Raw genomic sequence first — 72089 nt, 5'->3', positions numbered from 1 at the left:
GCTCCTCTACCCCCGTATTGCTTCTAGGCTGGGAACAACATCCAAGAAGGAAGATCTTTCCCCTTGTGAAGAATTTGCAGAGCTGCTAAACAAGGCTCAGTACTGCACCTCAGAAAGCTACTGAAAACTACTTTGTAAGCAAGGTGGCAGTCATCTAACAGCACCTTCCAACGGAAGCTGCATATGACCTTTTTCCCCAGCATCAATCAAAAGTGATACTGACATTTTTTATTGATCAAAAACTATGGGTTTGGGCTTCTGAAAGAATTCCAGTTCAAATTGTATGATTTTCATCATATCATTTTTCCCCCTCAGTTTCACTCACAACATCCAGACAAGTACTGTCTTCCTGACAAGTCATGTTGGTTTACAAATTAAAACCAACAAAAAAATAAAATTGCTCCAAACTTACTGGATGCAATAGGTAACCAGGTGGTGTTGGGAAGGCCAGAGGTGTAGTCTTTTGTTAAACCTTTTCTGCACTCATCCTGTGCCACTGACAATAGCTAGTCCAACCCCCTCCAACAGAACATGCTGCACATAGCTTTCAGGATGTGTTTCTTTCTGCAAGCCACTGAGTACTTTTAAACCCGGAGGAGCATGGGGCTGTTTGAGCCTCTTGTGGGATGCTTTCACTATCTTCTACAGGTAGGCCCTATCCTCCAATCTGCTCAAACATTTATGGATTACCACACAGGGTCTGCAAGGATAGATTTGTTTCCTCTTCAGAAAACACATGTAAAGTGCAAAAGCCCTACTGGCTACTCTGATCTCTGTAACTGCATGTGGCAATAGCAACAAGTTCTAGTATGAAGGATAAGAGCTCTTAGCCCAGAACACAGTGGTGGGGTGACTGCCCTTGTATCTCAGCTCAGGCTGAAATTATCCTGGAAACCCTGAGGTCAGCTTACCCAGGGAAATGAGCCCAACACCATGACATTTCCCTTTAGAGGGTGACTGGAGCATCTCAAGAGGCACCGGGGCTTGGTGGATGTTTATCTGTACTCTGTGATGCTGTGTCCTGCAGGGCATATTAAAGTCCATGAAATAATGATGAAGCAGAGAGGTAATTAAGAGCCACAGTGACATTGATCTGCTGAAATTTCAGAGGGAGCTCAGGGCACACGGGGAGGCTATCCGTCTTACCTCACACAGGGCCAGCTTGATTGGCCTACTGTGTATTGCAGATGGCAAGGCTCCTCACCTGTGGCCAGGAGGGCTCCCAGTGCAGCAGCCCTACTGGCTTCACGTCTCTGCAAAACAGGAGGATGGGGAGAAAGTGGTCACAGCTGCCAGTCTGTCCTTATAGAGCAGAACAGAAATCATTTAAAGGTACAGATTTGCTTTCTACTTCCTGTTCTTTTATCTGGAAATGGTAAAATCTGTATTTTTACAGAAATACAGTTTCCTCTACAAAGAACTATTAGGTTTTTGGATCAGTTTGCTGTATGAATTTGGTCATCATTTAGCATTAATTCACAAGTAATTTTCTTGGTTAATCCATTTTGTATTGGTTTACTTTCTTCTTCATTCAAAAACTCCAGGGCATGCTCCAAATCCACCTCCAACTCTACATGGTTTCTCATTTCATTTTCTAATCCACTGAAACTAAATGAAAGTTAACTTGAGGTCGATGACTTTCCCTCAGATAACAGGCTCAAATTCTTCAGTTTTGACTGAGTATTGGGATCATTTCTCAACCTGTAGCGTAAAGATTATGGGTTTCAGGCTACTCCAGAAGTTGCCTTTATGTCAAAGAAGTGAGAAGTATGGAGCTCGCTAAATTAACAGTGATGACATAGCTTTCTCTGGTAGTCGGCATCTTCTGTACCTCATTATGTAATCACAGATTTTTACATTCTTTTTATAAATCCCAGCCTATTTTTTATTCTTTGCTTCCTCCCACTTCATTTGCTACTGACGGCTGCTGCTAATGTTTCCTTACCTCTCTCAGAAAGGAAGTAGGTTATGAACAACAAGAAGAACCCTATCAGATTAAGGCAAACATGTGGGCCCTACTGAGAAATGATGCATCTTACAATAGTACAAGAAAAACAACTTACTTTGAAGCCTAAATTGCTAAATATATCCAGAGACTTCTGTGAGCAGAAAGCAGCTGTCTTCTGCTTGTTTTCAGTTGTTAGACTCCTGATGTCCCAAATAACGCACAGTCTCATAAAGGGTCAAAATTGATGCAATCAGGATAATGAAATCACTCTGACAAGGCTGCAGTTTATACTCAGTTTATAAATAGGAGTCTGCTGTCTCAGGTTAAGATATTGTGAAGTTCCACTGAATCGTTAAGCTATTCAGAGCATTGTGCTGCTACTGAAGTAGGAAAATATAATGTCCTAAAAATATCCTCATATAAACGTGTTAGAAATAGAAGGATGGGAAATCCAGAAAAAAAAAAAAAAAAAAAAAAAAAGTGCTAGAGATACCACAGGAAAATGATAAAAACTTGGTCCTATTTAGTTTTTAGCCTTACAAGGAATTATTATCTTTAAAAATAAAGTGAACCAGAGCTTCAACTACCATGGGTTTCAACTATATTAGGGTGATTTTTACAAATCAAAGACTTTGTGTTCTCTACTTTAAAAGAGGTGAGAACATCTCTTTTGCAAATCTACTTTTTGTTCCTCTAAGGATAAAATAAAAGATTCCTTGTATTTTCTGATCTGGACAGCATATTAATACAGAATTTTGATTTTGGACTGAAACTAATTCTGCTGGCTTCTCTGCACATATAGAATTATCTGTCTTCGTGGGCCTGTTTGTATACATCTAACCAAGCTGTCTTTTTCCATGTCACCATTTTCAACCCAGAGAACATGTAATTTTTCTCAAATCTGCACATATTATTCAACTCTGAATGATTTCCCAACCCCCAGCACAGTTGCCTAGAAGACTATTAATTTTGTACATCTCTCTTCCCTACAATGAGAAAGTAGAAGTATTCCCATTGCTACCTGGTATCAGGTTAAAAAGCTGATGTAACATCACAACTCATCAAAGAAGAAATTTGTTAAATACTTGACTGAATAATTATCTGTGCTGATATTACGTTGAGCAGACTTTGGGAGTCTCCTAGTCTGAAAAAGTTTGATACCAGAACTAAATCCTGTGCAATGCTATTCTACTTTGAGTATGTTCATCAAGAGGCAGATTCCAAAATTATGTGTGGGCTTATTTTTATTTATTTACTTATTTATTTATTTTTATTTTCATCTGATTTGGAAGTTGAATATCTTGATAGGCTAAATATTTTTACTTTGTGTGTGCAAAGAAACGTAGCATTTTTTGTCTTTCCATCCTTTTTTATTAACTTATGTTTATCATAAGTTACATGAATCAGATGCAGACCTGAGGTACCTAAATATACATGTAATTTCAAGTTTTTCCAGTACCACCCTCACTCCTACAGGTTAGGATGTAAACCTCATTCACAAGTTATGTCCAATATTGCCAGCCTTCAAAATTAAGAAGTCCAGAATCAGCTCCCAAGGGAATGTGAGACCGGTGTAGAAATCACAGTATTTTAAAAAAGCATCTTAAATATTAGCTTTTAAAAATAAATTATAATAATAAAAAATCTCAACCTTCCAGTGTTCTGTTTTTCAAACTGTTGTTGGCAAACTGGATGAGAAATGCTCATATTATTAAAATAAAATAGAGGAATTATGTATGTATTTATTTTTTAATACTACAGGTATTAATAACAACATAAAAGATGGCATGACTCCTGATGAAACCTGGAAAATTGACTATACTGCCTATATAGCTATCCTCAGTGGAAAGACTTGCAGCATTGACTTCTGCTATGTGTCAATGTTTATTGCTTCTTAGAGCAGAGTGGCCTGGAATTAGGGACCTGGTTTGTAATTAACAGTCAAGCTCAATATTTTGGGTGGTTTTAGGTGCTGTGCTGTGTCAATGTTTTTCTATAGAGGTGGCTCAGGTATGCTGCAGGTGCAGATTTCTTTCAGTGCAATAAGCCTTCTGCTTTCTTTTTGCTGAAACACGCAGACTCTTCCATTGGCAGTATACACCATGTGTTCACAGCTGGTAAGTGAGGACTTCTCTGAAAATTTTGTTAATCAGTTCACAGAGGGAACAGATTTTTGCATGGCCACTAAAATATATATTTACACGAGCATATTCATCTCTCAGTAGCCTAAAAAAGATTTTTCCAAAGTTAGCATAAACATTCAATTCCCACGGGACATGTTATGTTACCTGCAAAATAACTTTTGAAATTAGAGTCTGCTCTGTAAGGTATTATATGTGGTTTTTTTGCTGTCCTTAGAAGGAATTAAAGAATATACTATGAGGGCCAAATCTTATTGTGCTGCACAAAAAGAAGCAGAAAACTCAGTTATCTAGGGATGAGAGGCAACTACAACCTTAGCTCGAGTGCTACTAGTACACGAAGACATAAATTGCCTCCAAAAGGACTGGTAAAAGACTGGTAAAAATCAAGGTTTCACCTTTGCAACACCTCTTTCTCTCAGGAGGATTCTCTCAAAGTACCGGATTTTCTTGCTGAGTCAGCCCAAGTGCCTCTGGCAATGGCCTCTGGAGAGAAACACCTCAACATATCCTTTGAATGAAAGCTACAGCTGCAGAAGTCAGATCTTTCATATATAATTTTCTGATATACTAACCAGGCTTCATATCAATTCTAGAGTCCCGTGATACCTCATGGCTTATATTTTATCTGTCACGCTAGTTATAAATCAAGAAACAGCAAACTGTTTATAGATTTTTGCTAAATCAAATAAATTAACTAAAAATGTAGTAAAATATAAATTTTGACAGTGATTTTTCATTAATTTAGAGTAAACACCAGAAATCAGGAGATCTTAGCCCTGCTCTCTCATAGACTGACGTTTCAGGCCATGGGTAATCACTGTATTTCTCTTTGATTTAGAAAGTCCCCACCTGTAAAATATTTGCAGAAGTTCCAAAGACATATTAGATTCATGATAATTCTGAGATATTACAGAAATAATTGTAGTTATTGCCAATATTGTTGTTATTATTTTAAGTTTTATTATTATTATTAATTATAATTATTTTTTATTAAAAGTTGTTATTTTTAGGTTTAGGGCATAATCAAGTTTAAGTCCCAGTCCAGAGCTTCAGCCTCCATTTCATTAAAAAACAACTTTCCCACAATTTGGGCTCTTAGCCATCACCCTTCTGACAGAAGTGCGTAATATCTCATTGGCAAGTGTCATGCGTTTAACAACTTAATTGACTGCAGGGAGGAAATTGTGTTTACTGTATGGACAAGGACAAGTTCCCCTGGTGCACAGTGAGTCTCTACTGCCCAAAGGAATTCTCTGCTCATCCCATACTACCTCTGTGTTAACCTGTCCCACTGTCCTCCCCACAGGGCATTGACAGGAATCTGAGCTTTCCCTTGTGAAATCATCAAGCCCAGTTCTTAATTGACCTGAGAAACCAGTCTGAACTACTTCTGTCTTCATCCTGCAAATCAGTCAGCATGGTTAAGGGAACACCCCTGCCCTCCCCTTCCTCCCTTTTCCTTCCCCCTCCCCCCGCCCCAAACATGGATGAAGGACTGAGAAAGAGGTGAACACATATCTTTGGGGTAATCTGTATTTCACACAGAGCAGTGTTGTGTTTGGTATAATCTCTTAGGTGTACAAGAAATTATGCCAATGGTAACCAATGTCTATCAATATGCTCTGATCCTGGCTGTGGTGAGGTGCAGAGAGAAAGTAAACAGGAGGTCAAAGACACCCAGATGCGAAATGAACCTGTGTATTTCTCATGGGAAAAAGTGTTTCAGTCATCCAGGCAGAAGCCTAGCCCATGGAAAAAAAATAAATGTAAAACCAGATTTGTTCTTTCCAGCTGTTATGCCAAAAAAAAAAAAAAAAAAAAATTAAAAAAAATAAAATAAAAAGGACAGATGTATAAAATAAGCATATTTTTTATCACATCTTTTCTCGCAAATTACTTACTACATTCAAGTTTCTGTGATTCTGTAATTCTGTGAAGTTTCTTATGATGAACCATTTTTAATATTAATATTTAATAGTCATACACTTCCCCAAAAAGTATTTCCTGGTAAACTGAAGCCATTGTTATGTAAAACTCCCACACAGTTTGTTTTAAAAATATCTTTAAATACTATTAAAGAACAATCATTATGTAGGTTTATATCTTATGAGTAGGAAGCAGAAATCCTCAATGAATCATATGATTCCTACAACTGTAATGACACCGTGATCAACTACCCTAATATCAAAAAGTTTATGCCCACTGTATATCTGTTTTGAAGACAGTTTCCTGCCTTGAATTCTATATAATAGGTATGTTGTGGCAAGTGTAATATGCTATTTAATTTTCATTCACTGTCAATAGCCAGGCATACATGTTCTGGTGTATCAGTTTTCCTTTAGCTGCTGCTGCTTGCTGCTCCCTGGCCAAGCAAATAAAGTGACTAGGAATTCAAGGATCAATTTCAGAAAAAATGTTGACAGATATACAGAACTAGATATTTTAACTATTTTATTGTCATCCACTATGTTTTTGTTCTGGTTAAAAGCAATGAAAGTATTTTCAGTTGGGTAGTGTTTTGTAGAGGGAAATGACAATAGGACATTTCTGAGGAAAGAGAAAGATTGCCAGTGATATGGATAAAATGCCATGGAGATCAATATTTAATCTATAATTATGGGTGTACAGTATGTACTGTGCATTTTTTATATTTAACTTGGCTTTTACTATTGCTCAGTAGGAGGGGAACAGATACTGAGAGCCTTGGATAGCAACCACAAGAAGCACATTTAAATACACATATTTCCAGGAGACCTGTGAGTATGAGCAGGAAAGGACTGCAGTCTCTCTAATCTTTTTTCATATTGGAAAGGCTGAGAGCTTTACCTGGGAGACTTAATTTCAGATAAAAAACTTGTAAAAATAACTTCCAAAGTTTATACTGCATAGTATTATGACACATATTAAAAATACATGTTTGTGTCACCCTATACTTGACTAAAGAAACAATGAGCAATTCACTTTTCACAATGGAAATACTGATCATATAAAGAGTTATAAATAAATACAAAGTCAAACTTGTGTATGGGAAAGCCCCCATCCTCTTTGTTGGTTTCAGTCAGGAAATGTGCAGGTAGTACCGACTCTAATTCTGCTCAAACACTGCTAGAAGATATTACAGTATTCCTGGCAGCTCATATTCATCATAAGTTTAACAATGCTTTGAGTGCATGCATATACACATCTCTGTATATGTGCTCTTATCTGAGCATTTATATGCCACATCCAGGTTTTTCTGAAGGCCTTTGAAGTTAGCTGGCCAGAAAAAATTAGGCACTAGGGGGACAAAAATTATTTTAAGAGTTTAAAAATTATATTATCAGGTATCATCTGCTTGCTAATGAAGCTTCAAAGTTATTTCCAGGGCAGATTTCTGCAGATTGCTCCAGAGAAAGAATCCAATGGTCTGTCTAAAGACCTCATTCCATCATTAATGAGTGCTTAACCCCAGCATATTTGAACTTGGACTACATGACCAGTAGTCAATTTTCACTAACAGTTTTTTTTTTGATCCTGAAAATCTGTAGCCGTGTCATCAGCTTCTTCTTAATTATACCGTATTCTTTACATCTGTCCTGCTAAATAACTCTAATTGAAATAGCACCGGCGTGAATTTTCGTAATGTTCCCCCCAAGACATCCCGAAAGTGACTCACACGAGAAAACAGACTGAAGTCACAGCTGGAAGCACGTCAAGGATCATTTCCATTTTTACATGATTAATTTGAATTTAATATCTTAAATCAAAACCTGATTAATTTAAATAAAATTTTGATGGTGCCCTGCTTCTAATATACATTGCAGTAATTAGATTCAGCTTAATGTGATTTTTTTACATAATTAAAAAAAAGAGTAAGTCAAGTGTAACAATGCAGAGATGGTACAAATCTGTCCATATATATACATATACATACACAGACACACACACGAGATTGTGTTGAGACATTGCTCAGGTACAGGAAAGATCACAGCTGGATGGCTGTGTTATAGCTGAGCTTTTGGCCTTTGTAGAATATTCCACTTTTACTTCACTGCAGAATGAATCGATGCTTTAAAAATATATGTACACAAAAGAAGGAAAGCTGCAGTCAGCATCAGTACAAAAGTAAAATTATAGCCAATCGAATAACGTAGGTCTACTTAACAGTTTTGCTGTTGTTGTTGTTGTACTTATTTGTTGTTGTTGTTTGTTTTTTAAGAATTAAATATGCATATACTATAAATGAACTTTATAATTAATAATAATTAATAATAATAATAATATTACCTCTCCCCCCAAAAACATCTGCAATGTAATATTTACTGCAGCTCTTAGGCTGTTGTTGTTCAAGGCACAACAGTTCGTTATAAAATAAATTGTTACTGCATTTTTATAGTTGCTCCTCCTTGTCTCTGATTTTATAAAATGCTCCTGTGCACTATACAAGTAATATAGTAAGTAAACAGCAGTTCATGTGTGTTAGGATCAGATGAAAGCTGTCTGCACTACATACCTGACTGTTTACTGATGCTGGCTGTGATCAATGACTGTGGCTGAACATGGACAGTGCTAGGGAGTAAAACTTTGCAAGCTGTACTGAAGGTAGCAGTCACAGCAATGTTTCAGATGTTACCAGCTTCTTTGCAGGAGAACAAATTACTAACATAAGCTGAGCAGTGGGTTCATCTGCAGCAGTATATGGAGCTTCAGTGAAGTAATGCAACAAAATGATGCAGGTAGGCTGAAATCCTAGGAAAGCCAAAGATGGAGTAGATCTATTTTTTATTTATATATTTTTTAATGGACTTAGACTTCTTTTTTCATTCATGTCTGAAGATTTATGTAAAATTTATATTTATTTAAGGCTAAAAAATTTCATTCATTACTGTAAATTATGAATCTTTTAAGTCAAAAATAAAACAAACAAAACAAAATAAAATGTTTTCTTTAAATATGGAAAAGAAAATTAGGTATAACCTTGTCCTAACAGACCAAATGGAACATCAGATTATGCTTTATTACTTAGGTATTTCTTCAACAAGAGAGTGAAGCATCATCGTGACCTTTCACCATGGAGTTATCCCAGTAATCCCTTGACTTCACTGGTACACTTTACCAATTTTAAAACACTGAGCATGTGCTTACCTAGTAGTAAATCACTATTAAATAGCAAAGAATGAAGAAGAGTAAAAAAACTCCTTTCCTTCCTGCGGCTAACTGCTTGCAGGGAGGTACATGCATGGTTCATTTTTTTGTGAAGGCAAGTAAAAATCATTCAGGTGTATTTGATAGCCTCCAGTTTTCCAAAAGCCTTTACATACACTATGTTGTAAATACTGTGTTTTGGCACACAATTAATTTTTAATTTTAACATTCATTTGAAATATTTCTTTCTTTGTGGGGGAGGATGATCTTTGCTGATAACTCAGACATATCAAATGATCAGAACATCATCCTCATCTTAAAAAAAAATGCAGAACAAACCAAAGGAAAAAAAAAAAAAAAAAAAAGAAAAAGAAACAACAGGGGAAAGGTTCTAGTCATAGAGTTTAGCCAGCAGAGTCAGGTAAAATGCTTTTCAACAGAAATAAGAAAGGTCCATATTAGAAATTGAAGAACTGGCCAACAACAAAGAGAAAGTTAAAAAAAAAAAAAAAAAAAAAAAAAAAAAAAAAAAGACAGAGAGAAAACAGGGAAACTGATTTTCAAAGTGATGAATCAGACTCAGTTGTGGAAAAGATGTTATGCATGGTGATTTACAGCAACTATGTCTTGTTTTCAGGCTTTTAATGATCTCTCATTATTGAAATCATCAAAATGACCTGCACATCCTTCACAATTTCATTCTCATGCAGCATCAGACCCTTAAAAAGTACCAGTCACCATCACAGCAAGGTCATGTGTCATCATATTTGGTCTCCTGAAGTTTACCAGCATATTACGTGTGGATTACTGGAAATGTGTAGATGCAAACTAAATATCTTCAGTTTGACCAGTCAGTCCTCCAAGAGTGTTAGTCCTGTGGATTATGTAGACAGAAGCTGGCAAAGTTGAATATTGATTCTAAGAATGCTTATTTATTATTCATCACAGACAAGTAACAATAATAAAATGCCACTTTTTATCTTACAGCTAAAACTTTTGATGACAATCTACTCTTTTTTTCCTTCTAAATTTAGATTTCTCTTTACATCAGCTGAAATGGGACCCAAAAATAACAGCATAGTTACTATCTGGGAAGGTACTTTACTTCTTATATTCTTATTTTGAAGTTGAAGTCAAAACAAAATTAATCGGGAAGGGTTATCTATAATGAATCACCATTCATTTCAGAAAAAAAAAAAAAAAAATCTTTGTCAGCAGCAGAAGAAAAGTACTTTCAAGCAGTTACATTAGACTATAGACTCCAAGGAGAAGATTACAGATCTTCCATATTCAGCAACTTGAATCAAAACTCTTAGGAAATAGTCTAACTTTTATTATTATTATTATTATTGTTATTATTATTATTATTATTATTATTATTATTATTATATTACAAGGCAGCAGAGATTGCTTTTTGTATAGGCTATGATTTAGATGGCTAATTGAAAGTAAGCAGTGGTGAGCTGCTTCCTTGGTAAAATATTACCAAGACAATCTTATCTGAGTTTACAGAGTTATTTTCAATTTGTAAATGCTGTATTCGTTTCTACCAGATAAAACACCTTTAAAAATCCTAGACCCAGGCATGACTGGATTGCTGTTGCAATTGCTCTGCACTGTTTCACCCCCACACAAATGCTTTCCACCCCACAAATATATAAACTTTGTTCCCCTGTGAATAGTTTTACTATTAAATAAAAAATACAATCTATTTTATGGTAAATAAATTTAATGATATACTGAATCCTCATAACTTTGAGTTGATGTCATCCTGCCTGTTACCTGCTCAGCAGAGAATCTCCCTCATTAGAGCCTACACCTTTTAAAATCTCACCTTTGCAAATTTATCTCTTGCTTATAACACAAAGAAAATCTCGGGCTTTGTTTCACCATTATAATAGATGTAAATTAATGTTTTGCCATTGTTTGTTGCTGTAATCATAGAGGCAAGTATATATTCCTAACAGCTATCTTATTTTCAATTTGCAAAGCATACTGTGTTTAATCCCATGAGGCAGCCCGTGGTTTTAGTTATGAATTTAAAAGGTAATTAGACCAGTGTGGGGGGTTCTCCCTGAGACAGGAAAAGCAGGCTCCTGCCAGGTCCAGAGGGGTCTTTAAGAGGTCCCAGGATGGACACAGTTCTTGTCCTAGTTTATTACTTGTTTCTATTGTGTGAAACAGCTTATTTGTTCATGTAAATTTAAATCGTGTTGATACGAGTAGAAGATTTTTTTTTTTGAAAGGTCACAGAATTGCTTTTGTGACTGGCACAAAGCTATTTTTTCCCAATAATTTTTACAGTCAAAGAGATAGTAAAAGAAACATATTGATAAAATTTTTAATGTATCTCTGGTGGGTGGTAGTAATATTAAATATCATAAAATCATCATTAAGTCGTTTATGTAAATGAAAAGTACTTGGCAACTATTTATATGACAAGAAAGCGCTGGTTTCTCTGTATCTCTGCTTTCTTTTTCTCTTTCATCTTTTCCCCTTTTGCTGGCTGTAGCATTGTGCATATTGTAAGGTTTTTGTGAAGACTTTCTATAGAGAGGATCACATACCTGTGGGAGAGAGTGTGCAGTGAGGAAGTAATGATGGGGCAAAGTTAAATTAATCTCTCTTGAAAAATGCCCAAAGGTTATTTCTATAATCTGAAAGCAATGTGGAGTATTGGTGAGCTTTAAGCAAATTTGGGAAAGATTTAGATTTATGTGGGTTTGGATTAGACAGCTTGTTACCCCATCCCCAGTCTCATCGTTTGAAATCTGGATCCAGATCTGAGTTTTGAGGCTTCAGACCAGCTGAAGTTTGCACCATATGAATTTCAGTTTGAGTTAATGTCTGGTTTCAAGCACAGCCATAAATCTCTCCTCAAAGGGAAGGGAGGGTAAAGGATCTGAGCACTCACACAGGTTTTACTTCCAAAAATTGCCATCTTGAGCACTTTCTGTTCAGGAAAAAAAGAGACAGTTTGGGCTAAACTGGTTCTATTTGCCCAGATGTCTAATTAAGGGCCAGGTTCTGCCCTCAAGTCATTTTGGTAGGCAGTTTGAGCACTCAGTCATGGGAAGATTGTCCCTAAATGTTCTCACTTCTCAACACATTGTTATCCTCCCACATATACATTCAGGCAGAGAAACAGAATGGTGAACCTCCCCCAGTGGTTTTAATGCAAGTCTGTTGAGTCACATTCTCCCCCTGTTTTTTGTATTGAGTTAGGGGTATAGGACTTGTTTTGAAGGTGATAAAGATGCTAGAAAAGTACAAGGAAAATTTATTTCCCAGGTCAGTAGACCAAACCTGAACTCCATCCCCACACCTGCACATAGAGGCTGTTTCTGAAGGCTTAGAGGCAACTAGTCAGTAGGGATTATTAAGCTCAGGGATTTAAGTAGATGGCTACAGAGCCACTTTACTCAGCCTGTTGCTGTCTACAAGGCTGCATCTCCACCTGCAGCCTCTGGGAGTGCAGTCTGGCAATGCAGTCTGGGAGTGCACAGAGTTAGCCAAGGCTGCTATGACGAGCTTCAGTGCACCTACATCTTTGCAGAGTGCATAGGCTACTTATAGACATGCTAGCACAGGATTTATGTTATTCTCTAGCTCCTTACCTAGTTCTTTTTCCACTGCCCCTTTTTGAGTGGAGCTTTTCTGCCACCAGGAAGGAGGGGCCAAAAGGAAGGAAGTCTGTAGGAAGTCTGTCTGAACTTGTGTTTCCATATACAACATGAACTCTGAAGGCTTATTCTGAGCTGGAATTCTGTTTAAGCTTTACATCACACACTCCTGACAGGAAAGTAAGATGGCACCGCAATTTCTGCTTTCCTACAGAACCTTCCTTGAAGCTTTCATTGAGGATCACTTCCCATAAACACATCCCAAGAATGCATTTTAAATAAATTAGAAACTATGGTACATCAGGGCAGACATTTGTTTTAATTGAATTGAATTATTTATTTACTGAAAGCCTGTACTGTTCATAATGTTTAGGGCGCCAGTCTCTTCTTGTTAGATTTTTAACAATGAAAACAGAATTCATTTTAAGGGAAATATTCCTGACTTTTGCCCAGCAATTGAGAATAGATTTATTTATTTATTTATTTCTACCAAGTAACTAGTAAATGCTGGTGACAAGAATCCTGTATGAAGCTAGAGAGGAATTTGAATAGATTCAAGCTGTAAAGTAGTTGAAATATAAGTCGGTGAGTTTGCAAGGGTTATAAGCAGTGTTACAAGAAATTCAGATCATAATAAAATCTAATTTTCTGATATTTGGTCCCATAGCTGAAGTACAAAATAATATGTGTGACCTAAGAACTATTAAAACTGAGTTTTGGTAAACCTGAGATCTGACTAGTTCACTATGTCAAAACTGGAAAGAGGCAGTAACTCTGGCAACTGCTTCAGAAACCCTAAGGTATCTTAAAAATTCACTAAGAGTTAGCTGCCAGCACTCAGCATGAATTTGCCCTACTCAGAAGGGTCCCCACCAAAGTGTATTTTGCTGTTTGCCTCAAAAAATTATCATCTGCCATTGATTTTCTCTGATATTAGAGATTTCAGCATAGATGCACCAAAATTTGCTTGCACACTCCAGACATCAATAACAGCCCAGTTCCCAAGGTTAAGCTGTTACTTACTTTTCAGTGATGTTCTCAACTAGACAAAAGCATAAGTAGTGACATGAAATAATCCTTGATTTCTGTCTATGGATTTGCCATTATTCCCCATAGTTGTATCAAAACACCATCATACCAACCACTAACAATACAAAACTTACATGAATGAGGCTGACTGTTGTCTACTGTTTGAAACGAAATGGGTGATCTCAAAAATGCAAAGGTAGAAAGCAGACTACTGAGTAGCACTATAACATTTTGCTCCCCCTCCCCCCCGCCCCATACACTGTGTTAAGTCTGGCTAAAGAGGCAGTCTCAGAAGTTAGGAAATCCCCAAACAATGTAATCAATCCTTCCGTGCCTGTGGTGAGCAATAAAAGTTTATATGAAACCTACAGCACTTCACAGTGAATGGCTGAAAAATAGCACACATTTATCAGAATGCCTGAAAACACACCCCATTCTGGTAGAGCAAAGCAATCAGCGAAGCCATTCTTCACCTAAAAGATTTCCATTCTGTTTTGCTAACACACTATATTCAGTATTGATGTGTCTCTGCGTACAGTAAAGAGCAGACTCTGCAGTACTGGGACAGCTCATTCACATGACAGCGATATCGCAGTCACGCATTGCTCTTGCTTCATAGTGAGAATGGAGATCCTTTATTAAAGTAGCACCCAACAGTGCTAACAGACTAAAGGCACTTGTCAGTGTTTCCCCTAGAGGACTATATTTTGTAATGGGCTTTACATCTGGCTGTTTTGTCATGGACAACAGGTCCATAAAAGGGATGTTAAAAGGATTAAGTGAAGGTGTACCCTCTAATAGCCCTAATCCAATCATTGTGGATGGGACTGGATTACAGAAAGCAGCCAGGTTCATGTGATTTCCCTAAACAACATCCCCTATTTCTGTGGCTGGGGACAGCAATTTCTGTGTCTGGGGAGGCAGAATTTGGCTAGACAGGCTGCTGGTATGGCCTGGCTCAGTTGTGCTTCCTTGCATTATTCTATAAAGGAAATATGAATCATACAAAACAGATCTATATCCATTTCAAAATTCAGAATGGCTTTGAATCTTTGACTGTTTTGATTGGAAACACACAGAAAGTTCAGCTAAAGACTGCTTCTTTGAATTTCTTTAGGATCTAGCCTTGCTTTTATAGTCCTAAAATCAACGATACTCAGCTTCTAAAAGGAAAAAGTTCAGAATTAGAATTATAATTAGAGCAAAGGTACCAAAAGAATTTGGGATACTGGCATATAAATCTCATATCATTATCCTTTCTCATCAGGTTTTTCCCTTTCTAGGCAGAAATATCATACACACACACATGAAGTGCCACATTTCATGGTATTTTGTTCTTGGGATTCTGCTTAGCATCTAAAAGTAAAAAAGACAATGAAAATGGAAAATAAGTTCTCAGATAGTTAACAGAACATATCAAAAACTTAAAAATCTTCACTCAAGGTAGGCATTCAAAAAGCAAAAACCAAACCAAACACAAACCAAAGAAAGCAGAAAGAAAACAAAAAGAAAAATACAAATACAAAATAAAATAAAACAAACAACGACAAAGAAACAGCTCGAGTTCTCTATAATAAAACCATGGCTACTTTTGAGCTTCACGGTTCTCACTGTCCTGTACACAACTCCCACTCAGTACATCACAGCAACAGTACAGATGGAGTTGTGATCTTCTTTACTCCAAAAGCACAGTCTTGTAGCTAAAGAAGGATATCTGTTAGCAGCTCTGGGTCTATACCATACAGCTGAGCAGTTCTCCGTATGGTGGTACATCCCAATTAGACATGCAGTCCCATTCTTTTTTGGTCTCCTTTGGTGTACTCTTTCTCCATCAAGAAGGATCTCCACATGCAAAGCACTAAGCCTTTGCTGTTGTTTTACATAATGTTGATTTAGACAAGTAGAGTTGTTTATCATTGAGCTAAAGAGCAGTGTAGAAGTAGGTAGCTTTGGAGGCTTTTTGTGTTGCATTGGTGTAAATAAAAAATAAAAATGTTAAAGTTTCCAAAACGGCATTTTAATGACTATTAATTGATAAAGCGGAAAGGAGAGACTTAATACATTGATGGGGAAGAGAGGAGATGGAAAGCTAGCAATTGAAAGACACAACTTTTACATCTCTTGTAGCCATATTCTACTCAGGGTTTTGGACCTACCCAGAACAACTGCAAAACCTGGAGGAGCTGATCAGTGAAAAGAATGGTCATACCATCCCCAAGGAACAGAGGGGCAAAGCAGAGATATGTTGATCCATATATCTCCTAGGTAACCACCATGATGGAGCTCATGCAACTCCACTATTTATAGCAGCTGAGCACCTGTAATCTTAATGTGATTAATGAATATCCTTAGGCCATCTGAGTAAGGAAGAGCATCTATTATCTGCATTACAGACATGGGAAATGAAGCTCTAGAAGCCTGAATCTCAAAAGTACTTACAAACCAAATTTGTTTCAAATACTTTTTAAGATTTGGGCCAGAGATATTAAGGCCATATTAGGCATGGTTATTGCAAGAACAGAAACTCTGATGAATGGGTTACATGCACCATTTAGGGAAAAATAAATAAATAAATAAATAAATAAATAAATATATATATATAGATATAGATAAAATATAATATATTATATATTATAATATATATATATATAAACATATATAAGATATATATATATAAATATATAAAATTATATATATATATATATATATAATTATATATATATTTAATTATATATATATATATAATTAAAGAAACAAAAACAACCTTTCACAGACCCTACTACCAATGGACTGTCTTCTCAAAAAAGTTCTCTTCTCCTGCTACCAGAAGAAATTTTGGTTTTTGGTGCAAAACCTTTTGGGATTGCAATTAGAATTCTCATGAAAACTCAAATTAGTAGCTGGCAATTTTGGTGGTTGAAATAAATCCCTAAAAACACTATGATGGTAATTTGGACTTTAACCATCTATCACATACTAATATTTCTGCAAAGGAAAAAATAGACAATCCAGAAGGGTGAAAGTAAGAAGAAGTCCAGCTGTCATTCACTCAGTGTAGGCTCTGTGTTGGTTTTTGATCCATTTCTAGCTTCCTGTTCCACAACCACTAGGAGGTGTACTTAATACATTGGCATGAAGGAACATCAACATCTAGTTCATGTCCAACATGTGGAGAAGTGCAATTAAAGACAAAGAATGCCAGCTAGTGAGTAAGTGGAGCAGCTCGTAGTGAGTAAGATGCAGTAGTTATTGTGTAGGTTTAAGCAAATCTGTGGCTATTCTCATTTAAACTGTGTGCCAAAAGCAGTCTCTGGGTGGTGAGGAGCATAGAGGCAATTCATCAGCCTTCCTTCTCACTTCATAGATACTCACAGGTGATCAGACAAATATGAGGATTAAACTGCATATATAGGGGCAGTTTCTATAAAATGAGTTTGGGAAGAACAGCATTCCCTAGAGAATATGACTGCAGCCTGACTATTTATGCCTGGTAGGCACATAGCTCCTTAACTTTAACTACACAAGGAGTACAAGCATTAAAAAAAAATGGACAGGCAGATGTTGCAGAATTTTCTGAGAACTGCAGTAAAAATTCTAGTTACCACAACAGCTCAGTCTCTGCAACCAAACTGATGCCCATGCATCAGAATATAGGTGAAAGTCTTTTTTCTACACTTTTTTGACGTATGTGCTTAAGTACATAAGCACACAGCCTGACTTGTTTGGGGGATGGAAGGTAAAATTCGGCTTTCAGTTACTTCTAACACCTCAGAAATCTCAAAGGTGGACATGAAACTTGTTCTTAGGAATGATAACTCCCCAATTTGTTGTGTTGTTATTTTCTATCCAGTTGACTATATGTCTTATAGGAAAAATGGAACATAGGCAATGAGCGTTCCCAAATTCTAATATTGACAATTGGGCATGGAAATCTTTTTCATTTTGGATTTTATTTTATTTTTTTCTGCACTGGGAAAGAAGGAGTAGATTGGTTTACATTTCTTTTTGAGCATATATCAACTGTACTAAGAGTTAAACATGAAAAAGAATGAAAATAAGCACGAAAGACAACATCCGTTCTCATTTCAATTTCCTGGAAGGAAAGTGCGGTTGGGCAGATGGTGCTTTTTTGTTTTACTAAACTGAATGATCAGATGTAAATAATATACACCGTATAGACTATAAAGATCACTGAAGGTGAGGCTTCCATGTGCAGTGAATTGCTGTGTTGCAGAGACTATTTCTCTCCTTAGTGATATAGAATTTTTTTTTAATTTATATTTTTTTAGCTTCTTAGTTTATTTGACTCTTCAGCTTGCTTACTACACCCTCTATTTACCTAGTCATATTTGTTTTCAACCACTGTATTTCAGATGGTTGTGTTGCATTGTTTATTCTGGTCTCTTCCATATAGAACCAGGATATTGGGTCTCTGGTTGAACAGGCAGAAGAGAGTTGCTGGTAATTTGGCACCACGTGAGTCTTAATATTTCTGTGTTGCTATGTTTCTTCATGCCCTGGCTTTATTGTGTGTTATGAGAGTCTTTTTAATTTGTTGTTGTTCAATTTGATTTTTATATCTTTAGACCTCTACTTTAATTTGCTTCCTAAACTGGAACATTAAACATTGCTAAGGCAGAGGAGGGGTTGTGTTCGCTGTTAATTAGAAAAGGCCTTTAACAAAGGAAAGGAACAACAACAACAACAACAAAACTATATATATATATATAAAAAAAAAAAAAAAAAAAACCTACCTATTTTCTCAAATAAGCATGACAAAACTTGGCCCAACAGGGTCAAAACACCTTCTGACTGAACGAGCAGAAAAAGACATCGTGAAATGACTCTGCAAAGAAATAATACTATAGTTTTGTTCTCAGCTAGAATCAAAATGTATGCTCTTCGTTACTCATCATGTTCTGCATTAGCTTGTAGGAATTCAGACAGTGGACTTGTTCATACCTACAGTACAGCTTACGTGATCACCTCTGCCAGTGGTAGCAAACTGAAAACATTAATGTGGGCCTCTTCATAGGTTATTATCTCTCTGAAACACCCTGGTCCAAAGTGACATCATGAATATAATGCCTGTGGCCACCAGGAGTTTTATTTAACACTCTAGATTTTTTGACTAACTAAATGTAAGGGAGGAGAAAAAATGTCTTCTTGCTGAAAGAATAACACCATAATCCTCAGGAGAAATGATTCATAAAAAAATACACAAATCAAATATCAAATCAGAATGACCAAATACGAGGAAATAGCCACTGCTAAAACTCGTTTAAATTAGTGTACTGATGCTAACCAGGTGTCTAGATTAAGCTAATGCTTACTTTATGAAGTTCATTAAAAATTAGAAGTAATAATAAGAGAGACACTAGTGGGTAGTGTTTTTTTGTTTTTTGTTTTTTCTTCTATTGACCTGCGAGACCTGTTAATAATTGCCAAGATTTCAATTTTTTACTGTTTTAAATTCATAGCTCCTGGAGTCTTGTGATTTCACAAAAACTTCAGCTCTTGGCATAAAATAAAATGTTTCTAGCAGAAATCACACTTGAAAATTTGCTCAGAATAAACCTATTTCAGGGACCTGATTCATTTTTAGGGTCCTTGATTTTTTCAGAATTGGGAGCAAGAAAAGAAGGATCAAAACACACTAGTGACATTACATCAGTATTATCAAGAATGTGGAACACATAACAGAAAATTAAATATCTTCCAGTTAGTCTAGGATGTACTGCAAGTGTCAATGAATAAGTGCTTGTAGAAAACATGTCATTGGAGCTATGATTTTAAAGGGGCAAACTTTTAACATTTAATATTAACTGAGAAATAAATCAGAAAAGAGGAAAGACTTAAACTTACAGAACCTCCTGCTTCATAACTTTTAAAAAGTTTGAAAATCTCAGAGAATTTTTCTCCTCCAGTTGTTCACAGACAGCTTGATAATGAATAAATAAAGGCTCCAAAGAGAGGTGTTAGCAGCTGAGAAAGAAACACCAAAATATAGTGGCTTTATTTCAAACTCTGACATGCATTTAACAAGTGTTTTTAGGGTATGAAGCAGGCAACTTTGCCTGCACACATGTTGCTGATGGGTGCTGCAAGCAAGAATCAGGGCTGGGGTGCAAATGGTATGGACAGACATTGAAACCAGCAGCTTCCCATAAGCAGGCAGATCTTCGGTTTGTTGCTCACTCAGTTTCCCACAGTTAAAAGCTGACAAACTTGAAACAGTTTAGTGCCGATAAGGCAAGTGTAGTAAAAAAGGAAGGAAAGGCTTTAAACACCTGGGGCCAAACCTCTATCTGCTGTTGATCTCAACTGGAATACAACAACATGCACAAACCTGAGATTTAACTCCTTAAATCTCATACGTATTCTGAAACACATAGAAATGGACCGTGGGGTATTTTGTGTTTTCCTTAGATACCACCCCCTATAAAAAAAAAAAAACAACACAGACATGGCTGTCCTTATGGACAAACAGTTCTATGCATGACACATGTAATTCCATGAAAAATAATGAATCAGCACCTCATTCACAGAGTCATAATTATGGATAGAGCTCTAACCTGAAGAAGAGATACCATTTGCAAATAAAACAGACCAGTCCCAGGTTAAATTATAAATAGTTGCCAAACAAAATGGAGGCAATGTTCAGGCCCTGACAAGCAGCTGAGAATAAAACCTGTTGAACTAGTAAGACACCAAATGTCCTGTGGCACCGGAAAGTAAAAAATCTGATATCTGATTTTTCTTTCTCTTGAAAGAAGCACTTCATCATGCAAACCCAATTCTTTGTTTGGTGAGTGAGCCTGGACTGCCACTGTTCATTATTAGGGGAGTCGATGTAGAAATCAACACAGTAATGCCTTTCATCTCTTGTATTATAAGAATTCAAATTCAATTTTTATTTTACAGCACAGCCACACAATACCTCACAGTATGGTTCTTGGTTGCCTCCATCCGTTAACAATAACTTTGAAAAGAGATATAGAACATAAAAATAAAACCCTCTTTTTCCCCCAGTAGTTTGTTTCATCTTACAAACAATAGCAATTCACCATCTAAAACACACAGTGAGTAGAGTCTATTAAACACTGTGCTCTTCCTAAAAGATTTTTTTTTTTTTCTTTGAGCACTAGAATAGTTAGCTGTTCCACAAGACCAGGGGTATACAACTTTTGGCCAACTATTGTCTTTGCCAAAAACATACTAAGATATGGAGGCCTTTGTTAACTCCCAATACAGCAGGCTACTACACTTTTTCTTCTGGCACCCTTAGAACTGTAATACCAAACCACAGGACCTATGTGATCAGACCTATGGTGTTTTACCTCATACCATCATACCTCATCATACCTCATCATTACCAGGTCATCATACCTCATGCCATTTGTCACTGCTCATGCATGTACATCTAACTGAAACTCTTAGCAACTGGTTGTTAGTTCTGTGGTCAAGAGACTGTTTCATCAAGTTCCTTAAGGTATTTCATAAGCCAGGTGGCCCAGTGCATGCTCAGTTTGGTTTAAATGCAACAAAATCCCATCAACCTCAGCAGTGGTCAGAGCAGCAGAGGAAGCAGAGCAATGCATGAAGAATAGGGATGGAGACATCCAAAGTAATCTGACTAGTTTATATTAAGAAAGGATTCAACAGACCTGCTGTGTTCCTACTTAATACCAATCAAGCTTGAAAAAGGCCACTTGAACTCAGGTATTTATCTCAAACTGATTTGAATTATCCTTACTTCTTGGAGAGTCCAGAACAAAATACCATGAAAAGAGTGTGTTGACATTTTCTACATAAAACAAAATTGAACCCATTCAAGTCAAGTAAATACACAATATAAGTGACATGAGAATTAGACCTTTTGGATTTGACAATAGAAATAGATCTTCATCAGGTCTGCGTGTTCTCAGAAAGTCTTCTGAGAAGTGAAAATTCCATTAATTCCTCTGCATCACCCCCTTCATACAAAAAGGATCAACAATATATAGGCAGGGAATATCAGACATATTATTTCTTCTTTTTATGCCTAATCAATATAAGCCTGAAGCTTCTTTTCCAGACGTAATGATAGGTAAAAATCAGCATTTGAGGTCAGGTCTGGATTGTCTTCTTTATTAGACTAATTCTGTTCAAATCAAAGCTTATTCAAAATAAATTGTCTTAAATGATTACCAAGACTTATCACTATCACTACATTACCAAGTATTATCACTGAAATCATAGGAAAGAAGGATGGTGCTTACCAAAACCCCAAGAATGTATTTCATATAGTTTTTCTTTCATTGCCAAGAAGCGAAGGTCAAGTGAACTACACTATTTGCAAATATCCACCTTCTCAGTCTGTCACAAGCAGCTGTAACATACCTACCAGCAGCAATTTCCACTTGGTTCTATCCAGAGGGGAGAAAAGTTCTAGGAGCTTCATTGTTTATAATTCCCTCAACCCCAAGGGTAATTCTGTTCACCAATTACTTGAAATTAGAGTTAGGTAATTCGACACGTCTGTTTGGTACCCAACCACAAACTACCTCGTAAGCAAACCAGAGTTGGATAGTTTACTTCCACAGTACTCCACAGAATTTCATTATTGCAGCCATGTCAGCGAAGGAAAAATGAGAAGTTATATATACTCATGAATTGCTGGTGCTTGGGGTTTTTTTTGGTCACAGTTGCTACTGTTAAGGAATCCTAATAGATCTGAGATGGAGAAAGATGGAAGTCAGTTTTCTTCCTGGGATGAGAGTTCCTAGTCAAACATAGCAAATATAGTAAGAACTGAGAAACATGAAGCCTCTAAGTACTATATCTGACAGAAAAAATATGCTGATCTCTGCAATTAGAAGTTTTCATACTTTGTGTCTTTTCATGCATTTACAATACTGCCTAGAAAAAAAAAAAGCTATACAGAAATAGAGTTACCAATGTTATCTACAGCAGGTATTTTATTTTATTTTGTTTTATTTTTGATCGTTAAGGCTAGTCAATTAAATTACATAATTGAATCCTCAGTTAGATTACATCTAGACCTGGAATTTTTTTAAAGTCAAGTAAACCTGTTAAACAATATTTTGGTGATGAGTTTGTGTACACACCACTTCCGTATCTCTTTGTGAGTAATGAAGTAACTGCCAGGTATCATGACTGAACTGCATGACTCACTCTATGGATTCATTTTACAGTCAGGTGAAACCAGTAGCTGGTAACACCTATCCATTGTAAGAACTTTTTTTTACGTGCTGTAATTCTAGAAATGAACTTGTTTGCTTATTTATTTATTTAAAGTGGTTAGACTGATGAAATTAAAAAATCAATAAGATGATTAAAAATTCATTCATTTCTACATTATTAATTTCTATAGTACCAAATGTACTATATACCTAATATTCTATATAACAAACTGGTCAAATTAATATCTATGAATTGGGTCTAGTTATCATTTTCATCCAGATAAATCAGAAGTAATTTAAAAGACACCATTACCCTTAAACAGTATAAAACAAATGAAAAAGAAATACAGAGCTGATACATTTTAGTAGTCAGAGGAGTCAATTTTTAATTGTATAATCTTATTCTTGTTAGCATAGTTTTGTATTTGGAAACTTTAAAGCCAAATAAGTAGAAGGTGCAATATTTTTTAACTCTGAATATGATTGTCCTATCTACCATATTCTGCATTTCATTTTCATTTTTACTACAAAAGTTGTTCATCGTCCATTCTCAAGCTGAAAAAAAAAAAAAAATCCATTTTGACTTTGCTACAGCAGAACTAAAAGATTTTTTTGAACTAAGATTAAATTGATATACCTACAGTTTCTGTCATTGTAATATGACATTAGGAGCATAGTCAAATACTAGCTTTGACTATAAGTGTCCTACGAAAGTAGTAGTCTACTGCAGAGTGCTTTTTGATATATCAAAGAAATGGTACTATCTTTCAAACTGCATATTCTAACCTCCTATCATCAAGGTAAAGTAATAGCAGGACTGAAGGATGATCTTTTTTACAGTTTCTAGAAGTCATTGCTATAAGGGATTGCCTAGCCTTTCATTAGATATTCATGTTTAAATGAACCACATATAGGCTTTGCAATCTACAAACTCCATTAATTAGATTTTATCATTTTTTCTGTCTTGTATGTTAGGCTTCTTTACCTTCTTCCCTACTGACATTGTTATAGCTTCACTAATGACAGGCCAAGTAAATTATTATTATTATTTTTTCCTTAAGTTGAGATACTCTTACTGGAACTATTCACAAATGTTTCTGTACAATACTGTCGACCAATGACTTCATCATTCAGTGAGCAGGTAAAGTTTTACTCCATTATCTCTCTGGTATGTTACCTACCACATAGAAGGTTCTACTTTAACTAAATGTTTTGTTGTTGCTGTTGTTGTTTTTTCAAGAAATCTTGGTCAGTGGATGAAACTTTTCTGAACAACTCTTAATATTTATAACTCTATTATGATTAGGCTATTTGTACAAACAGATAGAAGGAACCATGAAAAAAACAAGGACCAGCCCTACTAGTGAAGGGTCAGAACCAAACATTTCAGTGAAACTCCAAAGGTGAGTAACGTGTCTAAGACAAGATAAGCGAATGTGGGTTCCTTTCTCTCCTAGGATCATCTTTCCTTACACCTTCCCTCCACTTTTTTTATTTTAGTTTTTTTTTGTCCCCTTGGAAATAAACAGTTTTCACACTGGGAATGGTAGAATTAAACCTGATTTTTCCTTTAGTGCCAATCTAGGAAAAAAATGTAGAACCGTACGTTCAAAGAACAACAAGGAAGAACTTCTAAATGTTTATTTATAAGTGAAACAATACATTTGTTTTGATACTGTTAAATTGTTTCACTAAAGTCCAAAACCTTTTCACTGAACAGCTTAAAATATTGGATAAATATATGATTTTTTAAACACCAACACAGGCAAAGTGTGAAAGAATAAAGAGAAAAAAAAAAAATTAATTTTTCCTTACTTTTTCAGTCATTGACATTTTTTAATTGAATATATTGTGAAAATTGGCAGTGTCTTGTAAATTATTTTTTTTAAAAAAAAAAAAAAAAACAACCTTTGTAAACTTTGTTAAAAAAAAAAAAGATCAACTTTATGTAGAAGAAAATGTTATTTCAATTATTTTTACCATAAATGAATGAAAAGTATCACTTAATGACAGACTTGTTGCTCATGGCAGTTTGACACAATGGATCCTCCCCACAGAACAAGCAGATAACTAGTACTGTATGGTATTGCCATCTTCAAAACTGTTCTTTTATGTCTCTGCTTGCTCTAAAACTGGACCAGAAAATAGTTTGAATTTCTGTTCCATAATTAAGCAAAGACTTATGTAATTCTTGTTCCTTTTCTTTGTAAATAAAGTCTGCAGGGGTAGTAGGAATGGTCTGGTAAAAGTGTGAATATGTTGTAAACGTTATATTGCCAACCCAAGAGTAAATGAAACAAAAGGTAGAAAGCAGGTTATGCAAAAAAATAAATAAATAAAAATTCTTCTGCTTTCATATTGACAGACTTTATCTACAGAAATCATTAATACTGACTGAAACAGATTTGATCTGGAAGGCAAACTCTGGGAGTAAGCAGATTCATTTCTTGATCCACAATGTCCTGTGTCCAAGGTGACCAAACAGGGCAACACACAAGAACAGAGCCTCAGAAACACTTTTCAGCAGGGTAGTGACCATTTCTTTTCAGTGTCAACTGATAGGTGGTATCAATCACCTATCAGTTGAATCAGCTTACAGTACATATGCATCATGGCACAATTACTCTGCTATGTAGCTTCTTCCTCCCTCTCTTAAATACACAGATTTTTTTTTAATTATTATTTTTAATTATTTTTTTAAAAATAAAATGCTTCCATCTTGTCACAGTGAATTAAGAGCATCAGATGCAGAGTTGAGCAGCTCGTATGTAACCATACGCACATGGTTACAATATTTCCAGATAACAGTATTGTATATAATAGTACTGGATGCTGGTATTAGCTCTGTTGACACTGTATGTGGACAAAATTCATTGTCACACCAGAAACAGAAAGAAAAAAATTGGGAAAAGTGTGAAGAAGGAACCTTCTGGTCAAATTCAAATCACAATAATGTTATCATTACTTGAGAATAACCGTAAATGACTAAATAGAGCTGCTTTTGATTGCTGCTGAGGCAGAAATGACCAGAAAAGGATGTTGGGCAGACCCTGCACTTCTCTGAATGCTGCTACTTCTATAGCTCACTTGCTCCAAGTCATGCTGTATGACAGTGAACACTTAATACCTGACTCACATTGTTCTTACATGTAGCCCTATTTTGCCTGCATAAATAGGGAGGAATTTCCAATTCCGTGGAGATACTACAAGTTTAGTCATGAAGATAATTAAGTCCTTTGGGCTTGAACTACCCAAACACTGCATACTTGAAAGAAATTCAGATATGACTCTGAATGTCTGGACTACTGCCATCTAAACAGTTTGGATACATTTGAGGTTTAAGATTAGCTCCAAATTCCTCTTCACATCAATTCATCATTCAGATATTTACTATTCTTATCATTGGTTTTATAGAATAGTTAGAAATTCTGAGATACTGTACTGACTACCTCTACCTACATTTAAAAGCAAGTGTCAGTCTTTCAAAAACTTCAAATCTATTCAGCAAAGATAGGAAAATAAACAGAGAAAAGAGAGAGAGAGAAAAAAAAAAAAAAAAAAAAAAAAAAAAACAACACCCTTTTCCAAAGGATAGTAGGAACTCTCTTTGAAAGTCCAGTCAGTTCAGTTGTCCAACAACAACAACAACAAACAAAAACAAAACAAACCAACCAACCAAACAAACAACAACACAACGAACCAACCAACCAAACAAAAAAAAAAAACACAGATTAATGGTATAGCTGGGGAAGGACTCTCAGACTAATATCTCTCAAAGTAATAGGAGGATTCATCACTAGATCACCCTACTTTAAATATCACATAGCAACAATTGTTTCTAATTGTTATTGCTCACTTCAGTCAAATTGAACTATTTTTAGTCTGTCCAGAACTTCAAGAACTCCAATCCAAACAAATATCTTTTCCCTAAATGTTGATGGAAACTTAGATTGCAAGGAATATACAAAAATATAGGCATTTTTAATGCCTGGCATTGCTGTAGGGTCAGATGAAAGGGACCTTGTTACAGAAATAGGGACACTAACTTGAAATCAAGTTGTCTTAGGTGTCTAGAGATCCTTGAAGCTAAAGAGACAGGCAGATAAAGAGCTACACTTATCTTCTGGATCAGGGAACTTCTGGAAGACATCTGTCTGAGACACATTCTTAAATTTGTAATTTTACTTGTATTTCAAACTACAGTTCCTGGATCTTAGTCTTAGAGCAGTTTGTTTAATTTGTGTTTTGATTTTTAGATGCTAAAGATCAACCATTTATATTTATACAAAAAAAATAACTTGAATGCAACACTGCCTTGCTTAAAAATGCTTTTGTGCTGTTTTACCACTAAGAATTCTTCAAATCAAATGAAGAAAGTGGAATGGTTACAAAGGCAAAAAGATTTATAAGTCTCACTTTCTTTCCTGATTTTTTTTTTTTTTTAATGTATGTGTAGGGGAGAGTGGGGGGTTCAACAAGATGTATAGTAAATATTTTCAAGTTAATTTTAGTTAACAGATCTGATGTGTTACCAAGGAAGATGGAAGTTCACCTCCCAAATCTGTATTAGTTTGTTGTTGATATTGAAGTTGTCAAAATAAATAAATAAAATAAAATTCTGCTGACACTGGAAATAATTGTGATGAGTAAAAAGACACTGTCTTTGAAAGGGAAATCTTGGACTAAATTTAATCTGTATTTAAAAAGCCGAAGTAAAACTAAAGAAAACCAAATGGGGAGTCTGCTCTGAACTGAAATTATTTTGAAACTTACAGTAACTTTTTTGTTGCTAATGCAGTGCCACTGAAATAAGGTAGAGAGATCTACTTTTCTCAACTTCAGCAATCTGGAGACAATTTAAAACCTTAAATTAAGCAAAACATAACTATAAGAAGAGGGAAAGAAGGAGAAAGAGGAGGGGAGAAGGGAAAGAGGAGGATGAGAACAAAGATTAACTTTGCCAAAAATTCTGTAAACTACTCTAATGGTAGCTATCATGTGACAGGAGTCATTCCTGACGCCAGGCACTGGATATGCCCATCCTGCATTGAAAGATACTTCTTATTAAAGTAGTATAAGGGATGAGGAGTTGAAACTTATGGTTTTATGTTTATATGTATATAAGTACTGGAAATAAAAGTTTTTGTAGCTCAATATATCAAAGTCCTATTCATTTACTGATCTGTACCATCTGTAATTGAAAGTTATTGTAGTATTTTATATACTGACATCAACACATGGTACAGTCTGGTTAATTTTATATTATACAATGACAGTAAATCTCTGTATATTGGTATATATATACACTTGTTAAAAGTACTGTGCCTACATTACTTCACCAAAAGGGCCACACATTTTTGGATGAATATAATTTAGATTAATCATAAGCCAACATAATCATAATACAACATAAATAAAAACAACAACAAAAAGGTGAAATCTGATTCAGATTTTATTGCAATTTATTTTATTTTTATTCTAAGCTGACTGAAGGCTGGATACCTTTCAAACCTACCTTCATCATGTGGAGAACAGTAAAATAATTCAAGTGTAGCTTTTTGATACACCTTCTTCAGGTCTCTGCAAAAGTAATTATAATGGAATATAGATAAATCATTTTCCAGCTTTCTTTTTTATTCATTTAATATTTTTTTATGTCAAATCATTGCAAATCCAGATTTTGCTGTTGACAAATGTAAATCAAGAATGATTGAGAGGTAGAATATTGTCCACTTATATTTAAGATGACCAAATTAATGTCTTTTTTTTAAAAAAAAAAAAAGAACTCAAAATTATGAAAGCCCTAGAAACAAGTGAGAGTGTGTCTCCATTAGTATTGTTACTTACATGACTTGCTTATGCTCCAAACTTTAGTACCTTGTTTTTGACAGATATTTTTATAATAATTTCCCACATCTTTAGTTTCTCTTTCAGTGGTGTTTACTCAATGCACTACAAAATAAACATATGAGACCAAAATGAAAAGACCTTAGAAAGTACTGTCCAGTTGGTTACATACTGAAAAGATTCTTTTTCCTTACAAGTTTAAATATCCCTGTGTGAGTCCTACGCCTACAAGCTTAGTCCTGCTGTTTTTCAACTAATCATTTGCAAAATTGAAAAAAAAAAAAAAAAAAAAAAAAAGTAAGACAGAAAAAAGACTTCTTGTAGGTGAGCCACAGCAGGGCAATTAAGATGATATGGCAGAGGTAGACATCTGCTCCTAGACAGATACAGTTCCACTGATGCTATCTATAGTTACAATCCTTCCGAGAGATAAACAACATGTGAGACCAATGTGCAGAAGGAAATGCCACACTGAGAAAGTGGTGATGGGAGACCAAGCTTGCGGCCCTTGTGGTCTGAGAAAGAGAGAGACAGCAAGAAAAAAAAAAAAAAAAAGAGGGCTGGCATGTGGGGCCTGTACCCTGCACACACAGGTGACAGAAGTTGTAGGACGGGCACACATCAAGATGCAAAGCTGGAAGATGTGTGAGAACTGACACTGGAGGGAAGCAGCATTACGGCAAAGATGAAAGCACAACATGACCAAGAAAGAGGTAGATGGAAACCCCCTCTCTAAGCTTTATGCATAAAGTTACAGTTAAACTATGCTGAAATTAAAAAATAAAAATAAAAAATCTTTAGGGGGTGATTTATTCTCTAAGATTCTAAGGCTTGGAGATCTTTTCAGAATTTCAAACTCACATTTGGGTTTCTCACTAACAAACTTAACTGAACTATAGTCCCCAAGGTAGAGAATTACTTGTTGCTCTTTCTTATTACTGTCAGTGTGATGCTCAGGCACGGCAGAAGTAGTATTCCCCCTTCCCCTTGATGCCAGGTGCAGAACAAACTGAGAGGAGGAAGTAACATTTATTCCAAATAACTTTCAAGCCAAGGATTGACATGTTTAATTTAGGGAGGAATTGAAGCAACAGGATGCTGTCAGAGTCAACTCCCTGACACCATCCTGTGTGAGTTTTGTAAAGGTAAGGCATATTGCCTCCGACCATCACTGGCAACAGAGATGCCTCATGGCATCTGCCCATTTTTTTCTGAGGAGGGTTTACTTGCTCTCTCTTTGCACTCCTCTGTTGTCAGAGGTCCAGAGTCTCACCAAAACTGGTGAAAAAACCTGGAGAATTCTCCAGGTTTCTTGAACACCAATGAAAGTTAGGCATTAATTTGACAAATAAAAATAAATAAACTCTCATTGGATTTAAGAAAAGTCACAACAAAAATTCAAGGCCAAATGATTTGCAGAGAGCATACACGTGGTCAATGGGGATGCCCTTCTGAGGGGAGGCCCTGGGCTTTGTGTGATATGCTCTCTTCCTTTTCTGGGCTGAACATGGGGCTTGATTTACATCACCAAAATCTGAAGAACTGAAACTCTGAAGTGTCATCCTATCTTGCATTGGAATCTCAAACCAATAAGTATTAGTATTCATAATGTATCTTATAACAATTCTTCAGCCCAGTTACCCTGAAGTCTCATTTTGCAAAAAATAAAAAGTTTATTTTCTCTTCTTATGGGAAGAAAACAGCAATATCAAACATATATGTTACACCTTAATGTAACATGAAAACTAGAATAGGATCTCAAGTCCTCATGTAATTTTGTGCTTTGGAGATTTTTTTAATTATTATTATTATTATTTTAAATCTCTGCTACCTGAAAAGTGCTTGCTCAGCAAAACCTGTCCAAAGTTTTTTATTTAGGTAGAGATAGTACTTCATGTCTTTAAAAAACAATTCACATGAGGCCAGATTCTGTTATCTTGATTCAGTTTATACCCCAGAGATGATCACAAATTTAAATACTTCTGCCCACAGGATGCTCATAAATGGATATAAACAGACTGCATTTATGTTCAATCTATTCATTATGGATGATTCTATGATTCTATGATTCTAAGGCTTTTTGTTTGTTCAACTTCATTCTTGTCTTCCTTATTCTACTGAGTAATCATGAGTGATGTAGCTGTTGGTTGTTAGCTTGTATGTCCTTTTCATTCTGCTTCTATTTAATTTCACATTCATACATGTAAGCCTTAACATTTCTGAGACATGAAAATTTGAAAAACTCTATCTTGTGAGTGCTTGCAGCAAGAAAAACATAAAGTGTAAAGTTCTTGTGTACATGACCGTAAAAACTTAGCTTTTGAATATGTGAAATGAGGCCATCACTTTATTAAAATTAACCTAGATCTATATTAAAATATCAAAATATGAGCTGTAACAGCAAAGAACAAAATCATCTTACTAATGTGTGCGTTATTACTGAATCATTTTTCTTTTACAATACATATCCGCTGTGGAGAAAGCAGGTCTGACACTAAATGACATTGATAATATTTCAATATCTGGATGCTGTCAAAAAAGTTATAATCATTTAAACTGGTCAAGAAAAGCTGTAATTTTGAAGAATTCCCATTTTAGAATATCTACAATGACCACCTATTGACAGAGAATGTCACTTCCTGAGACAAGATCCCTAATGGTCATCAGTAATTTTTGGACATTACAAGAGCTAATGTAGCTTTATTATTCCCAGCTTGTAACTCCTGGGGAATCTGACAGCTATGAAAGACATTCCATGTGATTAATCCTGAAATATATGCTTGATTGATAGCCACATTGTTTTTATTATTCTGTGGTCCTTCTTTGTTTTGTTGTTATTTTTTAAAGTTCATAATGAAATAGCTGTGTTTTGTGAAATTGAAACTTTAGTATAGAAGCTTCCTCTCTACCTCTCTTTTTGTGTTTCATAATGCAGAAATATATCTGGCATAAAGTTTCACATGAAGAACTCAAGAAAAACTTTACAAAATGTATTTTAGTATATTTTGCATTATTTGATTCTAACCCACAGTGCTACTTTCAGGCAGCAAATAGTCATTATGACTGTGCTCTGTTTTTTCACTGGAGTCTATCACTTGAAAGAGTTCCCCTCCCCCATCTCAGCTCTGCTTTGCAAGCTTTTTTATCTTTTCTACCTTGCTAGAGGCATTATTAGGGCAGTTCACCTTTGACCAAATGGGCAGATGAACATCCATCCTCTGGAGCCAGTACTAGTGCTGTTTGGTAGATCAGCTCTCAAATGGCACTGAACTGTGACCTCTTCTTCTGTTCAAAGACTAAATACATAAACTTGAGTTTCCATTGGTGCCAAGCCTGGGAACCTGAGTTGCTCCCTAATCCCAGGTCTTGCAGCCAGCAGCACAATGGGCAGCTCCCCATGCCAGCCGGCCAGCCTGAAAGAATGCCTTTATTCTCTCTTCCTCAACAAATTGCTTATTGTTTGGCCCACAGGCTGCTAGACCTTGTGAACTGTCCAAAACTTTATTGCTTTTCTATGAAACTTTCTTCTCTTCTCCCTTTGATTCTGTTTATAAATGAAATGAATTTCTATTTTCATTTCTTAGCAATATCATTTTAAAAGACAACTGTTACACCGTTACTTTTAATCTTTTTTTCAGAGTATACATCCCTTTTGGAAGCCTGCAGGAACCACAGAAATAATACAAGTTCTGCAGGTTTAGAGTCCTTAGAAAGAAGGGTCTGGGAAAATGTTTTAACGCAGTGCTGAATATTACTTAGAGTAAAATGAGGGCAAATGTTTCAGAGTATTATGGTGTTTCCAAAGATGCATACTGTTTCTCTGCTTCTGGTCTCATCTGGACTGTGGCTATACTGTGCCTGTTATATAAATAGTGAGTGTAGGTCAGAATGCTTATCTTGGGTCCCTGAAATATGGTTGCTTAGGGGCAGCTGTATTTATTGAAAGTTATGCAGACTGCCTAGCCTATCTGCTGTTTGCCTCGATATATTTCTGGAAGCCCCTTTTGCCTTCAACAGAAGCTTCTGGGAACATGGTTACAGAGCAAGCATAGTGCAATTCAGAGCTAGGAAAACATCTGCAGTGTCATGCTGATATAGCAAAATTCCGCCAGATTTACCCTGGGAGAAAAAAAAAAAAAAAAAGGCTCCACAGATGTAACCCTTCCACATGAAACAGGAACTGTGTTCCACAAATATGGCCAAAATCAACAGAAGACCCAGGGCATCCCTATTCTTTTCCCTCATATCTTTAGACTTGTGTTGAGACACATTCGCCTCTTTCAGCAGGGAACCTTGTCACTTATTGGAGATAGTGAGCTACAACTGAAATGTCCTTGTGAATAGCAAGCCTGGTTCTGATCACCTGGAGAGTGTTAGTTAAGATCATTTTAAATTCTTACACACTTTTCCCACCACTTTTTGTACATACTGTTTAGGAAAGATGACAAAAGTACACAGTATTCTGGAGCCAAAGATGATCTAAGAATCACACAAATTTCTTGAAAGTGTATGCATGTGTGTTTATATATATATATTTATATATAATTTAATACCCTTTCAAGTATGAGAATGGCAGCACAAGAGTGGAAGAATTGTAAAACTAGAATGTCCACATTAAGCTGATGCATGGTACATACCGGATGATATATATACTGCCTTATTGTTCAGTTGCGGCTCAGGAAGCTAAATGCATAATTTAAGATATATGTATAGTGTAAGGGTCAAATGCTGTCAGTTACACAAGTGTAAATCATGAGGAATTGCACCAAAGTGACTGGAGTTGCAGTACCCTGGATTTACACAAGTGTTACTGAAAGCAGAATATGAGTCAATACATGTCATCAATACAACTGAGTTACTGGTGCTGATGGAAATTTATGATATGCATGAACTTAAATTCTTCACATTCTTAATTTATTATAATATTGCACGTTATGCTTCTACTTTTATTGCTGTTATTAGAGGAATTAGTGGCTCAAATACTGATATTCTTTAAGTGAAACATCCACCAAATTTTCCCAACCTCAGTTCATAATGACATGAAAAACATTTAATAGCTGCAGAAGCTTACTTACATTTCAGGTCAAAGTCTTAATTTACATAAATGCATAATTCTGATGCTCAGGCAGCATGTTTCTCAGCTGAACTGCACATACAAATGCATCCTTGATGTTCACCTCATTCAATTAACGATTGTTCAGGTTGTAGTGCAGAGATGAGAAGGAAGTTTCCTACATGTGTAGGAAAGCAGGATTTGGATGCAGCAGGAAGGGTTATGAACTTGGCAGAAGGGAGAGAGTATGGAGACCTGGCAGCTAAAAGAAGAATCAACTGTTTTCAAAGATCATGGGACAACTTTCTTAACTGATGGTTCTTGAGTTCATTATTGAGAGTTTGAGTGCAAATAAAATAGGTTTGCGTGGGACACTGATTGAAAAATAAAACTCAATGTCAGAAATCAAAGAGGTATAAAAACTGATAATCTACCGCGGAACTAGCAGAGTACCTGTCAGATATCCTTGGCCTCCAATGACCTTGCTTTGCATAGAGGAAGAATATATGATTTTCTGGGCTGAGAGGCAGTTTTTAATTCTGAAAGGAGGTTATGAGTTAAATATATGATAGCAGTCTATTCAATAATATAAGTCAAGTCCTTTACTTGTGGATCCAGAATTTAGTATTCTAACACATAAAATAATACCATTATTTCTTAACATTCTTTTAAATTAAGTACGTTATTTTAAAATAACTTTTTCTTTTTTTTTTTTCTTTTTTTTTTTTTTTTTTTTATGATATTCTTGAATACCTAGAAAGCTTTTAAAAGCTCAAAAGCGTATCCCCCAGTATTCACATAATCAAAAATGGCTGACTGAATTTGGGACACACTTACAGAAAAAGAAAAAAAAAAAAAAGATGGATATTTAAGATTACAATGATCAGCTGTGAGAGTTTATTGTTTCAAAAGAAATACTGAAAAATGAGTCTGAACTCAGAAGGGCTGAATGGATCTCAACATCATAGTGACAATTAGATTATAATTTATATTAAAACATTATCTTGAATTGTGATTGATTTCAAAAGATTAAGACAAATCTAAATATTGTATACCTGGTACATTTATTTAGAAATAAGTCAGTAAAGATCAAGGATTTTATTTATTTATTTTATTTTATTTTATTTTATTTTATTTTATTTTATTTTATTTATTTTATTTTATTTTATTTTATTTTTTATTTTATATTTTTAATAAAGACTCATTTGTGTATGTATGCTCAACACGTACACATACACTCATCCAGTTAGAATACTGTGTAGGTAGAGATTTGTCAGGATTGTTTGATCCCAGAAGGATTCCTATAAGAAAAACTTCTCTTTCAGAGAAATGATCTCTCTAGAGACTGATAGTGATGATACAATGGGCTGGAGTTGCTATTATTAAAAAAAAAAATAAAAAAATACTACTTTTTCTGACTATGTTTCTTTTTTTCCCAGTGGGATTCTGATTCCAGACATTCTACCAGCCTGACGTCCACTGGGAAAATGATGACACCATAAATTATTTAAAGGTTTGAAAACCACAAGAACTACTGTATATAACCAGATTGGATTGACTTTTTAACTCTTTTGATTAATAATACATAAAGCCTTAGATATGTGAAGTGGTCGAGTGCTAACCTGTTAACAAAGGAAGTAGAAGGGATGAATTCTAACATTTCTCATAAGTTATTCTACTTAACACATTGGCCAAACAAAACAAACAAATGGAATGCTCTGCTTTAGTCTTATACCTTCAATGCACCATCAATATTTGATGACTACCTAATGTCTCTATATCTCTGGCCATACATGATATTTTGATCATCTGGCTTCCCAATTTCAATCTGCTTTATTTATTTATTTATTTGCTTTTTTTTTTTTTTTCTTTTTTTTTCCCTGCATTCATTTAAACATACAACTAGAAAGTAGACAAAGTGTTTCAATTTTCTGGTTTGTTTGTTAACTTTAATTTTAACAGCACTGACTACTCAGATATGGCATTGATATTTCAGTCTTCAAAATCAACAAATGAGAACTAGAATTTCATCAGTTTAACACATTTTATACTCAGTGGGAGTAGGTATGTATGCTGCTTCAGATAGATTTCACGTTCTACCCTTCTGCTGCTGGCTCTGTTGTAATTATCCACTGGTTTCATAAGTTTTGGTTTCTTACAAGCTGCTTTGGGTGGAACTCTGAGAACCACTGTTATTTCTTTCCTGTTCAAGTATCAAAGATGCTCAGGACATCCTGCATTTCTGAGCAACAAGAAAAATGACTGGAGACATCACCGTGCCTCTGGGTTGCCTGACCCATGCTTCAGGCAACAGGCTATCCAGGGTGACTTTGGTATGACATATTACTTAACAATAGAAACCACTGAACCACTGCATTTTTGTTGGATTTATTGTTTGTTTTTGTTTGTTTGTTTTGTTTTGTTTTGTCTGTTTGGTTTGGCTTGGTTAGATTTATTGTGCAGGTGCTATCTCTGGATTTTTTTTTTTTTTTTTGCATTATCCCAAAAGAAGAGTAGCTAGATGGAGTGATGGTATGAAAACCATCTTTGTCTCTTTAGTCATTCCTATGCATTTATCCTTTGTGATTCCCCACAGAATTCCACTCTCAACTTCTTTCTGCACAGGCACCGGCTACTCACTCAACCTGCTTAATGTACAAACACAGAATGACTAATTAATTCTTTTTGCCTCTTAATATGCCCATTAAGTTGTCCTTTCTTGGTTCCCCTAATGACAAATATGCCTTTCTGCCCATGGCCCTCTTGTACTTCTTCTGCCATTGCAGACTGACCATTCATTCAATGTCCAGCACCAATGATGCCTCCTCAAATATTCTAAAAATCCTAAAATCCATGTGATGTTAATCTATGTATAAAGGAATGAACATTCCAATTCAAAAGCCTATCCTTAAATTTTTGTCAGTCCAACTTCCTCATTTTTTTTTCTGTTATTTTGTTGTAAATTTGTATTGATGCCATTAGTGGAATTCAAATGAATTTATAATATGAGCAAAATGGTGTCCTCATCCTGGCTCTGAGAAATAAATGGGGTTCAATTTCTTACTAAAAAACAAAATTCAGAAAATTGTGTCAGCCCACAAATTGCACCTGAACTGGGTCTCACTTGTGATGCCAATAATAAATGTAAATTATTTATCAACATTTATTAAATGTTAATGAGTGCCATCATCTGACTTCCGTACACACAATATGTGAAATCTGTTGTCAGATTCTGTTCCCTTTTCTGATGCTAGGTATTACCCAATTTGTTTATAGTTTCCCCCAAAATAAAGTATATTCATATTCTATAGAAATAATAATCATATCTTCTATAGTAAATATATATATGCACCTTTTATCATTTTATGCCTGTCAATAACAGTGTAGCCACATTAATTTGTTAGCTGCTATGGTTAAAAACACCACTAGAACAATTTATTCCCATTCTAAAACAAAATTCTAGCCACAGTGTTATTTTTACATATTTCCTTGCTGCATTTTAAGGTCTAATCAGGGGACTGAGACCAGCATCTGGCTTTACCAGAATAGCAAGTGTCTTTCCCATACTATCTTTCAACTGTCATTTAATATATATATAAAATCAGCATTTGTTTTCTTTTCCATCTGGGATTATGTGACAAAACAATCTCCTGCATCTAATCAATTATTTTTCTTCTATATCTTTTGCATTTTCCTGCAGTACCATTTGCAAATATAACAGAAAGATCCTTCAGAGATAATCTGGTGATTATTTCAAATTCAACTTTGGACGCTGCAGGCATTAAAAGATGAAAATTACCTAAAGTCCAGTGTTGTACAACAAATCTCTACCTCTGGCCTCCTGTCCTGAGGTGAAAATACAAACCAGAGAGATATTTAGAATCATTTTGACAGTTCATAAAATTAAGCAGGGATTAGGGATTCTGTCAAAAATAAATAAGTATAATGCCACAGGGCCCACACAATGTTAATCACATCTCCTTGCAACAGGTACTACTGCAACCCACTTCTGGGTGGGGGGGAGGAGAAGAAAAGGAGTCATTATGTTAATCATGGCACGTATTCAGTATTTAGCACTGGTCATTCCAATTCCAAAAATCTGAGTGCAGAAGTTCAACATGTTAATACATATACATATGCATACAAACACATGCATAATTAATACATGTATATAAACTACCCATTCAGTTTAAGTCTATTCATTTATAGGCTTCTGTAGAAATGTCATATACCTTGTATATTCTATTTTCCTCTGAATTTTATGGATTAGCCCTAATGATACAAACACTTAAACATATGCTTGATTTTACATAATGAGAATGCCTTCCTGATTTTAGGGTAGCTCTCAATCTACACTAACACTCTAGTGGGAATGTACTCTGTGGTGCCAGTCATTTAGAACACATATTTAATAAGAAAAGAATTTAAACTACTTTAGTAGACATAGATGGCTTAACACTGCTACGTTTGCAGCAGGTAAGCCCAAGAAATTGCAAACATGCCTAAAATTAATTCATAGCAAAAAGTGTGCAGCTGACCACAGAAATACATTTGGGGCAAGCATGGACTTTTACAGTCAGCTTCCCAAATTTCCCCACCCACTGCATAGAATTTTCAGTACAATTCAAAACATTTCCTCAGCACTAGCCTTCTAACAGTGGTGTTTTCTTTTTCTTTCTGGATGAACAAACTTTAATAAGTTGCATTTACACAGTGTATAAAATCAGTTTCACTGTAGTAGATTAGTATCATGTTTCAATATCTTTGGAAAATGTTCAAGTTAAATTAACATGTTCCTAACAAACTGAAAAGTCTGAAATAGATTTAAAACTTTTTTTTTTTTTTAATTAAAAATAAATAAATAAATAAAAGATAAAAATTTCAAGATATATTTTATGCTCAAATTATTGTCACTTAATATAAATATTTAATTTTCCTCATTCTTTTAATGATGTAAATATTGTTTCATAGCAGATATTAACAACTTTCCTGATTCCTAAATGAAACAGACTTTAGTTTACATAGTACATTTTAGATGTTTGAAATGTAATTAATTTCCATCTTTAAAATTTTCTTATGAAAATTATTCTCCATCCCACTCTAGTCCTGAACGCTGACTGGAGCTGGAAAAATACATCATAAAAATGTTCATTTAAATATTTAAACAAATTCACTTACTTTGGATTTACATCCCCTTTGGGCTCTACTTTCCATGAATACTCTTATAAATAAACTTACTTTAAGGACGATCTGCAGGGAGGACAAATTATAAACAAAAATTGAAGAATTCACATGGGATATGAATTTTTGAATTCTAATCATTGATTGTTGCACTAGCAATTAAAGCTTACTGGAGGACAATAATCCCATGCTATATTAATTGTCAAGACTTCATGTCTTCATGTCTAGTTTAGTTTGGCATGTTTTTGTTTCTTTTTCTGTAGAAGCACAAACCCTTATACTACTTTGGTGAAAATGCCCATATATGTGTATGTCTGTGCACTCCAGCCAAGGATACTAAAAGACCAAGACTAAGAAGTCTAAGTCCCTTCTTAGCCTGAATCACATTTTACTCATTTTCATCACTGATTTTTATCTGTAATTACTCAGAGTTAGGTAGAGGAGGAACCTGAACTTTGTCTTTCTACGTCCAAGTCCACTGTTCACTGCTCTAACCACAGGGCTGTCAGGAATAAGTACATTATATATATATGTATATAAAAATAATAATTATTATTATTGGTAGAATGAGAACATCACTTGTTCTCATTCTACCAATAATAATAATAATAATAATAATAATAATAATCCATTCAGACAAAGTAGAAACATAGCTTTCAAAATTCATAGAGCTGAGCAAAATGGTTCCTGTCCAACACATGATTATTAAGTAACCACAGCTTCTGAGGCAAGGCTAGATTCCTGTCCCATCACAGATTTACAAGGGAGCAGGGGAAAGCCCTGAAACAGGGAAACAGGGTTCATCCACCACTACTCTCAGCCACTTTGGGTCAGGCTGAGTCTTCTGCAGTGACTGAGACATTTAGAGAATCACCTGGAGGAGCCAAGAATTTGATGTCTGAATTCTTTGCCCGAAAGAAAGAGACTGAGAGGAGATGTGGGACCTCTACTTTATAGGGAAACTGATGTTGGCCTGAGTTTCACATCTCTCAGCCACCTCTCTTCCCTATAGGAGTTAGGTCTTGCACACAGCAATCTCAGGGTGAATCTGGAGACTGACAAGTTTAAAGGACAGCTAAAGCAAAAAAAAAGTTTTTTCTCTTTTCCCCACAATTTCCTCTGTCTGGGCTGAGTTCCCAGAACAAAGAGCCTCTTTACCATATCCTCTCAGTGAGATAATACTGTGATGCAAACAGTACTGCTTTCTGTCACTAACTGTCAATAGTGACACAACCCCATTCAAGTCATACTCATGCCAGTCAGTTTCAAACCAGCCAATATGAACTCTCTTTTGGAGAGGGTACTGTCTTTGGTGGAACAGTTCATCTACCACTAACCCATGCCACACAAGCCCCCCATAAGCAAGACTTCCTTTTTTTCTTTTCTTTTTTTCTTTTCTTTTCTTTTCTTTTCTTTTCTTTTCTTTTCTTTTCTTTTCTTTTCTTTTCTTTTCTTTTCTTTTCTTTTCTTTTCTTTTCTTTTCTTTTCTTTTCTTTTCTTTTCTTTTCTTTTCTTTTCTTTTCTTTTCTTTTCTTTTCTTTTCTTTTCTTTTCTTTTCTTTTCTTTTGACAAATTAGTAGTCATAGCGCCTTTGGTAAGCAGAAACACACTTCTGACAAAGAAGCTGGTACATGCTTAAGTAACTTGAGCCAGAAATTACATCAATAGCAAGTTATTCTTCTTATAGACAGCTGAAAGTGACCTTTGATTTATTTTTATTTTTGTCCTCAAGATAATGGTTTACCACTTATTTATGTCAATGGTCAATAGTATAACAAATCGTTCATCATGAGAACGTATGTATCACTTTTCAGCAAACCCTGGTCTTTTGAGGTGAAATGTTACACTGCCACTTATTTTCAAATTGACTTTTCCCTTGGTTGCCAAGGCAAGTTAATTTGCAAATCAACATTTTCCATGAAGCTTTTAAGCCAATCCAACTATGTAATGGCTTCCATTGACATATAATTAATGTCTAAAGCGCTTAAAATTAGATTATTAACAACAACAACAAAAAAAAATCCCCAAAGATCAGTGAGTTTACTCTGTACATGGCCAGCATTTATTTTGCTGACTGAATAGAAGATCTGGATTTAGAAAATTACAACAAAGCTCCAATGTGATTGGAAAGGAATGAAGGATGTGCACACAATGACGTTGGCAGACTTGAAGTGAGAAATGGTAGTTTCACTGTTCCTCAGAAAAATAAATACAACCCCCTCATAGTTAATTCACAAACTGCCTGAACTAGATATAGTAGAGCAGTAGCAAGTGATGGTTAGATGAGAAGGAAGTAGTAAATGCAATCAGATTTTCATTAATTTAAAATAGGCTTTATGAATACAGAACTGAACCTGAAATTGGTCTAAATTTCAGATTTTGTCTTGAACAGCATCAAAGACATGAAGACATGCAAACTTTAAGTTAAATTGGGGGGGTGGGGAATGGAGACAGTGTCAGGAGAAAAAATTGTTTTGAGTGATAGGTTCATCTTTTTTTGAGACATCTCTCAATTGCAAATTCTTCATCCACATTTAGTCTAAAGAAAGAAGTCTCTTTGTGAAAGATACTATCCAGAACAACAGGAAAATAAATAAATAAATAATTGTTTGGACCTATGGTTTTAGACAATGACAAGTTAATATAGAAATATATAATGGGATGTGTTCTTGCATGTAGTCTATGAAAAGATAGGCAGGTGCTTGGAGAGAAGAAAGAAGAAGAAGAAGAAGAAACAGAAGAAGAGGAAGAGGAAGAGGAAGAGGAAGAGGAAGAGGAAGAAGAAGAAGAAGAAGAAGAAGAAGAAGAAGAAGAAGAAGAAGAAGAAGAAGAAGAAGAAGAAGAAGAAGAAGAAGAAGAAAAGGGAATGGGAATGGGAAAGGGAAAGGGAAAGGAAAAGGGAAAGGAAAAGGGAAAGGGAAAGGAAAAGGAAAAGGGAAAGGGAAAGGGAAAGGGAAAGGGAAAGGGAAAGGGAAAGGGAAAGGGAAAGGGAAAGGGAAAGGGAAAGGGAAAGGAAAAGGAAAAGGAAAAGGAAAAGGAAAAGGAAAAGGAAAAGGAAAAGGAAAAGGAAAAGGAAAAGGAAAAGGAAAAGGAAAAGGAAAAGGAAAAGGAAAAGGAAAAGGAAAAAAAGGATAAGGGGAAGGGAAGGGAAGGGAAGGGAAGGGAAGGGAAGGGAAGGGAAGGGAAGGGAAGGGAAGGGAAGGGAAGGGAAGGGAAGGGAAGGGAAGGGAAGGGAAGGGAAGGGAAGGGAAGGGAAGGGAAGGGAAGGGAAGGGAAGGGAAGGGAAGGGAAGGGAAGGGAAGGGAAGGGAAGGGAAGGGAAGGGAAGGGTTATATAACAAGGATTAAAATCCATCAAATACCTCTTTTCACAAGTCTCATAGACTTTCTGGTTGCCTTTACTAATACGCATGCACATTAGTAAGTATAATAATCATTAGTAAATATAATATGCAGTAGATTTTAAGGGGTAATTTTCTTTTTTTTGGGTTTATTTACACTTGATATATGTCCATGAGACAAGCTAGAGAGAGAACTTGCATCACAACTGTCACCAGCATCTGTCCACTTATTCCGTCCCCAGCAAATATCTGGTAACATTACACTCGGGTAAGTAGTGTGGGAACAAGCAATTATTGTAGAGCAGTTGACCTGCTGCACATTCATAGCCTAACATACCTCCTGATATCCTGATAAATAGTACATTTGCCTGTAGGTTTGGTCATAATAAATATTATTTGGACATAATAAATATTATGTCCCTCCTCTCTTTGCAATCTCATGAAATACTATTACTTTTTGTTTGTTTGTTTGTTTGTTTGTTTGTTTGTTTTTTAATGTAGAATTCTATGCTAAACCCAAATACTCAGCCCAAGTGAGATGTAGAACATCACTAAGAGTCACTTGGATAAACTCCAGGAAAGCCAATTAATATAAATAGTGTAAAAAAGGTGCAAGTGGAAGCAAATTGGGGCTAGGCTGATTTTTTTTCCCATGGACATTTTTGTTATAACATACATAATGCCTGCTGACAAAAGGTAAGTTTTGACACTATTATAAGTCCATGGCTGCTCAATGTGTAAATCAGAATGATGCATATAGTTGACACATTAGGGGAATGTGGAAAATAAACTACCCAATCACTCTGGGCCTAACAACTTACAGACCTCAATGATATAGTGTAAGGTTGGTGCTGCTGACTTCAAAAGCAGTAAATCACACTGCCACCAGAAAGTGCTTACAAAATTAAGCAACAACGATTGAACAGAGAACAAAAGCTGTTTTGTATAGGTAGTTATTTCATATTCAGACCTTCTAATAATTAATTTATACCTTTATTTGGCTTTTATGAAATTGCTTTAATTCTGTATGGGCAATAGGTTTATAAAGCAATTAACAGTACAATCAAAAAGGTCTGTAGTAATGGTGTGTACTTCCCCAAACTAGGCTTCACTAAGAAGTATTGCCTTTGACACTGCTAAGAACATCTTCTGAATATCTTCTTATCAGAAGCATGCATGAGACTGCTGAATAAGAGTTGGTTTGTATTAACTCATTCATTTCATAAATAACAGACCAAAAGATCATAAATAAAGTGGGTTTATTGGTCATGTCTCTTTTAAATGTTGTCAGGGTAGAATCCATTTGTTTGCTTATAATTATGTTCCTGTCCTGCAGCTCAACAACTCCTGCAATTGGTGTTAGTATGGATCCAATCTAAAAGCAATAAACTGAAGTGCAGACTCTGGAAAATCTAAATCCAGATTTGGGCACAGTGAATTGATCCTGTTTAGCTTCAGTATTCACAAAGAGAATCTGAGAGAAGAATAAATTTTGAGTTTGGTCCAGCAGAAATGTACAGGCAGTTCTACAGCTTTTCTTCTTGCCCAACAAGAAATGCCAACCACAAGCTCTCTATTCCACCAAAGCACCAAAGCTTCACAAGAGAAGTTAGTGTTAGTCTGATTCTCCTTCATGTTTAATCAGTGATTTTTATTTTTTATTTTTATTTTTTTTTCTACATAAAATAGAATTACTGCCATTTGACTACTTGGTAAACCAGCAGAAAGCTACTTGAGGTAAGTTGAGAGCTACCACTCTGTAGCAAGTGAATGAGTTTCTGCAAATATCACTACCTCAAATAGGCAGAACTATAAGGCTGCAATGGTGGTTAACACATTACTAGGCTAGATGCTGAAGACCTGAATTCAAAATGGCCTGACTTTTCTCCCTAGAGTTTCCAAAGAATAATGATACTTCCTGACAAAATAGAAGGTAGTAATGCTAAAAAGCTTGAGAATGTAAAATGGTTCGTTGTGGGTCAAATATGCCTTGGTGTAACCATAAACATAAAGGAAATCAATACCACACCTAGCCTGTGTAGGAAGAAAAGATAATTATTAATCATAATTAGTCAAACAACATTATCCACTTAAATGTTGGACATCTTTCTTGCCCCACTGTATGCCTTTGCTTTTCAGTGCACTCTGCTCCCATTCACCATGTCATGGTCTCCCAGGTTTTCTCTGTGTGCTTCTATCACCGCTCCCAGTTTCCCATGCTCTGCTGGCTTGGGTTTGAGTGGCAGCGAGGATTCTGTAAGCAGGTGTTGTGGAAGTGAACCATGCCATTCGGCCAGTACATTAGGTAAAATGATTTTCCCTTGGGAACTCTAATGCTTACAACTGCATCAGCCCCAACTGTTCCTGCATGAAGAGGAGGAGGCCAGTCCTGACCTGTTCTGACCAGATGTTTTGGAAATGTGCCCATTTTTAGCAGATATAATTGCTATTAATTTATCAAAAGCGTAAAACGTATTAACAAAGCAGACACTACTTAAAACCTAGCAATAAAATGCAAGGCATAAAATGAGGGCTATAGAGGAGGTTATTTTTTAAAGCATAGGACTGTATTCAATACTAGTTTATGATAATTTCCAAAATACTCCCCTCTATGTAATAGATATGATATGACTGGTTTAGACACAAATGCAGAAAAAATCATTTTTCATTATCCTATGCCAAAATTGCTCAGGAATCTCTGTAGAGACTCTGCAGAGAAAACGAACAATAAAATTAATGTAAAAACTTATGCTGCAATGAAAGCTACTGAATTATAACTATTAAGTCTCATTTGGAAAACTTAGACCTTCCACTTTGAATTCTGGAAAGAGAGAACACATGTTGAGACAAATCAAGAGAAAACTGCACTCATATCCTTTTATTAATATCCTTTCAAATTGCTGAATTTTTTGGATCTGTTAGATGAAGAAATGCTTACCAAAAGAAAATTATTTTTTTTCCTTCTCCCTCTTCCCCTACCTGATGGTATCTCTCCTAATGTGTAGAGGTCTAAGGACAGCCTACCACAGTCTGAAGTGCAATTATTTAATAGTAGGATAAAGTCTTTTTTTATTTTTTATTTTTTATTATTTATTTACTTATTTATTTATTCATTATTTTTTATTTTATGTGAGGATCAGTGGAATTAAAGTGCGCTTGAAAAAGAAGCTCTCTAAAATAAAGAAGCACTCTAGAAAACAAAGACAGAATAGGGTTCAGGGACAGGGGTGGGGCTGTTGCTATAGGTTAGAATTTCTGGATTTCTGAAGCGGTTATTCAAGCTTTTTCTTCACAATTATTAACAACAGGTTGCTGATCACCGAGAAGCAAACTAACAGAATAGAGTGCTTAAAATCAAAATCTTATTCCTAATTTGATGGTCTTGTTAAATTACATTTTTTCCCCACACAATAGAAACATTAAATAATAGTGATTATATTATTAATAGTAGTCATAATGCAAAGGTGTCATCTAGCAATAAACTTGTGTAGCAGTATGATTTTTGTCTTTCTGACCAAATTAGAGAGTTTATGCAGTTTTTCATTTTATTTTATTTTTTTAACTGTGTTATTTGGAGGAAATACTTCTTTTCTGGCAAAGCTTTTGTGGTGTTCAGTGCCTATCTGTGCATACAAAGCATCCCATATGGTTGGAGTAGGCTGGAGGGGTTGCTACTAACCATATTTAAAAAAGCAGATGTTACTAATCTCTTAAATATTACTCCCAAATGATGTCATTTCTGACTGACAGTGGTTGAGCTCATCAATTGCTTTCAATGTACTTTTGCATGTAACATGTAAGAGAAAGTAAATTTTGCTCAGGAAGCATGCCTCTGAAAGGGTAGATCACTTTATATTGTTATTGAATTGTTGAGCAGAATGTCAGTTCCTGCAGGGGAATATATATATCTATTACAGACAAGAAAGTAAAGAAGTTTGCCTGGTAATAGCACATTCAGGGAAACTTTTAGGACAGCCATTTCAGAGTCAGGTTGCAATGTGACAAGCTGAGGATTTTAGCTCAGAGTGCCTGTCTGTGTCATGCAGTACACAAAGACAATGTTCTTTTACATGTAGAAAAGATTTCTTCACAGGTTTGCACATGAATATTGTAGGTGCCTCTGTGAACAAAGCCAATGTGAATTCCCGAGTCGCTTCTCAGTTGATTCTACTTACAGTAGTGAATACACAAAAATGAAGGGTAGCACTGGACATTTTGACCACAAATGGCACAGAAGTGAAATATCTGCCTTATAAATCCTTCTCCTCCCAAATCTCTTTGTATCTTTTCTGGACTTCTAGAAAATTACACATACACAAAAAAAATAGACTAATATAACTAGCCCCTGCTTCAGAAACTGGTTACTATGCTAATGGTTGATAGCAATGATACATAGAAAACTCCTTCCCTTGCTCCAGTAATAGTATGTTTCTTCATTTTACTCTGGAAGGAATTTCTTCCCTGGATTCTCTGTTTCCTTGCATTGCTCACTTTGTGTTCTTCCCATCCATTTTTTTGCCGTTGCTATCCTAATTTGCTTTTTTACAGATATCGTACTCTGCCAACTTTGTCTCCTTCCATGTGCACTTCACACAGATGTTTGCATCAACGATATTTTGCAGAAATTATTCTCAGGGATTAATTATCCATTAGTTTTAAAAGAATTATCTTTGATCAGTTTTGAATGCTTGGCCTTTATTTTTTTTTTCCCATTTTGGGAAGAGTAAGAGAACTTAACTTACCTTAACACAATTGTGCAAAACTCTGTATACTTGTCCGGGTTTCCCTTTTTATTTCCTGATTATTTTTAACTTCTTTATGGAAGGTTGTATTGCCTGACCAGTTACAAAGACTGCATGAAGTCCAACTCCTCTGAAGAGAGGAAGATGTAAAGATGTAAACAATTTATTTGTTTTCAACTCTAGAGCCCCTTTTAGCTAAAATGTGGTTGAAAAGTCCAATTTCAGTAACTTTTGTAGGTAAATACTACACAAACTCTTATAAAACATTAAGAGCAAAGACATTCTTGTCTTTGTACCTTTTGTACCTCTCTACACTCATACCTTTTTATTGCATAAAAACAAAAACAAAAGTTTAATTTGGAGACAGCTGTCTGGTTCTGTAAATGAAGTTTAAATATTATATCTATCTGTCTATATACATAATAAAAAATAACTTTTATGCATCTCATTTTCAGCAAGGTTTAATCTAGTGTGTAGTGTAGCAGTGTAAGACAATTCTCTGTTCCACGCTTACCTTGTAAATTTACATTTTTGTTTTTCATAACACATATGAAACATATTTACACTTTGCTCAGTCTCTGCTTGCTTCCAGTGTGGACTTCAACCATTCCAAGCAAAAAAAAAAAAAAAAAAGAATAGAAATTCAGGAAAACTTGAGTGATTGGCAACTGGCACACATGGTTAAATGTCAGCATTTTGGTGTGTCATTTAATGGTCAGACACTTCAGTGTATTGCCATCCAACAAACCTATGAGACATATTATCAAGGAATATATGCCAGCTCTTTTCCAGCAAACTGCTTGATGCCTGATGCCAAGTACTGGTGGGTGTATACCTTTTTATGCTGTCACAGCATTCAGCCTCCAGGGTGTTGCGTGAAAGGATCATTGGATGTTAATGAATAACAAAATGTGTCATTTCCCTTTAGAATTTGTATATCTATCATATACAGTGAAAAAGACGTGTTTGTTTTCCTCTGCCTGTATTTACATGTGTGTCAAAATACGTACTGTTAAACCTGGCCACATGCTTAGACAGTATGTTGTCTTGTTAGTCTTTTTTTGATTATTACTGTTGCACATGATCATACATCCAGTTTAATACAAAAAAATAAGAACCTCAGTAAAATAAATTTAAACATAAAGTCTGTTTCTTCTTGTTTGGAGTAGCACTTGTGTTTTAAACCACATTTTCTATAGACAATAAATTTGTAAGAAAAACACTTAACCTATTTTAGGTATGTCACTACTTATACTGTCAATAGAATATGATATAAAATAAAAACAAAACAAAACAAACAAGAGGTTCACCATTAGAACTGAAAAACACAACTACATGAAAAATAATTTGAGAATACCTTGTAAAATAAAAATTAACAAATGTCATGCTTAAACAATAAAAATATATTTTTCATTATATTTGTGGAAATAAAGAATTCAGACCTACTGGTAAATTTCAAATAGTTTAGGGAGAAAACACATTCATTTTGATGACAGGCTAAAGAAACTCACAAAGGTCCGTCAACCATTCCCAAGCCAGTATCAGGACATTGAAGTCTGACTGCAAGAAACCATTGTGGGGCACTTTCTGGTCAGCTAAGAAATAGATGCAAAAGGCACATTTTGGAAAACAAGAGTTCTAATAAGTTGTTTATTATAAATTCTTTTTTCAGCTTGTCTCAGACTTCCTGACTCACATTTCTATGCTTTAAGCATTTACCTATAGGTTTTAAAGTATTGTGTATGATAAAGCACTCTAAATGGGTTTCCCAGTGCCACTTCCAATCTCATTTTGCGGCTGCACAAGAAAATCAGTTTAATTCCTATATATGGGAAGGATAGTTAGAGGTATTTAATTGCACTGGATACAAGTCATTTTATTAGATGATATGGCAGTTATAAAATAATGTTTGTAATTTTCTTTGCAAATTCTAAAGGTTGTATGTAATAGTAATATTTTCACAGATAGTGTGCACTGTTTCACAGAGAAAGAGATGTGGTATTGTGTGTGTGTTGAGTTTTTAAGAAAACTCAATTCACTGTGGGTCTTTAATGGTGTTTTTCAGCAAACTGATTTAAAGTTCCCTGGGGCACACATACTGTAGGATTGTGACATATCATACCAGGTTAAGTCAAACTCAAAATGTTATGTGATATGACAGCATGTAAAACACATGATTAACACATCCACTGGGAAACTTGGCTTTAAGAAAAATGGTGTAACAGGGAAACTCGGGGCACTCTTTGGTAAATTCAATTTTTTAAAAAATAAAAAGGTTCAAAAATAAGATACTATGTCAGCTTCTGTTTGATGCTCCAAACTTTTTCCTTTGGATAAAATGTCACTGACAAAGATCAGCAAATATTTGTGGTCAATGTGAATAATGAAAGTTGTACTTCTCTTGGAAAGGAATTGGTTTGTGGAAAATTCAGACAGTGATGACTGGGATAAAGAACCTACTAGAGATTCCCAAACATAGAATTTCACTCAGTAGTTCCTAAGATTGAACATATGCAATGAAGCCTTTATACCAAAGAATGTAAAACTATAATTTGCCAACACAGGGAAAATAAGTCTCTTTACTCACTTTTGTAACAGTAAACATAACATACCTACATTTCCTGATAGGTTTACATACATACATTACTACATACATCATTACATACATCATTTCCTGATATGTTTACATATCATACCTACATTTCCTGGACGAAGACCAAATTATTAAAGTATTACAGAGGTAACGTGAAAGGTGGCTATGAGATACAACAGGTAGATTTTATGCCTAGTTTAATCCTTCCTGGAGCATTGTTAAAGAAGTTCCTCAAATTGACTATTTCTATTACACCAGAACCTCAATTTGATCCAGGGCAGCACAACCATTGGCTTCTTTTCAGCTTTTAGGGTCCTGTTCTGATTCTCTCCTAAAGAAACTATAGATCTATTTAAAAACAACAAACAAACAAACAAACAGATCCATCTTTTATAACCCCAAGCTATGTTGCTATTTGGGAATATTTAAGTTGACCTTCTACTGAAGTTTTAGCCAATGTCTTCCAATTCTTTACCTGCTCTTCCCCTAATCTTTGAACCGAATGGTTAATATCAACTAAATTTGATAAAGTTTCAAAAATAATGAGTTTCAGCAAGTCCTGCCAGCATAGACAGCTGGCAGAGGATGAAGATCTTATTTGTGTCCTTTCTCTGAGAATAGCTTAAATACCTCTCAAACATTATTAGACAGTAGAGAATCCACATTGCCGCTTACTTTCCATACTCACCTGGTCTGGGAAGCAAAGTCAAATTTATTGAAACTCCTTGCTTTTTATTGCAAGTAGTTTGACGAAACTCTAACCACCTAGCTTACTGTGCCAGTTCGTAAGGAAGAGATGTGTATACTAGTACCAGATCAAGGTCCAGTTAATAGATTGTTCTCTGAACTCTTTCCCAGGAGATGATGCAGAGAATAGTTTCTTGAGCTACTAACCTACGCAGGCACAGATCCTGAAGACAGTGCAGGTGTAGTGTGAGCCACAAGAAAGAGCAGATGTGTTTACCGGAAGCAGGGCTGGATGGAGTCCTGAGTGGTTCTGTGGAAGTACGGTCACTTGCATGTGATAGGCCCTGGGGTGAGGTAAATAGAGCAAAAGTTGTAGCCCGCTTATCCTTTATGGTACATGCAGCATGTGCAGTAAGCCTCCAGATATGCAAGTCTTGGTATTAAGGAAGGAAGGAAGGAAGGAAGGAAGGAAGGAAGGAAGGAAGGAAGGAAGGAAGGAAGGAAGGAAGGAAGGAAGGAAGGAAGGAAGGAAGGAAGGAAGGAAGGAAGGAAGGAAGGAAGGAAGGAAGGAAGATTGTTAAACGTATCTAGTGTCCAATCTCATATGATTTAAAAATTATCCTGGTTTCAAATTCTGTACTTTTTCAAAATTCAGAGGTCATTAAAACCTGTCAGATATTGGTAATCCCAGTTCCCACTATCTTTGCATGTTTTGGCCAAATTTCAGAATCTGGTATGCTAGGAAATTTATAAGGATGTGGTTTGAATATGGCATTAATCACTGATCCAGTAAATTGTTTACAATCTACAGTGATAGATTAAATGGACTATATCAATTGTAATCCAAAGATGGATTGCCATCACTCAGGAATGAGGACCATATAGGGCATAATTTGTGCAGTATCCCCAGAGTTCTGTTAAAGCTTTTAAATTCTTACCTGAAGCATTCGACTATTTTGAAGTGACAATGTAAATCATACTGGATTAAATAATGTCTAATATGCTTGGAAGTGAAAAAGGAAATTTTCTCTTCTTCTTTCTCCTACAAAAAAGAAAAATTCTGAGTCTCCACACTCATACAAGAACAATGAGAATGGTTTAGGGACAATCAATTGCTCTGAACATTCAAGCTGTTGAGTTGTGTACATTTTACAGGTAGAAAACGGAGCTTAACGAGATTCAGATTTTCAGCTGTGAAAATAATAAATAATAATAATAATAATAATAATAATAATAATAATTTCTCAATTTTCAGATAAAGAATTTTTTTTTTTTTTAAGAACTCATCTTTTCTTCTGAAAAATGAAACAGTATTTTAGACCTTTACACAGTGAAAAAAATCAAATTCCACCTTCTTTTTTTTTTTTTAAACCTAAAAATATTTTTCCTTATGGAAACATTAATGAATATAGTTTGGAAGCTCTTCTATTTGAAATATTCTATTTCAAACAAGGCTGTCCTTGCAATTGTAAAGAAATATTACAGGTAAATTCCTGATTCCTCTGACAGACAGTAGTGGACTGCAGTACAGCATACACAAGAACTTAGTGTTGATGGTGTGCTTGAAGTTATGTTATAAGCAGTTATTGACATATATACATACAAGATAATAAACATATTATATTAATCCACTTCAAGTGAATGAAAACATTCCTGAGGTCTGGACATATTTCTGCAGAGTACTATGGAAAGGTAGGGCGCCTGATACTGTTATGAGAACTCTCTGCCTAAAAAAGCATACAGAGCACTGAGCCCTTCCACAAAGTTTATACCAGGCACAGTCAAACAGCCTTGTCATTCTCCAGGTGCAAGGTAGACCTTTCACATGTTTTTTGTCAGTGATGGAGGTAGTGAAGAGATCAAATCACTGTAAGTAAAAGCCCAGCCAGAAGAAGAATTCGACCGTGCCATACAGGAGACTTGCTTACCTGCTGCCCAGTGGAGCAGCAGCAACAGCAGTAGTACTTGAGCAGTACTCAAGTTCCCAGCCTTAAACCAAGGAAGCAGAATGTACTGTGTAAGTCACAGTAAAGAATTTAAGTAGGGTTGAGGCTGGTTTGGTGATACCGACATATAATGTAGTTCCACAGAAAGGACTTAAAAGGAAAACTTGTAGAGTTTAATAGCAATGGTTTTCTTACAACAGTTGAAAGCTAACATGTGTTTTTAATAGAACATTTTATCTCTGCTGTATATTCCTTTGGTATTATTTGTTAATGATACAGACGAGCTATTGTTCCCTGCCACGTTATATATATGTTATATATCGTTATATATATGTTATATATATGTTGTTAGACATTGGAACAGGCTGCCCAGGGAAGTGTTGGAGTCACCATCCCTGGAAGTCTTTAAAAGATGTTTAGATGTAGAGCTTAGAGATATGGTTTAGTGGGGACTGTTAGCATTAGGTCAGAGGTTGGACTCGATGATCTTGAGGTCTCTTCCAACCTTGAAATTCTGTTATATTGGATTTTGTTATGAGAGGCAGCTGAAGTGATTGGGTATTAATAGAAATGGACATCTCTATTAAAGAACACACAACCAAGCAGTTATGCAGCAAAACCAAACAGTCAAAATAAAACGGTGCAAACAAAAGACTAGCCTGTTATTACTCAGTATCCTCTGAATTCTCCTGTTTCTCGGTTTTTGCTTTTGCAAGTCACATAAAATGTGGTTGGTGCTAAACAAACACATAGGGAGAGAAAAAGGACTGTAGCCCTCTAAAACTTGCTATCTGAAAGCATCATTCACCAAAGCATAAATGATACCTTACATGAAAAAATCAATAAGAAATAAAATCAATTTATTAGGGTGTTTAAGTGAATTCTTGTGAGATTGCAAGACTTACATGTGCTTCTGTTATAGACAGGCTTCAGCTCTTGTGAGTACATCACTCTTTTCTGTCCTGGTCTGCCAACAGCTTCAGCACAAATATGAAGGGGAAAAGGCTCGCTACAGGATTTCAACAATTTATTACATGACAGAGGCTTATTTTTGCCTTTTAATCTCAGGCTTCTTTCAAATGAAGTCATAAAATTATGCCAAGTTACTGTGCAAGTTGTGATACTGCCAGCTCTTAGCTGAGGTGAGAAAACCCTGCAAATCTATTTCCTTTGGGACTGAGGCACAAACCTGTTCTATAAGCTTGTTCTCTTCCCTGGTCATGCTCTCAGTTTTCATGGCTTTTTGCTACTGATCTTCACCTTAACTGCTGGACTGTTGGGCCAACAATATCACTAAGTATAACTTTAAATACTGTTAATGTGATAAAAACTTGCATAGATGATTCAAACTGTGTTTGAGGAATATAAAATGAATTTGAATGTAAGAGGAATTTTTGGTAGGTGCAGGTTAACTAGAAACCATTCCTTAGGAAGCTCTCATAAGTTTAAGAAATCTTGTTGGAAGACTTTTTCATTAAACCCTCTAAAACCTCCAAGAAGTTATTGTTCTGGGTAATCCAAGAGACAAGACTCTAGGCCATGGAGTAAATTAAAGTTAAATCTTACTATTCCTCATTAAAAGCAAAAAGCAGGTCAGATGCAATTTAAAAAGAATACTGATTAAATATATTTAAACCATGTTCACATAACTGAGGGTTGTGAACACCAAAACAAGCGACTCCATACATGAACCACCAGAGGACAGCAAATAAAACATGGAACTGAAAAGTCAGACCTGCATTCAAACTTTGTAAAATTTATAAATAATACAGGCTAGAGAACTAACCAGTCTCGGTACGCAGCCTGGCACTGAAGTTCTCATTTGAAATTATTAAGTGTTGAACAATTTACTGCTTGACTGTTCCTGCCATGGGGTTAACACTCCCGCTTACCTCTAATTTTTTCTACTAGCATTCAGTGTCATGTTTATATTAATTTCAAAGAGAAACTGGAGAAGAAAGGGAAAAAGTTTGTAATCTATTTTCATTGTCCTGTTCGAAATATTTAATTCAGACAAAAAAAAAATAATAAAAATCTCATATTACTTATACAGAAATGAAACCTTCAAATCATTTTTTTAATTATTATTCTGATGCATAGAAAGATATGTATTCTATCCATTTTTAATATGCTTCCATTCCACATATGGCTGCTCTCTGCTCTACCATACATGAGATTTTTCTGTTATGTATTTCTCTTCTGTGCCCAGAACATACTCCAGGGGGATATCTAGTGAGTGCTGATATTTCCAGAGTTTTGAAGAGCCTGCCAGAACCGAGTTTTGCTGCTGTGGGCCAACTCTCAGGAAGGGATGGCCTAACTGATTTATTAGGCACAATGCGGAAGATTCATGTTGCCCTCTGCAACAAAACTCTCACTTTTTGCTGAGTTTTGCTGCAAATTGGACAGCAACCTACAGTGACTTGAATTTCCAGTTTACAGCTGGTGCTCTGAATGCTTTCTTTTCTGCTAGACCTGGATTAGAGTTAGGATAATCCTGCCTCAAGTAAAGGATGCCCAGACAGCCTGAAGCCAACCTCATCAGGAGATCCTGACCCTCCACCGAAGACCATTGCCACTGTATGTAAGAAGCATGAGGTTATGTGTGGTGTTTCCTGACACTAAGAGAAGGAAGCTCCTTAGTGACAGATTTTGGCTCTAGTACATGGAAGGCCACAATGCCCCAGTCAACAGTAGCTCAGATTTCAGTTGTAAGGTAATGTGTTGCCTGCTGTCCTGTTAATGCAGGAGGATAGATTAGATGTGGTCTAATTAGGTTGCAAGTTCATTAAACTGTCTGGAAAAAGTGTTTCTTACAAAGTTTCTTACAAAGTAAGAAACTTCTCTTTCCTTGATCATTCTGAATTTACAGACTGGACCCAAACTGTTGCTGTGACCTCTGTGGCTTCCCTTGGTAAAAGGATGAAGAAAGCTGATAAAAAGGAACATAATTTTCCTCTTGCACCAAACACTGTACTGAGTCCCTCTTTTCTTTAGCCTCTCCAGGGGTCTTTTCCTATGTTCATTTCCACCTCTGGTTTATTAATGAACCAGACCTTCTATGGAATCAGTATTTGCATTGAACTCCTGCTAAATTATGATAATTTGATCTTAACCTCTTGACCTATCCAATATGTCCTTCACCTGCTGTTGGGAAGGAAAAAACATCTTGAAGGAGACATGGATCTATTTTGCTCCTGCTGTTGAGACAAAGCCCTTTGGCATATATACTGCAGAAGTATTTCTTTCATCAGGCCTTTGAAGAACAGTGGGGACTTTAAAGCTGAATGGGCTAAAGAAATATTTAATGATGAGCTGCCATTTGCTAAATGGAGAATCCAAACAAAATGTACTATTTTTTTAAATGTCACTTGTTACTGTTTAGATAAACAAAACATCTTGATCCTCCATCAAGAAGGAACATCAAATTATAGCCCTTTGTAAACTGGTAGTTCCCACATGGTTCACTCCTTTCTCATGTAAATGACAACATGACATGTCTATGGAAACAGTGAAATAAAGTTCTTTTAAAGATTTTGCACACATAAAACACCATGTTTTATGTCCCATGAGGTGGAACATCACCTCACTGGAGGTACTGAAAATGATATCATTATGGAATGGTTTAAGGTTTAAATAGAATATCAACATTTATTGCAGCAGACTTATAGCTAATTTTTGTACTACTGCTGACACATCCTATCAGAATTGTAGGTTTCCAAATATTGTGTTATTTTTTAATCTTATTAATGGCTTTGCATGTACAGTGTTATTGAATTTGTTGTTTGCTAATATGATATGAGAAACTGTTACAGTATCAATCTTTTCAATAATATATGCAATTTCAAATTCTTAGAGCAAGTTCCTATTATATCACAGTCAGAAATAGGATATATATATTATTTTTATTGTTGATTTTGCAATGCACTACTATCAGGTTTCCATGGTATTTATTAATTTTAATTGCCCCTAAGATCTCACTAAGTTAGTAGGATGTTATTTTTGCAATGCAGGGGGAGGGAGAGGAATATTTTATCAATTTACAGAGAGTTTATAAGACTAGAAATTCTGGAGTCAGCATAACAGCTTAGGGCAAAATCCTGCTGTTATGCAATATGGTTGTTGAGGAGGGGGGAGTGGTGGGGTGCTGGCAGAAGAACCAGTCTACTTGTGCAGAACTGGGTAAAGCAAGGCAGCTAGAGAGAGAAAATCTTCAGGGAAGGTACCTCATGGCATGTATTCTACATGCCAGTCAGTGCCTTGTTACTATAGCTGCTCTTTGTCTCATAGGTTCTAGGTAGAAGGGGAGAAAGTCCCCTAAGAAGCAGCAGACTGTGGGTTAAAGGAGGGCTCTGGTCTCTCCCTGCCCTATTTCCCAGCACCCTGTTGTGTCTCTAGCTACTGGGTGGTGGCAATTTACTGGTGAGGATGGCAAAAGAGACCAATTGTGATTTTATATTTATCAGCCTCTGAGATTCCTATGCATTTGGTTAGAAATGACTAAAATGAATACTCATAGATGAAGACAAATCAGTATTTTAGAAATAAGTTTATATGTTAACATACAATTTATGGCATCTATTTTCTCAGGATATATTGCTTTTGCATAATCTTACAGTATTTTTCTGGCATTGAATCATTTATATTTTTAGTAATATTATGCCACTAAACATTTATGTACTGTGGGAGCTCAGACAAAGTTCAAAAAAAGCCTTTGGACTGAGTTATTTTTCTTTCCCTGTCAAAGTGAGAGTATGCACTGCTATTCATCTCCAAAACCAGGCTCTGCTACAGAACCTGGTGTAGAATTCTACATCCTGCAAGTAGAAGTCATAGAGTAAATGCTGTCTTCATGAGAAGATAACACTTTACTCAGTGGTGTTTTTTTTAATTATTATTATTATTACTAAATCACTTCAAACAGTTTCAAAATGTAATGGAAACAATATGGTGTGGCTCTTGATGTTGGGCTTCTACAATTAGTGTGTTATTAATTAAACTCTCGAGTAATATAATAACTTGACTGTTGGAACCTCTCTTTGCATTTAAAATACATGCAGACTATGGCTCCAATTATAAATAGACTATAACTCTAAAGGCTTAAAACTGCAAATTAAATTATTCAGAGACAAATTGTTAAATTTATGTTAAATTTATGTTATATTCCTGAGAAATTATTTTTGTGCATTTTTATTTTGTTCCGTATAATATATCTAAGCTCTTTTTTCTCCAGCATAATTTTGTTCTGGAAGACATACATCTCTTTCCGTATGAGCATGTTTGCACAGACACACGCACTCACACACTCTTACAGTTAAGTGTTATTTCCTGAGGAATTATCTGCATGTGTCTAAGTAGAGCTAAGTTGGTTCTGAGATAGAACTAATACCCCATTTTCTCTGCCTATCTACTGTTGGAAAATCCATTCTGCAGAACTGTGATTAGCCATGTGACATTGCAGAGGATCTCCAATACTCCCCTTTTTGTTCAATCACCATATTCATTTTTTGGCAATAAGAAATGCATTCATAAGCCTCAAGAAACAGGTTGTATTCCAGCATGAATTAGCAGTTTGTATGGGAGTCACAGGTCCATCATCCATCATCAATAAAATCAGCATCTGGTGGTGTGAGGGTTTCATACTTATCCTTTAGTCATGGCCATATTTAATATGTTAACGTGTGTTAACATGTTAAAAGATTTGCATAGACTTGCATAGACTGAGACCATCTCTAGTTCAAAAAATTAGTTTGAAGACTTTATATCATTAACTGTTCAGTCAGTGACCTAGAATGTCTGAATTAAAATTGGTCAGAGAGATTGGGAATCTCCAGTAACAAGTGTTACTGAATTATAAACTTTTGTCAGTTTTGTTTGAGTACACTTTTCTTCCATTTAGTGACATGGTTAGGCTGACTAGAATCCATATCCTATATGGAAAATTTTAATACAGAACATTTTGTTAGAAATATGGTTTTAAGGCAAGTGACTTTTTTTTTTTTTTTTTTTTCCCCAAAGCTAGCTACATGGATATTATTAGGTTTCCTGTAAAAAAAAAAAAAAAAAAAAAAAAAAAAAAAAAAAAAACAGAAAATATTTAAATAAATTATTTTTAGACTTTAGGGCAGATGCTACTTAGCACTGATTGAAACATTCTGCATGATCCCAAATTTTACAAGTTTGTGTTTTGTTACAAAAACAATGAACAAACTAAAAGTCGTAGAACTTTTTAACAAATGCCATACAATAATCTGTCAGCAGATCATGTATAAGTATTTTTGGCATGTGTTGATATAATTTAAAAAGAATACAGGAATATAAAATTAGCTTTTAAACATTTCTACACTTTCCAAAATAAAGGAAGTTTCTAAAACAACATTAAGTAATAAAGAATGGGAATCAAATTTAAAGTGTTGCTATTTTCACATGGACTAGAAATTTAGCATTTTGACTGGGTCAGACACTTTTCCATGTTAACTTGGGACTTTATCTATCTCAAGGTACTCCTGGCCAATGTTAGAAGCAGTGAAAAGAGTCAGTAATGTATAAGTTAATTCCACTTTATTCCCGGTGTTTTATTCCTGTGTTTTCACAAATAAATAGAAGAACTAATTCAAAGTATGTTTTAGAACTAAAGAAAGCTGACAACCTTATTTCAAAGAGCCTTCCTCCCCTACTTGAAGGGACAGCATAAAGTAGCATTAAATCTTTGTCAAGGTAAGGAACAAGCTCAATTATTTCAGTTCAAGTGCTAAACCAACTGAGGGGGAGGGTATTGCCATTTGTGGATATTGTTTTGTGTCTCCACCTCCAACAAGTTATCTAGTTAACTGAGTTGCCAATACAAAGCCACACAGCTATAAACCATCTGTACACAGCTGTATGCATTCCTCCTGCAGAGCCATCTGCAGATTTTGCCACAAACCCAGTGTTGGCTCCAGAGGTTTTGGTGCCCTGGGGAAATGGGGGAATTTCTGTGCCTCCCAGCACAAGTTTACTTACAAAGCGATGTTCTGTCAACAAAATATTGCTGCCCTTCCTGGCTGCCTGTCCTACACACATCAATTGCTTTTCTTCAGCACCTCAGAGGGAATTCCAAAAATCCCAAGCAATTTAGGAATATGCATATTTTCTCTTCTACTCTTTCATTTGTCATTGAAATGCTTTCTCAATACTGCTAACATTTTGGAGAATACCGGTTGTCAGTGATAAGGATTCTGGGTCAAAAGCCTTCCATTCCTCACTCACTTGGAAACAAGAGACTGAAAGTCTTATCCATTTATGCTGTTCTTGTCATTTTGGCTAGACTTTTTAAAGGTGTCCCCCTGACACAGAACATTTTTTCTTTTTTTTCAGGAGGTGGTAACAGGGGGGGCACCCAGAATATAATTGTTTTCAGCCAGGTTGACAAATCAGCACCAACCAACCATGAGACATACTGATAATGACAATAACAACAACATCCCATCATAAATGTGTACCCTGTCTTGCAAATCGGCCAAGAATTTGTCATCTAAAATAGGGAAATCCACTTATTTGCCTTTCCTGATAAGAGCAATAGTTATGAATTGAACCATTTAATCTTGGAAAAGAAGTATGGAAAGGAATTCAAGCAATCATGTAGCCCTTCCTTGTGTCTCAAGGCAGGATCAGTGCAGCAAGGTTTATTTCACAGGTGATTGTGGAATCTCTTCTGAAATACTTGTAGTGATGACAGTTCCAGTCTGCTCATTTTCTTGCAAAAGAAGGAAGCATTGTGCTGTTGATTTGGGATATTAATGATTTAACCTTTCAAATATTTTGTTGTTGGGATGGTGGTGGTGGTGTAAACTATGTCTAGTACTGATTTCAAATTTCATAAAAATCCTTAATTAAGACATAAAGTCAGTCCTTGTTTATCTGGTATTGGAGAATGGACAATTTACATCTACTTTCAGCTGTTATATCACTTATACTTTATTCATGTTACTACTGGTAGTAGGGGGAAAGAATTGATTTTTATATTTCATGAAGTATTTGCACACTGTATGTCAATACTGATATGAAGAAGAGTCACAGAACAGTTTTGTTCATTAAAAACATGGTAAAATATTTTATTTTCTTTTAGTCACAGTGACTTGGGGTAATATTTATATTGTCAAGGAAGACTAAGTAAGCTTTATATCATGTCATAGTGTAAATATAATACTATTAGATTTATTTCTTCTTAAACATCTTACAAAGACTTTTTTTCATTTTTTTCTTTTTTTTTTTTTCTGAATCACACTGTATGTGAACTGCTAAAATGCGTTTTAGTAAACTGAAACAATAGCAAGCAATACTTTTTGATGTTTCTAGCCTTACACAAAGCTTCTAGCTTTACACAAAGAATAATATGGGCTTTAAAGAGTGTTTTCTCCAAATACAGATGAACTTCCCAACCACTTATTTTGGATATTTGTAGGGATTAGACATTTTTGAGTGCATGGCCTGCAAATAATTTTCTGAAGTATATTTTAAAATATTAATAATGATTAGGCCATAAATATATGTGTTACTAACACTCATTGGTCCCTGGTTCAACAGCTCACATGGGAGAAGAGTAGAAAAACATGAAAGCTGATACAGGAAAGTTGCAGGGGAAGAAAAAAAAAAAAAAAAAAAACACAACACCTTAATGATGATATAGTACAGTTGAAGATGTTACAAGGATAAAAATCACCTAGTTAAGAGATAAACTCTCTTACTTTGTAGTATTGGTGCAATAAATGACTGCAGAGATTGAGTAATCAACAAAACTAAAATGGAGTCTTGAAACAATCTTCAAACTTGTTTTGCATGCTTGTGACAAAAGTGGAAAGATTATTCCAAATTCTGTGGTAATGTAAATAAACAAGACTTCATTGATGTCATTGGAATTGCACCATCTGTGTCAGCACATATTTTAACATGGTTTTCTTTCCTCTCTTCTGAAGAAACTACTTTTGCAATGCCACCTTGGAGATTGCATATGGTTATTCAAGAGACTTACTTAGGAGGAACAGAAGTGGTGCAATTTATCAGGTACTAAATGAAAAGCCAACTCTGCCGAGTCACAGAGAAACTTGACTTCTCACACCAGGTGCACAGCAGTTATTGGTCTGTTTCTGAAGGGAAGAAGTTCATACCTTGTGCTTACAGATAAAATTTTAAATTTGTAATAGAGACCCATAGAGACCTGATTCCAGGAGTGACATGTATTTACATACCTAAATAAAATCCAAAATAGTTATGACAGTTTAAAAAGCAGTTACATATTTATTTTAAGAAACATCTTCAAGGGATCCAGAGTTCAAAATTCTGGCCTCTGCCTTCTTGGATCAATGGGCTGCTACAGACAATTAACATTTTGGGAGATAACAGCATTATACAGAAAATACCTTCCATTCAGTTTTGTTTTGGTTTGTTAAAAAAAATAAAAATGAAAATTCCTCTTTTCCTTTCTTAATTGAGGTTGGCATATGCTAAAACATTAAATATCCCTCCAACCAGCTCTCTGAATCCGAAGTTGGCAGCTTCAGTCTGTCTCTAGTTACCACAATCCAGAACTGCACATGATTTTTTTCTTTCTTTTCCTAACTAAGCTATATTTTTTATTTTCTCATCAAGGACTTGAGACCACTTAATTATGCTGAGCAGTACATTACTCTGGGTGTAGTCCTACTGACATCGTACCCAGCATATGTAGTGCTGCCAGATTTTCCTATAGATGATTAGAGGTTATTCTATTAGACTGTCATATCCCATTTAAACAAGGGGTCATTTTTTAAACCATCTGCACTATATAAGGAGATATCCTTTGACTTAAATGGTAAAAAAGAACATTGTTTAAACAAACACAAAACTGTTGTTGTAAAGAGTTCATAAAGATGAAAGTTTATAGAGCAAAATTCTCTGTTTGTGAGCCAGAGAGTGGGAAGGCAAAGCTTGTATTCTGTCTCCTGCTCAGTGTGTATTTACTTTAAACCTAACTTCAAGGTAGAAACTAAACTCTTCTGGAAAGAGTAAAGAAACTCTCTCTGTGTACTGCTTTAAAGTTAGTTTCCTTTAAGCAGACACTGCTACATGTGCCAAATGGTGTGTGTAACTGATGTTGAATAAGGTCTATGTGAGTCTTAGCTGCGATCAGCAAATTCATTTAAGCACTCAGGTTAATACTAAACTCAGGCATTAATAGAAGAAAATGCAGTCCCAGAGACTCATTTATTTGAACGAACGAGTTATGCAAGTAAACAGCATTTCAGCTATACGCTTTTTACATGGTAACAGGAGTACAGGAGAGTTTAATTAAAAATCTAGCTATTCCCTTGTCCTGTGCCTGCATGCATGCTAGGGTTAGATAAGTGATATTCTCTTCATCATGCAGAATTGCTGTACTATTGTGCCAATAACTACTACCTTTTGCATTAGTTGAACACTTTCTGGTAATGCCACACATCAGGATGTTCCCATGGAAACAATGGGTGAAACAATATCTAGTACTGATGCAATAGTAGGGATGTGGAACCATAATTATGGTCCATGGTTAAAATCTCAACCAAGCCCCCTTATAAGCTCTTATTTAGTCTCTCTTTATTTCAAAAACACTCTCTTTAACTTGTGCTAGAGTATTATTTTGGTCTGAAATATAGCCAGGCCTAATCAGAAGTTGCTGTGCAGGAGATAAGTAGCACAAAAAAAAAAAAAAAAAGAAAGTTATTGCTTCAAGGTAGTTTTGAGTTCGAGTTTGTTGGAAATACTTTGGTTTGGATTTACCAATCAATACCAAACATTCCTTTGAGGTTCCTAAAATTCCTACTGATTTCTTAGAACACATTCAAAACTCTGAGAACTGTCACAGTACAAAAAGTGACCTGCATACATTACTTAACATATTTTCTACTGTGATATTCTTAAACTCCATATCAAAAAAACAAGAAAAAAGGGATGAGAGAAGGCACATGATTCACTTGCAGAAAAGCAAAAGTAGAAGAGCGTATTTTGGGTTAGAGGGAACGGAGAAGTCCAGGACACTGAGATTTCAGCAAGACTGATAATTCTTCCACCAGAATTTAAGTATTTTTGTTATCCTTATGAGGCAGTTGAAACACCTGGTACAACCTATGATTTTTTTGTTAACATTTCCTTGAATCTATGTGAGGCAAGTATGACTCAATTTTGTTCCATCCATACTAATGGAACATTGGCCTGACTTTTTAGAATTAGACTATTTAAAGATATAAGGTAATTTTCTTGAGATAGGAAACTAAGGCATAGACAAACTTTTGGGAAAAAAAAAATATAAAAAAATGAACTAAGCCATTGTGTTTTTCCTACTATTAAAGCCACAGCGCAGAAGGAAGTTTCTTCTCAACATATTGATTTTAACCAAGTAAAAAGTGGTATAATGTGCACCAAACAATAATTTAATTAAAAGGATACCCTCAAGCATTTTAAAATACAGAAGGAAATTTTTGAAGGGATACAACTGCCAAAACAAACAAATAAAAGCAACTGTAGATTTGGCAGTGAATCAATGAAGTATTTCCTGTAAAATGTGATAATACCTTTTTTTTTTTTTTTTTTTTTTTCCCATGTAGTTTTTCTTTGTTTTTTTTTCTTAACAACTCTGACTGTTGCTGTGCAAAAGCTAGGCTTGGTGGGCTGTCTATGAGAATATGATCAGATCTCAAGGTTGAAGCTAGTCCATGCTTAAAAACAAACAAAGAAAAACAACTACAAAAAAAAAAACACACACAACTTATTTTCACTGTCTAGTGTGAACTTGTTCTGCTTTTGACCACAGGCAGATAAAAAACAAAGCTTCTGGTAATGCCTAATTTTGGACAGATGGATGCTGACAGCCATAAGCAAGACAAGAAAGTTACAGTTTTCTTTGGAAAAATGAGAACCTATGTAATTCATGGCAGCCACAGGACATATGGCTTAGACATAGCTGGCCAAGAAGTCTAACCTGAGTATACCTGGCCCTGTGGCCAACATTCAGATGAATAGTCCAGAGCACAACTGAGGCCATATTTGGGTCTGTAGCAATATTCTGAGTTTAAAAGAGTTAAGATTTCACCGTATTTCCAAATATAAGCTCTTAGAAATAAATAGCTCTTTGTCACAGAATGATTTTTTTATTATTATTTCCTAGAGGAAATACTATTATTTTTGAATGGCATTAATAAATCTAAGGGTAGTAAGTTTCAGTAATTTGGAAACTTTGTCTCTTGCTGCATATTTTGCTTAGAAACACAAACTCCTGCAGACCTTTCCAACAAGTCCTCTAATCCCTCTGCTCCCTCCACTGGCTTTCCATAGAATTCTGCACTCGTCTGAAGGCCTTTATTCACAAAGCCTCAGCTCATATTATTAAAAGATCAGTGAAACACCAGTCCCCAGACTGCCCTTGGCAACTTCATGCCCCTGGCAGACAGGAATTCTCCACAAGGAGAATGTACAGTTGTTGTTTTTATAGAACAAGGAACTTCACACCAAACTAGTGAAAACTGGCTCAAAGTGTTAGAATAAACCTAATTTCATCAGCATTTCTTCCTCTTGAAACATAAGAAGCTTGTCTTTAACCTCACTATAACACAAACACAACAATCTTTTCATGGACGTAAAAATCTAAAATCTAAAACAATGCACTCAACATACAAAACATCTCACCTGGTGAAAAGATAGGTAAACAAGTGGCATATTAGCATTTTTCTTTAACATACTATTGTAAAACACTCAGACAGTGAGTATAATACAAGTTGGTAATAAGTATGATACACAAATCTGCAAATAAGAGCGTAATAGAAGACCAGACAGAAGGAAATCAGTTAGCTGGTCTGTTCTACTGCTCCAACATAGAATGAATGATAAATCCAAATATAAGTGCACAAATATTTGTATAGTAGGCCCAACCCTGACCACAGTGAATTCAAAGTTTCCAGCTCTGCAACCTTCCCCCCCCAAAAAAAATGCCTTACTTTAAGTCCTTCCTATTCCAAGGACATGTGTCACAGACACTAATGAAACATATTCTGTCAACTATCGAAAAGAGATTTTAGAATGCAACACCACACAGAAAAGGTTCAGCATTGTGGACATAAATCAGATCTGCTCTAACAAACAATAGGCTTAAAGCCTGGCCAAAAAGACCCACAACAAAATTAGTATCGAGAGTGTTGACCAGGGTAAGCATTCTGCTTTGTCTCAATGGAAACTGGCAGTGCTGTGAGCTCCAGAGGCCACTGGTTCTAATAGAGCTTGTCTCAATAGTTTCCTCCTCCTTGTCAGCAGCTGGACAAAAGCAGAATTAATGCCTCAGCCCATCTGTACTAATTCAGTACTGGGAAGAGGAGTTTCCATGAAGCCATGAGATAGACCTTTGGGAGTAGGCAGGATGCTGTAACAGACAGCGTGCTGAAGGCAAGAGACAGAGACCTGGGGTCAGAAAAGGAGTTGTTTTTGTGGCTACAGGCCTGAATGAAGTCATGTCTTAGCTGAGGATTTTATGTGTAGCCTTGCTGTTTTTGTCATCTCTATTTAAAGTGAAGAGAATTGGTATCTTTACTGTGTACTAACAATACTTAAATTCACCATCCTTGTTCCATGCTTGTATAGGCCTATATCCTGTGTGTATTTCAACATATGCTTTGCTTGGTACATGTAAAACATCTCATTCAATTCAAAGCTTTGATTGACAGTTAAAAGGATATCTATGTCCATAAGAACTCAAGGACATATGCTTTTAGGACAAGAACTGTCCCTCACTCCATGCCTGTATAGTACCTAGCCCAGAGAGGCATATCATTACTGTGGAATAATAGCAATGATGTACTAGACCAGGAATTGCTCTGAGTTTGCCTTCCAGTAAGAAACTGACCCCATCTCAAGTTCCCAGCATTATCATACAACAATGGAATGAGATTATTGTTTCCTCTAATTTGTTAATTGGTGGTAGAGCCCAAATGCCCCTACTCAAATTCATTTTGATAGGTGCCGCATAGCGAAGAGTCATTTTTGTTTCTTCTCCAAAGAATTAATCATCACTGTTGGTGGCACAGGCACTAACCACTACCATCAGCTGAAAAGTTTATTATGGATTGCTTCTTGAAATAAAACATAACTTTTATTGGAAGTTTAAAGATAAATAAAAACAGCTGGAGGGAAAATACTATTAAATACTCTGATGAGCCCCATGATGTTTCACTTAAAGAAAAATTCCTCTTGCTTCGTTTAAAGAACTCTCGTCTGCTGTGTTAAAGTTTGCTTTTCTTTCATGTGGGACAAGTGAAGCTGAAAAGGGAGTTTACTTAAAACTGTGTATTGAAATTGCAGCTTACAGGAGCTTATGGTCAGTGCAGTTCCAAGAATCCTTCACTATTTCTGTAATAGATGGTCCTTCAACTTATGCTTCCTCTATTACTTTTATGTAGCTTTCTAATTAGACTTCTTTTAAAAAATTTCATTGTTTGCTTTCTGTGGACAGACAGAATGCCAAATGTTCACAATCCTCTCATCTTTGAAAGTGACACTGCTCTGTTCTGAGGACTGGGTTTAAATCATTAACAGAAGATAAACTCATATACACAAATAAGGGCTGTCTGGGATCAGCTATGGGACAAGAGCGAAAAAGCAGCTCAAGCCAGCACACCCCATATTTTCTGTACCCTGCAACAGGGCCACATTTCTGGATGCAAGGATAACTGTCTCGAATCAAGGAACCACCCAGAGAGTCCAAAAACAAAGAAACTGAAATGAAGCTATTTAGTAGGAACAGACAGACAGGGAAAGGATATATGTCATGCAGAGTTAGTCTGTATCTATACAAGCCCTTGTAAAATAGCATCATTCAGGTCAAAGAGTAGTTGCTGAACTCTTTTCTCTTTAGGTCCTTATAACATATTTTACACCATCTTTTTGCACTACTACTTGTGTGTAGCGCACTGAGTGTAATGAAAGGTTCAATTTTCCTGTTTGTTGAGGATACCATGAAAACCAGACCTGGTCTGTTATGCAGATAGCAAACTCAAGAGACCAGCTTCTGGTGTGGCCAAAGTGCACACACTAGAGAACATGTGACAATGCTCAGACAGGTTGCATACATGCTGGTGGGGTGTCATCAGAGGGAGGGATGCTGATCATTCTCATACACACTTTTAACTGACTTGATGTATCCCTCCAGATAAAAAATCAACCCATTTGGACAGCGCTCTTTGGCTCCCTTCCCCACTTCTCAGGAAGGGCTACTGTGCCTCATGATCAAAGGTATCATAAGCCCAAAGGATAATGAAGCTGTGTATCTGCCTGTGTCTTACTCAAGAAAAGAGTCTAATTGTTTAAAGGTTTGGAGGCCATTTACATTTAAAGAAACACCCTGAGTATCAAAAAAGTATTTTGTGTTGATCTCAGAACAATATCTGTACACATTTACTCAATAAAGGCAAGACTGACATTGGTTTGAATAGTTAAAACTCCTATGGATTTTTCATCTTTGTTTTTCTTGAAAGAACCCATGTAGATTTTGTATCTGAATGGTACAGTTGTTACCCCAGACAGGACTGGTTACTCCTGACAAAGAATGGTCAAGTCTCCTTCAGGTTTTCCAGAATTCCTTGAGGAGTGATTTCCCTGAAGTTTGGTGCCACTGTGCTGCTGACTGGAGAACATAAGAAACCTGTATCCATGATGTTTAAGAACACCTCCCATCCTGGTGCTGTCTTCACAATGCCTTGTTTTCACTTCTGATGCAGGTTGCAAACACACAGGACTGCTAAAGAAATTTAGCATGCTGGTAATTTTAGGTGTTGGCTGAAAAAAGCTGGTCTGAAACACAGCCTCTCACCACAGGCTTAGGGTAGTTTGGTGTGTATGCCTTATTTCAATTAGTCTTCTGGGAAGTCCAGTTAGATGACCATCCCAAACAACATTAACTGGATTTATTATGCAGAAGTAACAGATTAGACATAAGAACAGATTAGAAATTACACAGTTAAAAACAAACAAACAAACAAACAAGTCAAGTCACCTTTGACATTGTTGTTGTTATTGTTAGATTGCTGATAACTCTCCTCAGGTACTTTGCATCATGTTTTCATTTTTGGATATGCAACCTTTACTGAGCTTATTTATCATTAATACAATACTTATTTTTACAGTAAAATAATAAGAAATTAAATAGCTTGATGCTGAATGCTCTCACCTCTCTGTTACTCATGTTTTGATATTGGGGAGAACCTAAATCAAAATTTTTGTGTTTTTCTTAGATGAATAAAATAAATAAATGTATAAAACCAAAGAGAAACAAAACTGTGATAGAAAAAAAAAAAAAAAAAGATAAAGAAAAAGAAAATAAAAAAGAAACAAACTCAATACAAACATTTCAGAATTGGATTTTTATTTTGATTTGCAGCTTTCTTCATCATTCTTATAGATGAAAAACTTCTATTAAATTTCCTGTAAAGTCTCTGCAAAAAAAAAAAAAAAAGAAAAAAAAAAAAGAAAACTTTCCAGTTTTAAGTATCTTCACCAGCATTTCCCCAAAGCATTAATTTTTACAAATACTTTATTGGATCTTATATCACAAGCCTCAACTGTGTCTATATGATCATTATGCATTTTTTATTTTTTATGTAATTCCTTGAAGCTCAGATTTTTTAAGGGTTTCCTATCTGTGAATAATAGTAGCAATTTAAAATCTCTTCTGTTGGGATTAAATTTCAAAGCCATTGAAATCATTTGGGAAATACCAATGCATTTGGTGGGGAAAAAGGAAGGGGGGCTCCTGTCAAGCTGGTAAGGAACTTTAGTGAAATCCCAGCTTTATTGCAAAGAGTGCAGGCTTTTCCCTGACTTCCTAGATTCCAGGACTGAATTCTAATCACAATCATTGTGCCTTATGTAGAATGAGATGAGGTCTTGGTTTAACTGTCTGATAAAAATGTCATAATGCAAAGGGTTGTTTAAAAGGTATATTTGCAACCAGATTTACATAGGGAAATGAGAGTTATCAAGTTATTCCTCCTCCTTATATCTGTCACATAAAGAACAATGATACTTTTCTCAAAACACCAAAACATCATTGGGAATAGTATAGGACCGGAGATCTGCTATGACAAAATGGGCAAACAGGAGAATGGCAAGGTGGAGGGAAGGAACATGAAACTTCTCTAATGATAACTGGATGATGGTTTTTTTTTTGTTTTTTTTTTTTTTTTTTACACATCATGAAACACAGGAGGAGTGAGCCTCTTGAAGGACATTGGTTTATTGGCTTCAATAGACTTCAGTGAGAGTTTAGTTTGAACAAAGAGTTCAAGACTGGGCCTTGTTCTGTAAAGGAAGAGAGCAGTATAATGTGTGTCCCCATTAGACGCACTGTATACAAAGAGAGGAGTAAGAGTTATAACAGTAGCATGCTCTCCTCCTCTCTCAGCTGTGTGATCAGAGAGGTCAGAGCCTCCCTGTTCGCTGTGAACAATGCCTTGGAGCAGCAGTCAGGAATCTGTCACTCCAGAGCCACATGCTGCTCTTTGGAAGCAAAATCCTTCCAGCCTCTGGCATCAGAGCACTTGGGAAAGAACTGGGGGGAGTGAGGGGTGGGGGAATGAAAGAGAGAAAGAAAGGAAGAACTGCAGTCACCATTTTTAGTAGCAATTCATTACATCTCTCCTTTGGTATCATCTTCTATAGAAACTGTGAAGTTCTTCAGAATAAAGTTAATAACCAAGTGGAACTGATCACAAACAACATTTTGTTCCTCTGCCTGAAGTGCACATGTTTTCAATTCACTTGATAGCTGTGATTGATGCCACCAAAGAAACATGCTCAGAATACTGCCTTTAAAAAAATAAAAAAATAAAAAATCACTTGGCGGCAAATGCTTTTTCGTTGCTGATTCTTCAGTGAGAGTCAAGTAAATGCTCTGTTTCATCACTGTTTTCAGCTATGAATCCATTAAGATCACTGAAGCAGTCTCACAAGTTGGGTGAAGAGAATAGAGAAGAAAAAGGCAGGACTGAAGGGAGCTTTAGGACACCTCAATTCCCCTCCAAGCCACTCATCACGTTGTAACAGAGAGATCCCAGTCAGGTGCTGATTACAAAACCCCTGCTATTGCCATTGGTTAGGAGAGTGTATAGCTTTGTTCAACGGATTTATGCAGTGTAAAGGAGACCAGAACTGGCCCCCGAGAGACTGAACTGTGCACAGACCTTCTTGCTAGTGGCAATGAGCCACAGCCAGAATGCTGAGAGAGGGAGAGGTACTATTTACCATATATGAATCCTGATTCAGTTTCCAGCATTCACTTCAACCAAAATTTGGGGGGCGGTTGGGTGCTAAGTGTTGGTGCCAGCTGATTTCAAAGATATTGAAAAAAAAAAAAATAGCTAGACAGACATTTGGCAACAAAGGTCATTGACTTTTGGCTGCCTTAAAGAATGATGCATCTGCTTTGTTTGACTGCCAACAGATAAGGTGCATATGAAATTCCCCTTGTAAATTAGCAAGATAAAAGTGATTCTTGTCTCCTTGGATTGATCCTTTTTCCAGTATTTTAATCATGTTCAAGGCACAGCCCTATTTTGGAGTCAGTGGGGAACAGTGCTGCCCAGGGAAAAGCCCCAGGAAGAATTCCTACACCTCCCTTCCTGGGCAACAGTCCAGGCTGCTCTATTGTGTCCACTTCCTGCCTACAGTTTCTCCACAAGGTATCCAATAGTCCAAAGGCAGACAGGTGAAATGGGTTTTGTACTGCTGGAAATGCAGACTGAATTTTGTTCCTGGTCAGGAGCTTTGTCTTCCCCCTTAAGGCTGCCCCACATGCCAGCAAAATGCACTTTAGTCATAAAATAGTGAAAGTGTCACTTGTACAACAAGTGTAAGAACTGTAAAGAGAAAATATGATTCATAGTTACCGAACACTGTCAGGAAAGGGAGGGTTGCAAGGCACAATCTAAAGTGAAGAGGGATCTATATACAGCAGAGAAGGCCAAATTTGTCTGAAGATTGTCCTTAATTTGCCAATCCTTTTTGGCACACTTGGTCTTAGCTAAGATGACTATAATTCCCAGTTAAAAAATGATTTGCAATTGAAATATGATAAAATAGCTTGTTAATGCCAGGGACAGCGGTCTGCTAATGTTATTTATTTCAAGTCTGAAGTTTCTCACGAAAGAAAGAAAGAAAGAGAGAAAGAAGGAAGAAGGAGAGTTTTTTTTTTTTTTTTTTTTAATGTGTTTGCCTTCACGGCTTTGGAGTGCTCACTAATTCCATCTGTCCACAACAGAGCCATCGGAACGGCGAGAAAAAGCATTTCCATATGTGCAAATTAGCATCCAGCCTCTCTTAATCTGTGCAGTGCTCCTCTGAAGTAGATGGCGCGGATGGCTGCCAAACCCACTAATGGCATTCAAATAAAGGACTTTATTGGCTTTAACTGCCACTTTTTTTTTCTTTTTTTTTTTTTCTTTTTTTTTTAATTTTATTTTTTATTAAAAAAAAAAAGATAAAGAATGTGTCCCCCTTCTTTTTTTATTTTTGTTCTGATATTGTCACTCTGTATTTCTACTATTATACAAAAAGAAGGCTCTGTGCAGCTCTTTAATGGGATTCGTTTTCTCCTACAGATGCATTTTTTTACTTTCT

General features: G+C 35.7%; 1 long non-coding RNA gene across 1 annotated transcript; it reads left to right on the top strand.

Moving 5' to 3' along the window:
* Positions 1-17956: 17956 nt before the first annotated feature.
* On the top strand, positions 17957-39640 carry LOC137856915 (uncharacterized). The gene is made up of 3 exons (XR_011096872.1): positions 17957-18344; positions 24360-24456; positions 35393-39640. It is a non-coding gene; the product is annotated as an uncharacterized lncRNA (long non-coding RNA).
* The last annotated feature ends 32449 nt before the right edge of the window (positions 39641-72089 follow it).

This window comes from Anas acuta, chromosome 5 (assembly GCF_963932015.1).
Source record: "Anas acuta chromosome 5, bAnaAcu1.1, whole genome shotgun sequence".
Classification (NCBI taxonomy): Eukaryota; Metazoa; Chordata; class Aves; order Anseriformes; family Anatidae; genus Anas; species Anas acuta.
The sequence above is the reverse complement of the archived record's forward strand: the minus strand, read 5'-3'. Positions and strand labels throughout refer to the sequence as shown.